The 72,089-nt window shown below is 42.0% G+C and overlaps 2 protein-coding genes and 3 pseudogenes across 3 annotated transcripts; 3 read left to right on the forward strand and 2 right to left on the reverse strand.

Annotated features, from left to right (window-relative positions):
* The first annotated feature begins 10,983 nt into the window (after window positions 1–10,983).
* On the forward strand, window positions 10,984–24,407 carry LOC147418738 (uncharacterized; annotated as a pseudogene).
* A 7,219-nt stretch (window positions 24,408–31,626) lies between these two features.
* Window positions 31,627–34,851, reverse strand: LOC147418739 (uncharacterized). Its single transcript, XM_086505670.1, has 4 exons — window positions 34,406–34,851; window positions 34,089–34,205; window positions 33,554–33,601; window positions 31,627–33,321 (listed from the first exon to the last, which is right to left on the reverse strand). Exons 1-4 carry the CDS (start codon window positions 34,423–34,425, stop codon window positions 32,445–32,447), a joined length of 1,062 nt encoding a protein of 353 aa, XP_086361796.1. The 5' UTR covers window positions 34,426–34,851; the 3' UTR covers window positions 31,627–32,444.
* A 4,103-nt stretch (window positions 34,852–38,954) lies between these two features.
* Window positions 38,955–39,674, forward strand: LOC147418740 (uncharacterized; annotated as a pseudogene).
* Window positions 39,397–40,061, forward strand: LOC147418741 (uncharacterized). Its single transcript, XM_086505912.1, has 2 exons — window positions 39,397–39,799; window positions 39,835–40,061. The coding sequence occupies exons 1-2, from the start codon at window positions 39,683–39,685 to the stop codon at window positions 40,054–40,056; spliced, it is 339 nt and encodes a 112-aa protein (XP_086362038.1). The 5' UTR covers window positions 39,397–39,682; the 3' UTR covers window positions 40,057–40,061.
* A 10-nt stretch (window positions 40,062–40,071) lies between these two features.
* Window positions 40,072–42,576, reverse strand: LOC147418742 (dammaradiene synthase-like; annotated as a pseudogene). Its single transcript, XR_015187152.1, has 2 exons — window positions 42,408–42,576; window positions 40,072–42,119 (listed from the first exon to the last, which is right to left on the reverse strand). The product of XR_015187152.1 is annotated as a dammaradiene synthase-like (transcript).
* Window positions 42,577–72,089: the final 29,513 nt, after the last annotated feature.

Below are 72,089 nucleotides of genomic sequence, written 5' to 3' on the forward strand. Positions count from 1 at the left end.
TACGTTTTATGCTAGTTGGACCTTTTTGGTATGAAATCTTTAAATCCTTCTTTTGTGTCATTTGTCAATGGGTCCCTTCCTTCAAGAGCCTTACACGACTTTACTTCCTTTTCATTTGATTGTTTTAGAATGCCAATTTGAGGCTTTCACCATAGTTTCTCATCATAATGAATTTCATTCGGAGAAGCTGATAAGAACAAGGTTTTGGCAAATCTTGAATAAGTTGGATTGTATTCTGCTACACACACATGGAAAGCCACCAAATTGCCAAGAGAAAGAAACAACACTCAGCAGTACCAAGGGAGGCTTCATTGTGTCGACCAAAGGAAAAGCTACGATTTGGCACCCTCTATATGAAGCCAAGAAGTAGGTCCAACATTTCCTACCACTGTGGAAACAACAAATTCCCCCTCAATATAGATGCAAAGCTGCCAATAACAAAGGTAACACAAAAACTCAAGGCAAATCATTGCCGCAAGGCTAATGGGAGAGATGAGTGATTGCTACATATAGACCGAATCGCCCTCAATGAGGAAAACCCAACATTTCTCCTAACGGCACTACCCCCTTGGATGCAAGAGCCTTCCATCATGTTGTTAAGCAGGAAGCCCATATGTGCAATTTAAGCTCACACCCACTACTTGAGAGACATGAGATCTAAGCCCCCCCCCCCCCTCCCCCCAAAAGGCCTGCTAGAAAGGTTGCTTGTCGAGGGCCCTCGTGAAGTGGAAATGTAGCCCAATAAACCTACTCACCCTTTGGAAACAGTATTGCAGGGAAATCAGAATGGTACCCTACTTTTTTGATGGGGGTGCTTCTAGCTCAAAGAATCGCATTTTGATCGGTTGTTGCACATTCAATGTATACATTAGCCTCTATTTTTTCATGAAATTAGGTGATTCATAACGTGCTCTATGTTAATATTTCTTCCTTATGGAGTATGGATCTCGACTTGGATTTGAGAGGGCTCTCCACATGTTGAAGGGCCCTCCAATATGTAGGGTATACGGGGGTGTCGTCTAAGTGCCTTTGTGAAAGACCCACGGGAATTACCATGAGGATTCTTCGCCCTACCACCCTATTATATAAGCCCTTGGTCGTCTATATTTAGAATCCCCTGTCCACATCTAATAGCCGACCCCTGTTCGTGACCTCCCCCGGGGTTTGCCCCCCTTGCCTTACATTACTCCCCCCTTTTGGAGAAGTGTTTTCGTCCTCGAAAACAAAGTGGGAAACTTCTCCTTAAGAACACTCAGGCTATTCTCTTCACTTGACCAAAACTTATCGCACATGATGACGAGTACATAAATCATGAGAGTCTAAGATACACGTTCATGCTCATGCAGTTGGGTTGGAGGTTCAATGAAATCAACCAGAATCTGTTGGTTGATGACATTGTCGTCTCCATGTAAGCAAATACGTAAACGGCTCACATGAAATATCGGATGAATATGAGAGTGCACATGTAACGAGAGTTTGTAAGCGCTATCACCAATTTGCTTGAGTATCTTGAAAGGCCCACAATATCTCGAAGATAATTTAGGTTTTGGCGTATTCTTCAGACTTTCCAAATGCTTTGGCACACACAAAAATACCTCTTTCCCTTTTGTAAAGGTAACTTGTCGACGTTTCTCATCAACATACTTATATACTGATCCTGTGCTTATCGAACATTTTGACGAACCAGTCTCAACATTTTTGTATAATATTGGAGAAAAGCCTTCACCTGTTGGAGCTTTTCAGTTGCCAACCGTACCGTAACTGGTGACCTAGGTTGAAAACTATACATAAGCATGAAAGGACTAAAACTAGTTGTTACATGCTTAGCACTATTGTAAGAAAATTCATGAATAGGGAGATAATCTTTCCAATTTAATTGCTTCTTGCTAACGTATGCTCGTAGCATATCCTCTAGCACTTGATTGACCCTTTAAGTCTGACCATCCATTTTAGGATGATCTGTTGTACTTAGGTTGCATTGTATATCCAATCATTTTATACAGCTCTCCAAAAGTGACTGTTAAACTTGGGATCACAATCACTCACGATGTTCCTTGGAAATCCACACAAGCAGTATACATTATTTTCCACAAATAACTTAGCTAACTTTGGGAGTCTTAATGGTTGACTTGGTTGGAATAAACTTGTAAAGTTTAGTCAACCGGTTTACGACCACTCATACCAAGTCATGATCTCGTACAGTGGTTGATAAAGTCACAATGAAATCCATAGAGATACTTTCCATTTACCATTAGGCTCCATCTCTGCAGCTCATCACTCGAAAGAGGAGAACCAAGTGCGGAGGTTAAAGATGCACTACCAACATTAAAGTGAGAAGGATCCATCATTTACACATGGCTCTACACTTTGGAGTATGCCTCATCATGCTCACATTTGCCCTTGAGAGATTCTAGAAACTCACTTCATATCTTGTCATATCTTGGTAAACAGAAGAGAGTTGATCTTAGGCATTCAACTAAGACCATCAGCTACCACATTATATCGTCCTTTACAATACCGGAGCTTTGCATCATACTCTTGAAGAATCTCAGCCCATGTGGCCTTTCGACCCTTCAAATCAGATTGTTGTGCAAACCATTTTATGCTTTCATGATCAAACACAATCTCAAACTGTGCCCCATACAAATAATGCCTCCATGTCTTCAAAGTAGACACTATTGTATAAAGTTCTCTTTCATAAGCAGAAATTTTTTTATGGGATGAATCAATCTCCTTGCTTTCAAATGCAATTGGCCTTCCCTTCTGTAGAAGGATTGTTCCAATAGTACGATTAGTAGCATTTGTTTCTAAAACGAATGGCTTCAAAGGATCCACAATAGCTAAATTAGGAGCTGTAGCTAATGCGTCCTTGCAAGCATCAAAAGTTTGTTCTTGAGATGTACCCCACTGAAAGGTTTTTCCCTTGGCCTTTAGTTGGTATGTCATCAAAACGAACCTTCGATAAAAATTTTCAAATTCTGAAAAAAATATGAAGCTCTTCAAAATTTCTAGGAGAGGGCCACCTCCTAACGGCATCCACTTTGGATTGATCCGTGTACAACCCATTAGCTGAAACAACATGCCCTAAATAGTGAAATAACATGTGCAACCCATTTGCTGAAATAATTTTTCTTGTAATAGTTCAAATACCTGCTTGAATTGTTGTAAGTGCTCTTTCTCAGAAGCACTATACACGAGGATGTCATTGGGAAAAATGATAACAAACTTGCCTATATATGGTCGCAGACATTGTCCATACGTGTCATGAAAGTAGCTGGCGCATTGGCCAACTGAAGGACATAGCCAAAATAGTGTCCAAACCGGGTTTGGAATGCAGTTTTGGGTATATTTGTAAGCCTAATGGGTACTTGATGAGACCCTGACCGTAAATCAATCTTTGTGAAGATTCAAGCATGGGTGAGATAATCAAGGAACTCATCCACTCTCGACAATGGTACTTTGTTAGGTTTAATGGCCATGTGACCGATTGTCCATCACTAACTGCTACTAACCCTAAGTGTACAACTATACACTTGTGTGAGCCACTAACACAAAGTAGAGTGTGTATTGTGTCTAAGTGCATAAGATAGAGAAGAAAGAAAGGGGGCACACAATGTTTGTCGGCTCTTCCCCTCCAACCTGTGTGTGTAGCTATGATGGTGTATGTGTGAATATGTGTGCAAATTCATCTTCCTCTTCCGGCGTGCTCTCAACTCCTCTCCTTCAGTGTGCATTTCCTTGCAACCATAATTTCCAACAAGTGGCATCAGAGCTATGCAGTTCTATGATTAGACTGCCCTTGGTGAGTCGGTTTACTTTTCAGTGTTAGAATGCGATACTTCTCATGCTTTATGGTAGAAATTATGCGACACTTATGAAAAGGATACGGCTAGCAATAAGGTTTTCATGATGCGAAAACTTTTCAACCTTTGTATGAAGGAGTCAGCTAGTGTTGCTAGCCATATCAATGATTTTGATTCTCTTTTTGCCCAGATTTGTGCACAACGCATGCCATTGATGATGAGATGAAAGCAATCTTTTTGCTTTGTTCGTTGCCATCCTCTTGGGATATCTTTTTCATAGCTGTTAGTAACTCTGCTCCTAATGGTACGCTAAAATACGATGATGGTACTAGTGCACTTTTGTCAGAGGAGATGCGTCGGAAGACTATGACTAGCTCGGATTATGGTAAAGCTCATTATGTGTAAAGGGATGATACACAACGTAAGGGCCGTTCTACGCAACTTGAGTCCAAGAAAAATAGAGATGCATCAAAGGGTAGATCAAAGCCTCATTGTCACCGTAATGTTCAATGCCATTATTGTGATAAGTTTGGTCACATAAAGAAGGATTGTTATGCTTGGAAGCTTGACAAAGAGAAGGGCAAAGATAAAGGCAAAGATCATGATGATAAAGAGGAGAAACCAAAGATTTCGGTTAAGATTGAAGAACTTAACATAGTTTAGGATGATAGTGATGCGCAATACATTAATATGTTGACTAAAAATAATGATGTCTTTTATGATGACAAGAAATTCTATCTTTGCAAAGTTCTATGCCAGCTGAACTCCTTGTTTAGTGGTGAAGTATCCCATACATGGATTGTTGATTCGGGTGCTTTGTTGCATGTCACACCTCATAGGCATTGGTTTACTACATACGAGGAAACCATAAGCTCTGTTATACTTGGTGACAATTACTCTTGTGACATTGTTGGCGTAGGTGATATTGCCATGGTTATGGAAAATTGGGTGAGGTTTATCATCCATAATGTGCATCATGTTCTAGCCTTGACACGCAATCTGATTTCTGTTGGACGTCTTGATGACTTGGTTTACAAAGTCACTTTTCATCAGCAGTCTTGGCGTGTTGTGAAGGGTCATCTTATTATAGCCCATGGTTCTAAAGTTGGTTCACTTTATCCTCTTTATGTATCTGATGAAAACAATGTTCTTTCTGTAATCGAGCTACCAACCGTTGCTTTGTGGCATAGCCGGTTAGGATATGTCAAAGAAGGGAATGGAGACACTCTCTTGTTTGGGCTACTTATTACCATCTTTGTCATTTTTTGATTTTTTCTTTTGTAAGCACTGTCAATATGGAAAGCAAACACAGACACATCATACACATTCTTTTGACAAAAAAAGAAAATCCTTAGAGCTTGTGCACAATGATTTATGTGGGCCTATGCCTTCTAAATCCCATGGTGGTGCGTCCTATTATGTTACATTCATTGACGATGCAACACGGCATGTTTGGTCTATGCCATGAAGTCCAAACATGAGACCTTTTCTTGCTTCAAGTTCTTATCTAGTGTTGAAACTCAGTCTGAACATATGTTGAAAGCTTTGCGCTCAGACAATGGTGGAGAATATGTCTCCAAAGAGTTTACAGACTTTTGTTCAAGTAGGGGAATTAAGTGTGAGTTAATCGGTCCCTATACCCTTGCACAAAATGGTGTTGCAAAACGAATAATTAGGACCATCCAAGAGTGGATTATGTTTATGCTATCACAATCTAATTTACCCCATAGACAGCTAGTGAAAGAGGTTGAATTCCTACAAGTGACGTTTTTTGATGTATCACCTCTTGTCCAGACAACTCCCCAGCCACTTACTACACAGGCTAGTACGAGTTTTGATCTGCCACCACGGAGATCTCAAAGAGTCTCACATCCGCCAAAACGTTTTGTTCCAGGCGTGCATTTTGTTTTTCTGTTAGATAGTGGTAAGCCTTCTTGTTACAAAGAGGCTATGGTAGCCAATGATAAGGTTCAGTGGGAACATGCTATGAAGAGGGAGCTGTTCTGTATTGCAAAGAACAAAACATGGGAACTTGTTTTGTTTCCAAAAGGTAGGAAAGCATTACCTTGTAAATGGCTTTACAAGAAGAAGATTGACAATTACAAAGCTCATTTAGTGGCCAAAGGTTTCAAGCAAGAATATGGTGTCGATTTCTAGGAAATATTTTCTCCAGCGGTGTGGTCAAGATGACCACACTGAGAATGCTGCTTGCTTTGGTTACCAGTGAAGATATGGAGCTTGATCAAATGGATGTCATTACAACTTTCTTACATGGTGATCTCGAGGAAGAGATTTATATGCAGCAACCTGAAGGGTTTGTGCTAAAGGGCAAGGAACATTTGGTCTATAAGCTTCTAAAAAGTCTCTATGGCTTGCAATCATCCAGACAATGGTATCAAAATTTTGATGCATTTATGCGTTCCCTAGGCTATAAGCGTAGTAATGAGGATCCATGTCTTTATGTGAAAAGACAACACAATGGACAACTTATTATGCTTATCCTTTATGTAGATGACATGCTTATTGTTGGTCATTCCATGAAGGACATTGTTGACTTGAAAATTAACGTGAAAAGTCAAATTGACATGAAAGATTTGGGTGAAGCCAATCACATTTGGGTATGCGCATTACTCATGACTGTAAGACAAGGTTGTTGTACCTTTCTCAAAAAGAGTATGTGCACAAGGTTCTTGATCGATTCAACATGCAGAAGGGGAAGGCTTTGAGTACTCCATTGCTTGCATATTTGAAACACTTAGCAAGAACGACTGTCCCAAATCTATTGAGAAAAAAGTTGCAATGGCTAAGGTTCCTTATGCTTCAGCTTGTGGTAGTCTCATGTATGCCATGGTGGCTACAAGACCTTACATTGCACATGCAGTGGAAGTTGTCAGTAGATTTATGTCTAGCCCTGGTAAATGTCATTGAGATGTTGTCAAAAGTAGAATCTCAGATACTTGAGTGGCACTGCAGATAGACAATTATGCTATGGTCGTGGAGAGTCATCCATCCAAGGATTTGTAGACAGTGATTATGCAGGCTGTGTTGACAGTCGTAAATCAACAATAGGTTGGATTTACACATTTGCTAGTTCGGCTATTTCTTGGAGATCCATTCTTCAAGACTGTACATCCATTTCTACCACAGAGGCAGAGTATGTTGCATTGAGTGAGGCATGCAAAGAAGCTATTTGGCTTGCTCGCCTAGTAAAAGATCTTGGATTGGAGAAGTGTACACCAGTTCTTCATTGTGACATTTAGAGTGCTATTGCCTTGGCTAACAATCCAATGTTTCATTCCAGAACAAAACACATTGATGCACGTTATCACTTCAGTCGTGGATGCTTGGAAAAAAAGAGCCTTGATTTAGTGAAGATTCCTACATCAAAGAACACAGCGGATGCACACTAAAAGTCTCTCCAGCCATCAGTTTCAGCAATGTCGTGAGTTGATGGGCATTGGATGAAGCATGGTTCTCTCTTCCATTCTTATGGTCTCCCACATTGTCCATCAAGTGGGAGAATGTTAGGTTTAATGGCCATGTGGCTGATCGCCCATCACTAACTGCTACTAACCCTAAGTGTACAACTATACACTTGTGTGAGCCACTAACACAAAGTAGAGTGTGTATTGTGTCTAAGTGTATAAGATAGAGAAAAAAAAAGGGGGCACACAGTGTGTGTCGGCTCTCCCCCTCCAACCTGTGTGTGTGGCTATGGTGGTGTGTGTGAGTGTATTCATATTCCTCTTCTGATGTGCTCCCGGCTCCTCTCCTTTAGTGTGCATTTCTCTGCAACCCTATTTTCCAACATACTTGTTCTTAACAATAATTGCATTCAATCCTCGATAGTCTACGTACATGCGCATGCTACCATCTTTTTTCTTCATCAATAAGATGGGAGAAGCCCTCGGTGAAGAGCTGGGTTGTATAAAAACTCTATTGAGATATTCCGCAAGCTGACGTTCCACCTCAACAGCCTCAGAATGGTTCATTCTATAGGGTGGTTTACTTACTGGTATACTGCTTGTAACCGTGTCTATGCCATGTTGCACAACCCATGTCGGTGGTAATCCTGGTGGCAAATCATTTGGGAATGCATCTTTATTTTGTTAATAAAACTTTTAACTTATTAGCAACGTTTCTTTGTTTAGGAAAAAGAGTAGTAGCCATAGATGGAATAGAAGAGAGAGAAGCATGCGACGTTGAGGAATTGTCAAGTAAAACATTATCAACATTTGAAAGAAAATGAAACATGGAGTAATACAGAAAAACTTTTTCTATTTCATTATGAGAAGTGATCTTCATAAGCTCTGCTGTACAAATGAGTGGCAAGGAAGGCACATTCTTCTCTCTCAATAGTAGCACATGCACGCTATTGGATTTGAACATCATCAAACTATTGTACTCATAGCTACACCTAAGTGATGATCCTAGACTATGTAACCACTCCTGACCCAGTGCCACATCCGCTCGCTTCATATTCATAGCTTGGAAATTCAAGGATGTGTGATACCCTCTAATTTCTAGCGGTACATCTTTCACTTGAGTGTCCCAGACTTCGGCATCACGAGTGTTCATTATCACTACCTTGTAACAGTGGGAACTCAGAGTCTGGGGAAACTTGAGCCGTTTCACTAACTTATAGTTAATGAAATTGTCCGAAGCACCATCGTCCATCAAGAATCGCACCATGCGCCCTTGGATGTACCCATGCATATGCACCAACTCATGTGAATAGAAGGTCAACTGCCACATGGAGGCCGTGATACAACATTCATGCACCACCTCGGTGTGTATTACCTCCACATTGGAGAAACAAGAGGAGGACTCAAGAGGAAACAATGGCGCCATGTGCACTGCTCTGGGCTCTCTCTTTTTCTTGGGCAACATATTTTCCCTTGTGACAATCATTTTTGCGGTGTCCACTCCTTAAAAATGTGAAATATAATTTTTTCTCTTTTGGCCTTCTCAAACTCTTTAATGGACAGAGGAACCCTAGGCCCCTTGGGTTTCTTGGATGCCTCCGATACACCTACTATACACTTTCTTTTATTGTGTCCATGCTGTGTGCGGGGATTTGCATGTGTACTGGTAGACACATCATCATTATGCAGTGTTTTCTCACAGGGATCTTCGTGTATATGCGCTTGCACTATAGCCTCCTCAAGAATCTTAGGATCTTGAGTCGTAACATGCTTCTTGAGCTCTGGTGTCAGACCCATGTACTTGGTAAAAGGTATCTAACCGCTCCAGCTTGAGAATGACATTACGATAGTACGAGATATACCCAACAATGTTTTATGTTGTCGCATAGAACACTTGTCCCAAGTAGACCAATTTCTATCCGCTTTATTTGTGGACAAATCGATTTTTGTCCATTTCATTTGTGGGCATAAATTCTTTTCTGAACACAATCTCAAAGGCTATCCAAGTCTATGGTATGATGCCCTTCTCCTTGAGAGACATCCACCATTTATATGCCTTGTCTTCTAATGTCAGACTTGTTTGCAGTGCCTTGATTTCATTTGGAGTGCATTTAAGATCGTGAATCCCATCCCATTTGCTTGGGAATATATTCAACGTATCTTTGTTGCGTTTTCTCTCCTCTCCCCTAAAATTGGTGGTTTTGTATTTTTCAACAAATCATCCACCTCTTTTTGGGAGAGCAAATGCAACCCCTCCAGATTGGAGTCTTGCTCCTGCAGACCAGGTGTGCTCTTACCTGGGCTTGGGAATGCAAAAACCCGAATTTGTTCATTGACTAGGCCCTTGACCGACCGATTCATGAATTGCACAAGGCAGTTTTAAGGGCTTTTCTAGGTGGTTTTTGAAGTAGTTCTCAGGTTTTATTTGTTCCCTTCAAATAATTTATCGAGGACGTGGAAAATTGCTTGAAATGGAAAATACCGCCACTTCAAGAACGGCATCATTTTTTGAACATCGTTTACGGGTAGAGGGTGACTATGACTTCTGCTGTATGCCAGCCTACACAACAGAAAACTACCCACGTGCTACTCCATCTTCATGCACCCTACGTGAGTAGAGGGAGGAAGAACTGCGGATGTCTGCCCTCTTTGTGCGACCTCAATCTTCAGCGGGTACTGTAATCCCCCCCCCCGTCTCTCTCTCTTTTGTTGCAATTGAGCAATGTGTTTGTTTGAGGACATTGTGAATCATGGATTGTGTTTTTTTGTTTGTACAGTGATATGAAGACTCCACCGCAAAAGTGCACCATGGTAGCAGCTGATGGTGGTACAACTAGCATGCTTTCATCCAGTAGCAAGCCTAGGAGTTCCACAACATTGGGCATAAAGTCTGAAACTATCGGCAATAAAAGCATTCGTACATATCAACTCTGTCTCTTCAATTGTAGAAATGTTCTTTTCAATGTTTTTTATGCTTGTTTACTCTATCAAATGTGGTTTGCATCAGGATCTTCCTGGAGGATTCAATACCCCAAGCAAACTTGATTCTGCTACACATGAGAGGAGTTGTATGAGGAGTATGGCTTAAGCTTGGAGGGCAAGCTCTACAGCACCTCGGTGACACTGATGTCACAGATCAGGATTGGTTGTCAGTCTTCATGAAGAAAAGGGAGAAGGGCTCTAAAATCTTTCTACATATGATGCAACCTGAGTTTGTAGACGAATGCAGCTTACTGTCTCACAAAGTCTACCAAAGCATGCCAGCCAACAAAGAGATCGCACACAAGTTTGCAACGTTGTTGGTGTACAAGCGATGCCTAGCTGCTCGGAAAGATCCTGCACGTCAAAAGGTTGCATGGGTTGTATTTGGTGAACAGGTTTTGGACCATTGCAAGAAGCTTCCGGGTGGCATTGACAAGAAAGTAAAGATTTGGCCGGAGAATAATGAGGGGACATCACTTCAGCCCCTTCGTCTTGACAATGTTGGGGCAAGTAAGAAAAGTGGGCAAAATGCTCTCTTTTCTGGGAGCACTTCTCTAGTTAGTGCCTCATTCATAAGACATCAAATAAAAGCACAGGTGGAGAAGATTCTGGATGCAAAAAGGAATGCATTAAAGGGTTTGAACACAACATTGGATAATGTGAGAGTAGAGCTACAAGACAGGTTTCAAAATATGTGGAAGATACAAGGGACATCTTCAGCCGTGGCAGTGCTTTAGGGGCATTTGCAGGAGCTCTAGATATTGCGGTCCAACATGAAGGGAGCTATCGATACTGACCCTGATTTTTTGGTGATTGAAGGCAAGATGGCTGCTCTAACTAGTGCACTCAGAGCTCTTGGGGCCGATGCAAGTAGCTCGAACATAAGAGATGAGGTGGATCATCTCCAGGTATGTGTCGACCAAGTCAAGGCAAGATTTTTGTTTATGTGGTAATGCCCTAGGTACTTGACATGGTACTCTCTTCTATTTAGGTGGTTGTTTTTGTCATGCCAGTTATTTCTGTTATGGTGCTAATGCCCCCAACCTACTTGACAAGGTAGTTTTTTCTATTGTGGGGTTCTTTTGTGACATGGCTATTTTTTTATTAGGTGGTAGAATCCAAGGTACTTTATATGGTTTTTTTTTAATACTTTGGTTTTCCGCTCCTGTTTAGTTCTATCATGGTAATAGTGCCCAAGGTACTTGGCATGGTAGTTTCTTTTAACATGGCTCTCTTTTTGTTATGGTGACATTGACCGAGTACTTTTCCATGGTGGTTTCTTTTGCTATGGGTGTTTGTTTTTTCAATGGAAGTTTTTCTATTATTGTGGTACTTGTAATGGTAGTTCTTTCTACCATGACAAGTGCAGGGGTCATGGCTATTTTTCCAGGTATTGTAATGGCCAAAATGCATGTCATGGTACTTCTTTTGATCATGGTGGTGTTTTTTCCATGGCAGTATTTCTTGCTATGGTACTTTTCTTTTGCTATGGTTGTAGTGCCCAAGGTACTTTTCTACTTTCCATGGTATATGTCATTACCTTAGAGGTTTTTTGGAAAGCATCTCTGTTATGGTGGCAGTATCCAAGGTACTTTTTCATGGTTTTTTCTGCTATGGTTGATTGTTTCTTTAAGGAAGTTTGTTTGCTATGGTGGTTGTGCCCAAGGTACTTGTAAAGGTAGTTTTTTCTACCAAGGTGGTTGTAGGATCATTGCTGATTAGTGTGCAGTGTCCAAGGTACCTGTCATTGTACTTTGTTTTTGCCATGGTTGCTTTTTTATCATGACAGTCTTTCCTGTTATGGTAATAGCTTTTGCCTTGATATTTTTAATGGAATGGTAGTTTTCTATTATGGTGGTAGTGTCCAAGGTACTTTTCTACCTGCCATGGTATTTTTCATTGCCTTGGTGGTTTTTTGGAGTGTCCAAAGTACTTTTTTATGGTAGTTTATTTTTAGAGGTACTTGTCATGGTACTTTGGGCTATAATGGTGCTTCTCAGATAAAATCCCTATGGACGTTTTGTTCTTCATTTGTTATGCAGAAAGAAGTGACTGACTTGGAAGCATCATTGAGTACGTGTGTGCAACAGATCAACTTTTGTGAGAGCATGTTGGAGCAGGTGAAGGCTGGTGACACAATGTTACTACTTCCGACAACTGGCCAGCACTTGAGCCACTTGCAAGCTACAGTCTCTGTTCTAGGACTATGTGCCGCACGTGGTCTTGCATTTATGGCTTCCCACGTGGTTTGTGTATACACGCTAGCATGTGGTCATGCATACCATGCTCTGTGTTTTGCTACCTGGCTTGGATCAGAGACGGTATGTGCGGGACGCCTCTTGCAAGAGTAGTATTTTAGATTCACTTAAATCAATGCTCCTGCATATAGGTTGGTTGCCGTTGCTCCAAATCTCATATAAATCCAAGAATTGTTCAGGTTGTCTTTGAGTATCTGCTGATTGCATAAGCCTGAAATTCACTGATGTGCTTGCAGGTTCTGGCCATATTCCTTGTGTGGCGCCGATACAGGATGACGTGCCAAAGGTTGTGCTACAAGCTACTCCTGAAGCCCATAGTGTGGACTCCAGTGAGGACACTCCAGCTGTGAAGGTAGGACCCCTGTAAGGACAATAGTAGTTGAGCCACAACCTAGCGAAAGAAGTCCAAAGGAAGATGCAACGGTTGATGATGCGAAGGCAATAGTGCAAGAGGGAGTGGATGCAGTACAACACATGGTAGCTGGTGATGAGAATCCAGATTCTCCCATCTTTCTGAGTGACACGGTGAAGGTGTCGAAGAAGCGCAAGAAAAATGGCGATAGTAAGTGGTAATGGTGTTGGACCTGTCAACTTCTAGGTAATGTCTGCATGGGGCTGATGTGTTGTTTTATGACATATGTGGACCTTCCAAAAAGAATAGACCTTCGGAGTCCACATGTTCAAAGCAGCATGCTCAACATGCAAATGGAGATATGGGAGAGAGGGAAGCACCCAGATCACTGCTTGCTGTGAACAAGACTCCCAGAAAGAGTACTCCCCTCCGCAATCCTTCTAATGTTTCCCACCCTCTCCCCCCCCCCCCAGCCTCGAGTTTTGCAAGAAATTGTGACTCTTCAATTGTAATACAAGAATCTGTGATTCTTGATTTTGAATGCAAAAGAAACTTTTTTGTCGGCCTCTATGTTTTTGTCGCATGTATGTTTCATAAGCGCAATGTCTATGTTTTTGTCGGCCTCTACATTTTTGTCGCTTTTATGTCAAATATTGCCTTGTGTTTATTTTTCAATGTTGAATGCTGTCTTTTACAGAGCATCCAAAGGAAAAGGGGACCCTCAAGCTACCCGTAGAGGAAATCATCATCATCAGTGATCCCCCAAAGTACATTCCCCCAGCTATCTCCTCCTTGCTATATGATGATTCAACCCAACCAACCCTCATATTAGATCTTAATGGTGTACTTTGTCTTACATGTACATGTGATAAGTATGACCCTTCTGAAGGAGTACGAGCGGAAGTGCGACGCGAGAGAGAGTGCGAGAAGAAGAGCACGACGATATGGTGAACTCACTCTACTGTAATGTGTAGAGCATAGTGAGTTCTTATTAGGTTTTTACAAAAGAATATGTGTACATACCTGGCGGCCCGCCCACTTACCTGGGCGACCACATTGGGCTTTATACCCCAACAACCTCCCACTTAAAGTCCAATGTGGTACTTTAAGTGTGAGAGAAGCTACTATACAAGCTAATATACAAGAGATGTAGAGAAGTGATGTACTACCCTACACCTAACTGCTTGCGAAAATGCGCAACGCTCTATGAGGGAAGTCCTTTTGTAAGTAGATCAACAGGATTTTCTGTGGTGTGAACTTTGACAAGCTGAAGTTGCTTATCCTCGAGCATTTCCCTGATGAAATGATACTTCACATCCACATGCTTTGTCTTTGAGTGATAAACTGGATTGCGAGCCAATTGTATAGCACTTTGACTATCACAATATAACACAGGCATCTCTTCTTTGATTCCCAAATCTGTTACTAGTCGATTAAGCCAAATTGATTCTTTGCATGCCTCTGATGCTGCAACATATTCAGCCTCTGTAGTAGACTGAGTAACACAATCTTGTAATCTAGAACGCCATGATACTGCTCCACCAGCCAATGTAAAGACATACCCTGACGTAGACCTTCGGTTGTCTAAGTCACTTGCATAATCTGAGTCTGTAAAACCCTTTACACTTAGCTCCTGACTCCCATAGCATATACACATACTCTTTGTAGCTTTCAGGTATCTCAATATTCCTTTCACTGCCTCCCAATGTTTCTTGCCTGGGTTTGACATGTATCGACTTACTACTCCCACTGCAAATGCAATGTCTGGGCGAGTAGCAATCATTGCATACATCAAACTACCCACTGCAGACGCATATGGAATCTTATCCATTTCAGCCTGTTCTTCCTCAGACACAACACAATCTTGTTTGCTAAGTTTCACATATGGTGGCAATGGAACACTCAATGCCTTTCCCTTCTCCATATTGAAACGTTGCAAAACCTTGTCAATATACTCTGTTTGAGATAACCAAATCAACTTCTTTGATCTGTCTCTCTCAATGCGCATACCAAGTATATGACTTGCCTCACCCATGTCTTTCATGTCAAACGATTTTGCCATCTTTGACTTCAAAGCTGAAATTTCTTCCAAGTGCTTGCCAGCAATCAACATGTCATCCACATACAAAATAAGGATCAGCCAACTGCCATCCTTAGCCTTCTTTGTATATAGACAATGATCGAACTCACTACGTTTGTAGCCTTGAGAAAGCATAAACTTGTGGAATTTATGGTACCATGCCCTCGGTGATTGTTTTAAGCCATAAAGACTCTTTAACAACTGGCATACCCAATCTTCCTTGCCTTTCTCAACAAACCCTTTTGGCTGCTGCATGTAAATTTCCACATCTAAATCACCATGCAAGAACGCTGTCTTGACATCCATTTGGTGCAACACCAAATCTAATATGGAAACCAATGCAAGAAAGCATCTCAATGTAGTCATCTTGACCACCGGAGAGAAGACTTCATCAAAGTCAATGCCTTGTTCTTGCTTAAAGCCCTTGGCAACAAGCCTTGCTTTGTACTTTGGCTGACTATCATGAGCGGTGATCTTATACCTGTAAACCCATTTACAAGGTAGAGCCTTTTTGCCCCGTGGTAATTTAACTAGCTTCCATGTCTGGTATTTATGCAGAGCTGTCATCTCTGACTGCATGGCCAATTGCCAATTCCCGGAGTCCTTCATTTGCACTGCTTCCTTGTAACATGAAGGCTCATTGCAATCAGTCAACATGACATAGTTCATAGATGGAACAAACCTATCAGGAGGTCGCGTGACACGTCCAGATCTACGCACAATAGGTGGCTCAGGCTCAGCCACAACCTATGGTTCCACTCTATCCTGTCCTTGCTCCTCTTGAGCCCTGACATTATGTCTTGCACGTGCAGGTCCATCTTCTTGGAAGACAACTCTTCTAATCTCCTCAACCCTCTCTGGTTTAGAATGATATTTGGATTCATTAAAGTGAACATCATTGCTGCGGACAACCTTTCTGGATTCGGGATCCCAAAGTCTATACCCCATCTCACCAGAATTACCATAGCCTAGAAAGATGCACTTTCTACTCTTCGGCTCAAGTTTGTTCCTAAATTCCTTTGGAACGTGAGTATATGCCTCACAGCCAAAGACTCTGAGATGCTTGTATGAGGGCACCTTGCCTGACCATACCATCTCTGGCACTGAATCCTTCTGCAAAACCTTGCTAGGAGATCTATTTACAAGATGAACAGCTGTTGATACAGCTTCAGCCCAAAACCCATTTGGCAGCTGTGCATTAGACAACATACTTCTGACCTTCTCTTGTATGGTCCTATTCATCCTCTCAGCAACACCATTTTGAGGAGGATTGTAAGGAGCAGTAAGTTCACGTTTTATACCTTTTGACTCACAAAAGTCCTGAAAGGCCTTTGAAACATACTCTCCACCATTGTCAGTGCGTAAGCATTTAAGCTTCTTGCCACTCTGATTCTCCACAAGTGTCACAAACGTTTTGAAAACACTAAACGCTTCATCCTTGTGCTTGAGAAAGTAAACCCATACTTTCCTCAAGTAATCATCTATAAATGTCATAAAGTAAGAAGCTCCCTCTAGAGATAGGTTAGGCATAGGTCCACACAAATCACTATGAACAAGTGCCAACTGTGTATCTCTTCTATTGCTTCTATGCTTATGTGGCTGCTGTGTTTGCTTACCATACAGACAATGTTCACAGAATTCAAAATCATTAAATGAAAAGCCAGGCAAATAACAAGAACGAGACAAGATTTCCATTCCCTTCTTGGACATATGTCCTAACCGGCTATGCCACAAAGAAACGTTCGGCTGCTCGGTTACATTGATTACATTTTTAGAGACATTTGATACATAAATCATGTAAAGTCCTCCAGACTTTACTCCATGTGCTACTGTCATAGAACCCTTGGATATCTTCCACATGTTCTGTCCAAAAGTGGTGACGTAGCCAGCATCATCAAGTAAACCTGTGCTGATCAAGCTCTTTGTAATTGCGGGAACATGTCTCACATTCTTCAGCGTGAAAGAAGAGCCATTCTGAAACTTCAATTGAACATCTCCAACACCTAAGATCTCACATGTCTGCCCATTGCCTAGCCGAACATGATCTTTAGTGGTCACATAAGAGGTAAACCACTCCTTGTTTGGAGACACATGAAGTGATGCCCCTGAGTCTATAATCCAGTCACTCAGTGCATTTCCATCAGATGCTATAAGAAGAGCTGAGTCCATTGTATTCTTCAAGAAGTAGATGTCTCCTGACACTAGACTGTCATCCTCTGCAACAATGTTTGTCACATTTATTTCTTGAATCTTCAATGAGGACTTGTTCTTCTCACCATGGTCTTCAGCTTTCTCTTTGCCTTTTTCTGCTTCCCATTCTCTGCAGTCTCTTTTCATGTGACCCTTCTTGCCACAATGGTAGCATTCTATGTCACTCTTGCCTTTAGCACTGCGGGACTTGCTACGAGACTGATTCCTCTTTCCACCTTGGTACTTTTATTTGGTCCTTCCCCTGACAACTAAGGCTGTTCCTTTGCCTTTGTCCATTGTCTTTCTATTGGTTTCTTCAGTAAGCAGACTTCCTTCTACACCTGCTATGTTCAAACCATCTGGAGGTGCAAAATTACTCAAAGCTGTGCGAAAAGTGTCCCAACTTTCCGGCAATGTGATCAACAGGAACATAGCTCTAACAGGTTCATCAAACTGGACACCTTGAGCTGACAACTGACTATAGATTGTGTTGAATTCATTCAGATGATTGGACATAGTTGTCCCTTCTTTCATCTTCAAGTCAACAAGCTTCTTAAGCCAGTATACCTGTGAAGCTGCACTCTGCTTCTCATAAAGATCACTCAGCTTTAACCATGCTTGATAAGCCGACATCTCGTCTGCTACATTGAAGTAAACGCTTTCTGCCAAAGTCAGCATAATGGTAGAAAGTGCCAATTCATCCATTTTGCTCCATTCATCTTCGTCCATATCTTCTGGTTTTATCCCCTTGAGCTTTATAGGTTTGATCTACTTCTTTTGTACCAACACGTGCCAAATCTGCTTCTTCCACAATGGGAAATTGGTTCCATCCAGCTTCTTGATATTGTAAAGAGCAGTGTCCTGTGATCCAGCCATAGCTACGCTTCACAGTAGTTTATTTTTCTGGGAAAAATTTGGCAGAGTTTCCCCTGTAAACTGACCTCTGAACCAATATCAACTTGTCAAATGAACCAAGAAAGCTTCAGATTCTGCATAAATTTCGGCAGAGTCTCCTTTGTAAAATGGCTCTGGTGTACTAAAAAACAGACCAAAAAATAGCTCAAAAAACACTGTCTCTCTGACACTGTAAGCTGCGAGTAAACCTGTACTGCACTTGTACTGTCTCTCACTGTCCTGTCATTGTCCTGTAAGCATAGACTGTGACAATGCGTCAACGGTAGTAAAGCAAAGATGCAATCCCAACTGTCTAACTCACAGTCAATACATCCTAGCTGCCTATCTAAGGGTGCTTGAGGGATCGCTCCAAGACCTGTATCACCGAAAGGATCTCAACATTCGAGAATCCCCCAGCTCAATAAAACCTCACTCGACCCTCAACAAAGGCTGCAGTAAATCTGACAGTACATAGACTTCCCACAAAGTCATACATCCACAAATTTCCCACTATATGCTGTAACCGCTGTGGCGGTTGTTTGCTGCGTGACTCACAGCCAGCAAACCCTCAACAAACATACATCATCTCTGACAATACATCCCATGTGGAAGTACCTGCAATGTCAGGATGAAATCTGGAATATCAAGCAGCAAACACAAGCTACCTGATGAACTAGTGGATGTCGCCTACAGTCTGTGTGTAGATGCGCCCGTGTCGTATGTAACACGCCTCCAAGAACTGTGAGCCGTCCTTCGATGTGTAGACAACCACAAATCAACACTCTGGGAGTGTCGATATCCTCAGCACCTGCAGTCGTAGGCCGAAAACCCCAAATTTGCAGAGTCGGATCTGCACCCGTCGAGACCACGTAGTCGAAAATGGCCTGCGCAGAACTTTGTCGAAGCCGAACGGTGGCCGAGATGACCTCAGAATGAAATTCTGAGAACACTAAGCCCTTTGGACTATCCCACAAGATTTGGGGCCGTGTCTTCGTCTGTCGAATTTCACTCCAATCTGAGTTGGTGACTCTAGCCTCCTGCAGTGCTGCCCCGAGCCTCGATCTGAGCTTTGATACCAGTTGAAGGAGTACGAGCGGAAGTGCGACGCGAGAGAGAGTGCGAGAAGAAGAGCACGACGATATGGTGAACTCGCTCTACTGTAATGTGTAGAGCATAGTGAGTTCTTATTAGGTTTTTACAAAAGAATATGTGTACATACCTGGCGGCCCGCCCACTTACCTGGGCGACCACATTGGGCTTTATACCCCAACACCTTCGTCTGTCCCAATATTGAGGCTACATCATTTGTCAAGCATGAGGAGACGGATGGCAAGTACCTGTTTGTTTCGAAAGATGCACAGGATTCCCATGGGTAAATGTCTACATATGGAGCAGTGCAATGCTCAGCAGAGTGGGTTCAAGAATTTGAAGATGCTTCCCCCAGGTTCACAGCTATATTAGTGGATGGGCTGGACAGCAGTTATGTGATATGGGCAATTATTGTTTTGGTGGTGGAAGACCAACATTTTCAAGGTATTGCATAAATTTTTGGCAAAGTTGCAGCGGTATGATACCTGCAATGTCTTTTAATTGACAAAAGTTCCTATTAATGTCATTATTATCCCTGTGGTACTTACATCATAGCACTTCTCCAACCAATACTTGTCAAAAGATCTAAAGGCCTGGCTGGAAGGGTGGCAGCATGCTACAGATTGTCGTACCTTGGCGGATACATTCAACAAATCAAAACCTGTTGATGACTACAAGTATGTATTCACAGCAATTGCAAAAGGGTTTGAAAAAACATCGTATGATGCATACTTATGTGGGCCGCAGCTCATGCCCAACGATGATGACGTCCCTTGCTTTTTTTAGAATGACAGATCCTTTATGTACCTTTTGTAACTAAACCAAACCCGTGGCAGAACCTTGTATATTTATATGCTACTTTCCATGTGGAAACCAATTTTTTGGCTTCATTTTGATTGCCATTGTAGCTCATGTAATGATTTGATGTCAAATTGATAAAGATGTAATATATTCCTTTTGGTTGGATGTGTTGTCTTTGTGTCCCAGCATTGAAGTGTTAAATTTCTAATTCAAGTAGTTTAAGACTGTTGAAGTGTCCTAGCATTGAAGTGTTATTTTTCTGATTCTGTTATTGTTTCCCAGCTTAAAACAGTTTCCTACAGAAACCATCTGTGGACTACGTGTAAGGTATTTTGGGTTGGCATACAAAAAATTAACAGATTGTTATGTACAGAAACCACCTGAGGACTACGTATAAGGTACTTTGGGCTGGCATACAAAAACTTTTAAAAGTCCTTGTTTCCTACATAGTTTAAGATATTTTCCACCTATGAACTACCTCTAAGGTACTTTTGGCTGGCAGACATGTAAAGTACCTATAAGGTACTTTGGGATGTAAAGTACCTATAAGGTACTTTGGGATGGCATACAAAAAGTTTTACAAGTGCTTGTTACATATTTTAACATACAAAAACCACCTCAGGACCACCTTAAATGTACTTTGGGCCGGCAGACAAACTTTTAGAAGTGCTTGTTTCCTACATATTTTAATAGAAGTGCTTGTGAACTACCTGGAAGGTACTTTAGGCTGGCAGACTGGTACTTTGTGTTCCAGAATTGAAATGCTATTTTTGTTACTCAAGTAGACAAAAACGTTTACAAGTTCTTGTTTGGACTGGCCTGGAAGAGGTTTTGAAACCTATGATAGGCTCCTACAAAAACCACCTGTGGAATAGCTGCATGCTACTTTGAAGCTAGTTATTGGTGCTTCTGCAAGTTACTTGGGAAGCAACCTATATCACTATTGGCATACTGTTGTACACATTTTTGTATACCTCTGCAGCGAGTTTGAACTTATGTGGATCTCCTTCTAAGGGTTCCAAGGCTATCTTAATCGATCTAACCAAGTGTGATGACAGAAGCACTTTTGGTTCACTAGCAGGCACGTAATAGATATGCTCGGCACCTTCCACTAGCTCGTAATAGTACCCCTCAACCAAATAGCTCCCTGCAGAAAGTATATTTCCCTAGGAATCACTCAAGGCTCTTGATGTTTTGTATTTCTCTTGTGAGCACCTCAAAAGGTAGAAGTCAACTCCATCTTCATTGGCATTGGTGGTAAAGGTATCACCGATGCATAGAGCATCACTAATTGTGTCATGGTTCCCACCATACATCGGTAGATCTGATCCTTCGTCATCGCTGAAATCTTCACTTTCTGCATTGTCACCATCCAATGCCTCAAGGGTTAGATACTCCCTGTTCCCAACATGTGTGTTGTTCAAGCATCGCCTCCAACGTTGGGACATACAAAATTCACAAAAACAAGAGAGAAGTGTGCAACCGAGAGCACTCTTGTCACTCTTGGAGTATCCATTGACACATTGTATTGATCGTGAGCCTTTAACTCGCTTGCAATTCCACTTCTTCTCCCTTGGCACCTCAATTGCTTAGACCTCCCAAAAAATCCGATTCACCCTTGTGTGACCACTTTCATCATTAAATTTATGCTTCAAGAAGCCAACAACATCCTTGGCACACTTCATGTGCTAATGCATTAGGCTTTAACAGCTCATGTGTTAAAGCCCTCTTAACAACTGCCCCTGCCCCATCATACTCCCCTTTGCCATGGCCCGAGGCAAAGAAACTCCACAACATTTCAATGCCAGTCAAACCGTAGTACCTAAAACAATGACGTACCTTCAATGCTAGACAGAAACATGAAACTTTTCATCAGAGGTGGAATAAAACCTGGCGTACCTTGACACAAAGAAGAATGGTCTAGATGACTTAAATTGAGCAGCACATCCATCTGACCACACCCAGTGCCGCTTCAAAAGTATCCCTGATTTTGAAGCCAAACACTATGCAGTTGCAAGCAATGTTGCACAAAGAGCGTGTCATGATCTTTGTCATCAGAAATATAAAAATGTGTATATTTTAACACCTGGTCTTTCTTGTCTCGAATGTATGTAATGTGCACCAAGATGCTGACTTGTGAAGAGTACCAATGCAATGACTAGATTTCATTTTGCTTCTTAAATGAGTAATTTTCTGCATAGTCAATAATAGAGACCACTACATCTCTAGGAAACCTATGAATGCAATCTTTGAACGGTTGAGATTGCCACTGGGCAATAAAATTGTGTCGGATGTAAGTGGTCAAATGATTTTGAAGAAAAGATGTGAAATCCTTGCATCCCATTTCCTTCAGCAGAAGATCCTTGCGCTTCTTGCCTTGAGAATGGGTTGAGGCAACGTCTTCAAACACCTTAACAGAAATTTAGATTGCACTTTCAAGTGTTTCGTTTGGAAAAAGCATTAATCTCTTCGACCCACACTGAGGACATTCTCTCTTCAAGCAAGGCAACTTATGAAATGCGGAGTCCATTGGTTTTGCACATAACACACTTTCAGTCAATGTGCTTACGCTAGTGTATGTGTACGTGGTAGCTTCACACTTACTTGGGGCCTCTTTTGGCAAGCATATAACACCCATGCATCCACACCCATTGTCGTGCATGTCTGACTTACCGTTTCTCATGTGGTTGAATGCTTCCTTGAGATGTATCATAGCACGTGTAACGGTCTTCAACTTACAAACAAACCAAGGTTTCAATCCCTCAAAACATCTGAGTGAGATCTTGATGTGTGGATATTGCATTTGGAACCTCCTGTAAAGCTCACCCTGTGCAAGAAAAAATAAAACCCATCAGAGTCTCAGACTTTTTTCAAAGTAAAACCCATCAAAGTAAAAGCTCTGTGAGGTATTCAATGACTTTTTTCTACCTCCAAAGTACCTAGAGAATCTCTTTATTGTCATGGTACTTCCATGACTACCTTTGAAAAGAACTCTATGGTACTTTCAAGACTACCTTTGCGAGGTATTCTAGAATCTTTCAAAGATCCAGAGTACCTAAAGAGCCTCTTTACTGTCATGGTACTTCCATGACTACCTTTGAAAGGAACTCTATTAACTTTTTCTACCTCCTATGACTTTTCTCTACCTCCAAAGTTCCTAGAGAACCTCTTCTTCACATGGTAAATAACTACCTTTGAAAAGAACTCTATGGTACTTACAAGACTCCCTTTGCGAGGTACTCTAGACTCTTTCAAAGATCCAGAGTACCTAAAGAGCCTCTTTACTATCATGGTACTTCCATGACTACCTTTGAAAGGAACTCTAGGCACTTTTTCTACCTCCAAAGTACCTAGAGAACTCATTTAGATTCGCATGGTACTTTCAAGACTACCTTTGTGAGGTATTCTAGACTCTTTCAAAGATCCAGAGTACCTAAAGAGCCTTTCGTACTATAATGGTACTTTCATGACTACCTTTGAAAGGAACTCTATGACTTTTCTCTACATCCAAAGTTCATACCTGTGAAACTTTGAGAGCACACCTGTGAATCATCAAGCAAATATATTGGATGCTTTCTGTAAGATTTTTTGCCCAATCGTTTCCGACACACATCTTTTTTGTTTGGCAACACTCTTGTCTCTGTCTGCCAAAAGGAAAAAACAAGGTCTTTTGTCGCTTGTGTGATGGTGGATCTTTGAGGTAGTTGATGACTACATAATTGCAAAGGAAATGCACCAGCCTCAGCCTGTTTAACCGCGAATTGGATGCTGCAAAGTTTTGCCGATGCAATCCAGTAAATGTGGCCATCTTGGAGTTGCTAATAGACCTTGATGGATCTCTTTCACTATTCACCAACATCATGCAGACAACTCTTTTAATCTTCAGCTCCTCTTCAGACATGGATGCTTTGAATTTAGTATTTGTGCTTCGAATATTGGATAGTATTGATTTCTCAGATGCATGATGCAAACGTCTAAAATATGGCAGTCCTAGAAGACATTGAAAGGCGATTTTCTTAGCATCGCAAGTCATGCCTTTTGTTGCTTCTTGCCAGCATTTTGAAACTTTCATGCAAACCTGATTCACATCTTCTGTTGACCTTGAATCTGATGCATCACTTTCTCGTTGTCTCCTATGGCTCTCTCTTTTCATCATAGACCAATATTCTCGCATCCGATGGTTACCTTCATGGCGAATTGTAACTGAGTCATCCTTGTGGTAATTGTGAGGCATGTCATCATGAAGTGGATTGTATTGCGCATGTTGCTGAAAGTAGTCAGAGCCCTGCAGTGTACTTGAAGGTGGCTGGTCGTGCACAATCCTCTCTTCCAAACATCCGACACCACAAGCAATGGCGGGCCATCCAACATGGCAATTGTGTGGAGGCTGTTGATAGTGCAGAACGTGCTCTCCCAAACTGCTGAAATCGACATTCCACAAAAGGTGACAATCAAGTGGAGGCTGCTGCTCGAACACAACCTGTTCGCCAATCTTCTGCTGCAACATCTCCATCTCGATCTCCTGGACCATAGTCTTCACACCTTATGACAATTCTTTGCAAGGTCCCTTTACAACTTCTTGCTACAATTTTCCCTTTCCACAAGGTCCCTCTACAACTTCCTGCTGCAATTTTCCCTCTTCTTGCAAGGTAGAGAGAGAGAGAGAGAGAGAGAGAGAGAGAGAGAGAGAGCTCGTAGATTGCTGAAGGGGTAGGTAGAGAGTCTTGCCTTCGACTAAATCAAGAACCGTTAAAGTGGTTGGCACAACGTCTTTAGAAATATTAAATGTTTATCTTTCGGCTTTTGAGAATTGCCAACAAAACACCATCCAAGAGTGCCTCACAAGAGGTATCAAGGACACTACTTTTTGCATCACCAATCCATGATTTAACCCACAAGCATATCAGACATTTTAGTGACATTTTCATTCAATTTTGCAAAACTAGACTCTAAGACAATCATGCGTGCTTGAGTGCTCTAAACTCTTGAATGTCAAGCAATTCATAACTATCCTCTGTGCTTGGTGCAACGCAGGTACCCGCCGTGAGAGTATCTGGCCACGGGGCAGCATCAACAATTGGAACTTGTGTAGGATGTTCAAAGCCAAATGTATGTTGTATGTCAATGTCTGAATCCATGGCGGTATGTGATGTGCTAGCAAAAGATAGTACCTTATCAATATGGTGCTTGGCAATGCTAAATCAAAACTACCAATAGATGGTGGCTAGGTCTAAACAATACCGTTGCATTTGCAAAAATCACTTTGATAATTGTCCGCACTTGCGTTGGAATTTGGTCGACTTTGTTTGATTGCCAAAACTACGCAGTTACCGAAACTGTGTCGAAAAACTGTCTAGATGTGATAAATTCGATATCAAGTTAAAAAAAAAACCTCTAATTCAAATATGCTTTGTAAAATCTAGAAGTTTGCAAAATTTTCAGGACTTGCTGAGATAATCTGCAACATTTGCTATTGATGCTTGCCTTGCACAACTTTGGGAGGATATTCGGCCTCAATTGTCGAGTTTGGAGAGACAAGGCTTTGAGGGGTGTGTACCCGGGGAGGGTATGCACCCTTCAAGGCCAATTTCAATGGCTTTTATAACCTTGGGAGCCTTGTGTGTGAAAAACCAAGCAAAGCATGGCGATGGTGTTTGTAGGCAACTGCATCGAAGAGAGAGAGAGAGAGAGAGAGAGAGAGAGAGAGAGAGAGAGAGAGAGAGAGAGAGAGAGAGAGAGAGCTTCCTCTGTGTCGACTTTGGGTACTCCTTGCAAAAAAGTCAAACGCTCCTGAGGTCGACGCGAACCCATAGAGCCCAGCTGTGCTCGATTCGGTGCTAGTAGTCGATGGCGGTCCCTCCCCTTGCTTAGCGGCCCTGCACATGCCGATGCTCCTTGTCTGCTCTAGTTCCTCCTTGACTTTTTCTCCATGGCCATGCACACCTTTCTTAAAAATAGATCACGTCCCTTCTTCTTTCCCAAAATAGCATGCTCTAATACCACTAATAGACCCAGAGGGACTGCCTTGAGGATTCTCTGACCTACCAACCTACTATATAAGCCCTTGGCCATCTATATGTAGAATCCCCTGTTTACATCTAGTAATCAGGGCCCTTTGACTGGTTCATGACCCCCTCTGGGTTTGCCTTGGGCCTTACAACCATGTAAGATTTTTTATTCAAGAGCCCTCCACGTGGGCCTTTAGAGGGCCTATGGGAGCCCTCTATGACCCTTCTCCTTTGATGATTGGGCACCTTTCGAGTAGTCGACAGCAGGACTAACGAGATATCTCCCTCTAGACCTAAAATCCCACAATGGACAATGTTAACAGGGCCTTCCCCACGATGAGTTTCTAAAAGGAACCACACTGATGTTTTGCCCTCTACATGTATTTACATGGGGAGGTTGGCTTAGTTTATAAAAATGTAAGGATTGTAGTTTATTTTCTCAAACTTTTGTGCAGATGCAAAAGTTTGTAAAAGGAACCTCACTTTTCAAACTGTGACTTTCAATAGGTCATATGTCTAACTTTTTGGCTTTCTAAAAGAAGCCTTAGAGGAGAGTTGAGTTAGACATACTTTCAATGTTTTCAATGATAATTAAAGCTAATTTTAAATATTATTTTGGTTTTAAAATATTAAATAGATCTTTTTATTTCACCTTTCATTTCACGTCCTCACATGGCTTGACTTTTCTTGCATTCTATTCTTTTAGAATGCTTAAGTGAAGCTTCATCATATATGTGTGTGTGTGTGTGCGAGAGAGAGAGAGAGAGAGAGAGAGAGAGAGAGAGAGCGCAAATCATAGTAAAGAAAAGAAAAATGGGTGAAATAAGTGATAACTTAGTTCAAAAATCCTGTGTATTTCAAAAAAATTGCTAGTATTTTTGGTTTGCTTCTTTGCAAGGAGGAAACTCGATCGCTTAATAAAAGAGACATTCCGGAACAATGCTTCAGCTTATATAAGTCTAGTAAAACTCAACCCAATGATTTTACTATTTTCTTATTGTTTTAGAAAGCCACCATGACCCTTTCAATTGTTTTTTTCTTGGGGTGGTACTCACAATTGTGAGTAGTATATATTAACCATAGCCAAAAAGTATTACAAAGGTAGCCATGCTCAAAATGAGCCATGACATCACAATAACATACCAAGACCAGCACCAGTTCAAAGCAATTCAGTAAATAAGACTTTAAGGTTGCCACTCACCTTGCAAGGAACAAGGATGATAACTCACAACATAACTACAAAGATCATAGAACCCTAGCTAATATAACAGAAATATTACACCCTCCATCACCTCGCAAGAGCATAACAACCACGTCCCCAATCCCGAAGAGAAGCACAGACGAACCACAACCATCGAGATGCCACATCCAGAAGCAACAGGCTGTTACATGAGAGCCTCGCTCCATCAAAAGAGTCCACGAACCAGCAGAGCACGGTGCCACCATGGAATGGGTGGCTGCCACACACGAGTCCCATGCCGCAGCAGGCCCAGATCAACCGAACCCTTCCTCCACATTCACATCCATTTTACCACCAATGGAAGAGAACCATGACGGCAAGCGTACTGCAACTTGAACCCCAGTTCCCTCGCCTTGCAAGCCACGGCGCAAGCTGATTCGAGCTTGGTCTCCCCTGAGCCGCCGACTCAGAGTCCTTTTCCCATTAAGTGGCGGGGGACTGCCCTGCAGCCTCCCATATGTCTTAACTTAAAAGAATAGGAAAGGATTTTCACTACAAAGTCAAATAGGTAAATGAACACTTTTCGATTTTGCTTAAGGCCCCAACTATTCCTTTTGATTCCTTTGTGAATAGTTTGAGGAGAGTTTCAAAATGCATCGGGTGAAGGCCCTCTAAGAACCCGTAGTGGTCAGATAGATCTTAGAGATCCAACCCTTTGATGTGGTCTTAAGGTCGTCTTTTGGTTATTATTCTTCACCTATTCGCAATCCAAGCTTTTTGTGTATAACATCATAAATAAAATTAGGTGCCAGTCCTCCATCCACCTAGTGTAGCAAAGCTGGTTAAGCATGCTAATCTCAAGAGACTAAAAAGGCCTTAATCAGCTCCCATGGCCCCATTATATATATACACACAATTGTGCTAGCCCAAACTAGAGGGGGTCGTTGTCGATAAGTTGCAGCTACAGGGGAATGTACATGATAGCAATTGGTCGTTGCAGAGTGTCTTTCTTTGATTTCATCGATAACAACCTACTGGTAAGAACATCTCGTGAAGCAAAAAGCTCTATCACCTCTGTCTTTGTAGATATCCTTCCCAGGCATTGGACAGCACTTGCAAAAGAAGCAAGCACTCCAAATGTCTTCCACCCGTGATCCAAGGCTACATGCACTTGAAGCTTCTGTAGTGGGCAGCCCTATTAATGCAATCTCAAAGGAGACTAGCGGGGGCTACCCTCAAAAGGGAGTTTTCAAAAGGTCTTCTACTTTTGATACGATGATCAATCGGGATCAATTTTTTGTGCACTTCTCCTTTCGCCCACTACTGTACAGCCTTCCCCACCACTAGTACGGTTGGTCGATGAAGCGCTCGCTCTCTCTCTCTCTCTCTTTTTTGTTTTTTTGTTTTTTGGAATGTAGCCTTTATCTCGCAGCTTGTGCAACGTGTAAAGGGCACTAGCAACATTAATGCCTATACCCACCCCCTCTATAAGGAGGTCGAGAATCTAGTCCTGATAACAGCCTATCAAGAACAGAGGAGAACTACGAAGATGATGATGATCATTGCTCAATGTATCCAATTCAAACACAGACCTAGGGCTCTCACAAGGGTCGACATGAGGCTTATATTTCTTTTCTTTGCCACTAGCATCAAAGCCAACAACAACATGCTGCAAACCTCCCATGGCATACTTCAAGCCTATTGGAGAGGGAGGAGAAGGAGGAGGAGGGCGCCCTATCATAGCCGTAGCTCTGGAGCAGCTGCAGTCTACTCTCGTTTGCACAAAGGGGCGAGGGGCTTACCCCGGCATATTGGGCTTGGAGCTAGGTGTATCGCAAGGTAGCTGTGGTGATCCCCTTAGAGAGCAAATTCAAGCTCAGCTGGCCTCAAGAGAGCCAGATAACTAGTGACTTACAGTTGCAGCATGCATGGAGAGACGCGCCTGATGAGAACGCAAAGCCTAGATATGGCGAAGGCTACATCTACAGATGGAAGGAAGGAGTTAAAGAATCCCTTAAAGTAAAGCTTAACAAAAAATAGAAGCTGAATTGGAGGAAAAAGCAGTGGACGTACATGCTCAAATGTCTCTGGGCTTTTGTGGTGGAGTTTGCCGAAGATGCAAGAAAGAAGAAGAAACCATTCCTCATCTATTTCTTAAATGTAGATCTACAGCTCAAGTGGCTAACTTTCTTTCTGAGAAATGCAGCCAGGTTAAACATGAACAGGTGCAGGCAATTGATATCTTGCTTGGAAATTCGAAGGGTTTGGATATCCCCTTATGGAATATTTGGAGAGCCCTACTGCTTTGGCATTATTGGATCAATCGGAACTTGGAGATCTTCTCTTAGAGTCCTCAAGTTTACTCTGCCAGACCGACTATGTTCTAAGGCTAAAGAAGCTCCTGACAGATACTTAGATGGGTCTACATTGACGGCTCTTCTTTACAGAGATCTATTAAATGACAGAAATGGAACTCTAACATCCCTCTGTACTATTTTTTGATTTAAGATTTAGAATGTCACTCCTTTTTCTATGACCTTTTGTAAGGGGTGTCCCGTACCCCTACCTGAGGGACCTTTGTAACATTTCATTTTCATCCTTCTTTAATATATCTTTAACTTTTTCATATAAAAAAAACAAAGGTGAAAGGAAAACGAAACCAAGAATTAAAAAAGCAAGGGAGAAATCGTAGGAGGTGAGAATAGAAAATACACAAATAAACCAAAGAACCAAACCAAAGTAAAGGGAACACACATTAGGCTAGGCTATAGAAGGAAAGTAAAATGAAGCAAGAGATTGAGCACTCAAACATAATAGAGTAAAAAGTGTGAGCTCTTAGAGAGAAGAGAGAAAAAGTGAGAGCCTAGAGAGAGGAAAAAGTGAGAGAGAAGAGAGTGGGAGTGTGGCTATGAATTAATGGGTTTTTTTTTTTTTTTGGAGAGAGAGAGAGAGAGAGAGAGAGAGAGAGAGAGAGTGTGTGTGTGTGACAGACTCTCCAGGGACAAAGACAAAACTTCTGGGGAGTGCTCTCTTCCACCCTTGTGTGTGTGTGTGCGCGCGCGCGCAAGGGGTTGTGCACAGTCCCTTAGCAACTTGATTTATGATGCCCCTAATCTGTACTATCGATCCTAGAGACTTTGCACTTGCAAAGATTGCACTACTCACCTACAATATGCACCTATCTTCAAGGATTATACAATTCTTTTCAAGTAACTAATTTTGCAAGGCTCGCATACATGTATCAACAAGCGATATGCTACCAATTGGCACAAAAGACTCCATGCAACACAAGCCATTCTTCCACAAAATTAAGTGGCATTTCAGCACACAAATGAAGTGCACATTGTCATGTAAATGCAATTACAATAACACGTGTACCATTATGTGTCAATTGTTGTCGAAATTTCAGCAACATATCAAAATTTCAGCAACATAAAGGCGCAAATTTGAAAACTAGAAAATTTTACAAGGTCCTTTGCTTCAGAGTCACATGAACTAGTGCATTATTGCACACAAGCACGGAGCTCAATGGCCCAAAGGCTAGCTTGTTGGCGATTATCTAAAACATATGAGTTGTAGTGAGAGCTATGATCAATTGCACTGAATCTCTATCACTAATTAGAGATAATTAACGAGCTGGCAAAGTCAATCTGAACATAAGAGCGATCAAAGTACCTCGGTTTACCATATGGAGTGTTGCAAGAGGCTTTGAGAAAAGCCCCTCCCACTATGAGGTTTTGTAAACTAGGGAAGGAGAACTTTAATGAGCACCTAATTGTCCTGTTATAGAGCTGATCAATGATAAGCATGCCCACAGGATGACATTACCACAAGAAAACTTCCAAGCAAAAACTGGATTTTCCATGGGTAGAATGTAACAAAATATGGCTTCCATGAGGCGTCGGATGCCCACAAGAGGATACAATTCACCAAAAATGGTAGACCGCACACACCATGCACACATCAAGCCAAAAATGCATCAATGTATACAAATTAGTGTGTGTAAAAAGAGGAAAATTAGTGAACGTTATAGAAAAATTAGTGCATGCATTACATGTCAAGGTTAATACACAAAATGCATGAAATTAGTGACTTCTTGTGGTTAATTAGTGAAATGAAAAGAAAAAATAGAAAATTTTGGGTGTGATGCTCAACCATAAAGGGGGAAAAACGTACAATTCCATCAGTTCCCTCTTCGTAGATCATGCATCCTAGGATAGTGGTAGCCATCTCCTACTCCGGTGACAACCCAAATTTTCACCATTATGGCCTAGATGTAACAAATGTGGACAAGTGTTTCCACATTTTGCCATGTATTTTCTAAAGCTTTGACAAGGCATAGGTGACCCTTTAAGGCCCAAACCCAATTCTTTCTCTTGCGTGGCAATAGTATAATCAAACCTTATCACATTTCTGAATGCTACATAAGCCGCTCTTTACTCTGTTTCACGTAGTTTGAACATAGCCCTGACTTTGGTGGGGACCAACAACCTAAACGAACGAGTCAAGGAACTCTTTGAGAGAGAGAGAGGAGATGTTTGGGAGAAAGGAGTAGATTATGCATTACTTTTAAAAAATTAAAATGACGCCCTTTGAACATGGAATTGAACTACGTGTCTAGCACCATTTTCTAGCAGAAAGGGGGGAGGGAAGCATGTCCTAATGAAGTGTCTGGCCCCATTTATCCATTCTTCTAAGAAAGGGAGGGCAGCTTGTAGAAGTGACTTACAAGAAGATGAGCATACCTATAAACCTTTTGCCAACGAAAGGTGGAAAAGAGATGGATTTTACACCAATTGAGACGATAGTTGAGGAGGCTAGCTTGGATGATACCTTGAGTCTCTAGGGGAGAAGTCTTTTACCTCTTCATTGGGGTCGGGGGGATGACGGAATTTCACCACATGAGAAGAGAGTCGTTGTACCCCTTTCTCTGACAAAAGGGTAGAAATTAGAATCAAGAGAGTAGCAAGATGGATAGGTAGTTTCTAATTGGTGAGTATCCTTTTACCCCTTTTCCTGGCAAAAGGGACAGCCTGGGGTGATTAAGGAAACACATGCACTTGTTCTCCTTTTGCTAATGGAGAGGGAGGAGATAATTACCTCATTATTTTGAGGACAGGCATATGATACCATCATCACATCTTGCCTCACAGCACGAGCAGAGGGCTGTATTTCGGGGCATGGAATGTGTTACAACAAAGCTCTCTGATCTCAACAGACTACTAGTTTAATGTTATCAAAGATGAGCAGTTGATGGAGCAGATGCTTCATTAGAGAGAAGTAACTTCTATTCACAATGCCATTACCTACCCCAAAATGGTACAAGACAGACCTCCAAAATTGTGATACAAGACCTTGAACCTTGCTAATGCTTCTTATTGGTCATTGGTGGCGGGCCTTCTTTTTTGACCTGGTCTTCTTCTTATTCCTGCTCTGCCTTTTCTGCTTCAATGCAGACACACCTTTTCTCCAAAAGTTCACTACAATAGTAAGCAATTCAGAAGCCCTACTTACATCCTCTTGCAGCGATCGCAGAGAGCGCTCTTGGTCATTCCAAATATCATCCAAAATATCTTCTCCATCTTCCAAGTTACTTAAGTTGCAGTTGAAGGCCTTTGGACCAAATAAGGGTTGTTCCATTGTGAGAGTCTCTGAAGGTTTCCATGGGAGATATAAGGGAGCTTCACCACTGCCAACTTCATGAACATGTTTTGCATGTGAGCTCTCTGCCAGAAAATCTCTTGACAAAAGAGAGCCAAAGAGGTGACCTGCTTGGTTCCTATCAGACTTTGTCTTTGATTTGAAAAACGATCTTAGCGCCACTCGCAAACTAGAGGTTGAAAGGCAGCTCCAATTTAAAGTTGACTCAAGACTGCTCATAAGAAGACTACATTCAGCTACTTGCAGCAAGTACTCAAGCCATTGATGGTTGATTGTGTCCAAAGTCGTCCCGGCTTGCACATGCTTTTTTGCTTCTTCAATCTGTTGGATTAAATGCTCTAAACTCATGCCTTGATCATCTTCAACATTTTCCGAAGGCTCATCAACACTTTCGCCATCCTGATCATCTTCATAACCTAATTGAGTAGCATCATCTTCGTTCGAAACAATTTGCACGAAACTCACATAACTCAGATGCTGAATGTCTCCTATTGTAGACTTCTTTGTTAGTGATAGACTCGTGATCTTTCTAACCAGGGATTCAAACGTCATAACCTCCATTTTTCCCAAAGGATTGGCAATGTTGCCAGATGAGGACCTGAATCCTGTGTGTCAACCTTTGAAGTAATGTATTCAGAAGATCCACTACGACCAATAAAGGAGCGGTCTGATAGTTGGCATACAATGCCATTTTGGAGCCTTTGCCTCCTTTTGGAACTATCATCAAATGCTTCTTTTTGGGCGTAACTTGATTTTGCAGCTGTTCAACAAAGAGGGGAGTGTCATCTACAAGACAAACATCATGTGTCTCCATCTTAGCCAAATCTTACTCCCTAATTATCTTATGCTGCTTCCTTGTTTGCCCCAATGAGGAGTAGCTGCAAGAGACCTTGACTAAATCAGTGACATGGCAGCTTAATGAAGACGGAACCTAAGACCAGAGATAGATAAGCATCAGGACATACAAAAAAATACTCTGAAAGAAAGCTTTTGGTATAATCCAACATCCAGAAAGCAAAATTTGTAATGATTACAAATTTTGCACCGGAATCTTGCAAAGCAAACGTTGGTGAAGACAAAAACTAGATGCATAGGTGGATGCTTTAGCGCTAGCTTCAGACAACACGATTGTAGGAACAAGTCGCATTGAAAACTAGAGGCTAAACTGTTTTGTGCCTATTTTATTTGCCTATTTTACTTGAAGAATGCATAGGACAAAGTGGATGGGCAAGAAAACATAAAAGAGCTTTCCAAAACACCTCAGCAAAAGCAGTAGAAGCTTATCTATAGTATCTACAAAAGCAGTAAAAATTTATTTATTGTAATAGTCCTCTTTCTTATGAGCCAACTTGACATGGAGCCTACCTACTTGAACTAGAGGAAAAACCAATCTCCGGAGCTGCTGAACCTGCCGGCAAAGCCAGCCAGGTCGTAATCCCTTGTCCCGGAGTCACCTGCCTTCTCTGATCAAACAGATACCTTCTGAGATAAAGAAAGCAGAAAGCAATCAAACATAGGCAAACACCCGCACTATTCATCAAATTCTGAAAAGCAAACTTTTGCTCTACTTAAACATCATGAATGCCAAAATAATTTGTGGTAATCACACGAAAGCTTGCTTCCAGAAATTTTGAGGTGATTACAATTGAAGAGATAGGTGGAGGAAAGGATGGGAAGCTTACGTGACAAGAAAAACCGTCATGTAGTGTCGGAAAAGCCAGCTTGATCTTGCTTAACACCTCTAAGTTGTGTGCTTGCAGGTCTGTTGGATGATGACTTCTGAGGAATCCGATTTTGCAGAGTGATGAAGTTAGCCTTCGTAGCGTCACATCTAGCAACACATGAACTTCTGTGCAGGCCACATTAACTGCGCGACAAGCAGTAATTATAACGACTTCAGACCAAGCTCCTGGCTATGGCGGAAGCCTGGACATCATGTAAAGAATCATTTACGAGTCCATCGCCGCATGCCTTCTGTAAGCTGTCGATGAAAATCAAGCGGATGATGCTGAAGGCGCTTGTGTGTGCGGCGGCGCGCGCGGTGTGCGTGTGCTTTTGAGAACGCTGTTTTTTGTGTCTATGAAGGCAATAACTAGAGTGCTTCGTTAACTGCGTTTGTATTGAATTAAGATTAAGCAAAAATATTGGAAACTCTATATGCCATTTTAGGACTTTTCAAATGATTTTTTTTTTGTTTAATTTCATGTTATTAATTTATGTCTGAGATATTTATTAAATGGGAGGAGAGATTTCAAAATGAAGGGAGGAGAGAGAGAGAGAGAGAGAGAGAGAGAGTTCATCACAGGACGTTTGATTTTTTTAAAAAAAGAAAATGAAGCACGGAGAGAGATTTCATCAAAGCATGTTAACTTTTTTTTACCTGAGAGTGTTTGAGATATCAATCGTTGTGGTTCAGAGGCGTTCTTTGCAGAAATGGGATACCGTTCGTAGTGCTTCAAAGGGGTATCTCACAAAAAACCACAAGGAGGGTTAAAATTTTGTCAAGCTCATTGTTCCTAATCATATAAGATGTCAATGTTATTAATTGTTTGTTGTTCTATTTTCATGTTTCAAAAAAAAAGAAAACATGCAAGTCTCCTTACATGGGGGAGTTTGCACAGTCCTCCCCAATTTTTATAATACGAAGGAACGTGCCATTCCCACGGCAGCGTGCAATTTTCAGTGCATTCATTAACTGCGTTCTCAGTGTCAAAAATAAAAAAACGATAATGCTTACCGCGGAATTGAATGTCTCTCGTTGATGCGCTTCCTTGCATCAATGACGTTGGGAATCTTGCGTAGAGTAACATGCTTTTAAGATGCGTGCATAGGTGATTGCATTTGGAGAGAGTCCCTCGCTTCGTATCTATTGAAAACAAATTAGAGCTTTCTGCCCCTGCCCCTGTGGGACAAATCTTACATCCACACTCCAGATCACAGGAAGCACGATAATTTTTTGCAACAGCCTATGACTAGTAATCTCATCATTAATTCTCTCACCCATGTCAACGTCTTCCATAAGACTACACACCTTCAATGTGCAAGCGTAAGTGATTGCATTGGGACAATTGGAAAGAGGCCTTCGCTATCCCATGAGAACAACAAAGAACAACGTTGAAACAGCCACGTTGGGCTTATTTGTAATAGTGATGACAGTTCGGACATGAGAACTTCTCATCCTTTTGTGAGTCTGCTTGATGTGTTTCATGAGTATTGCTTCTTACCTAGAGTTGTTAGTGGATTTGTTGCCTTTCTGTGGCCATTGTAAGGGCACCACATTTGCCATACATATAAAGAAAAGCCCTGCTAAGAACAACCTGTTTCTGAATATCTTGTGACTGACTAGCACTCTCATCATAAATTCAGATAGACAGGAAGCTTGTCGAGCTCTTGCATAGAGCCACATGCCTTTAAGATGTAAGCGTAACATTCAAGACGAAAGTATAGGTGAGTGAACTTGCTTTTGCATCCACTGAAAACAGCCTAGAGATTTTTGGCGCTGCTCTTGTTGCGCACATCCCGCAGTTAGTGCATTCCAAGAGGTGGCATTCCGGACAGAAAGCTCCTAAAGCACTTTTTGTGCTTTTTGAAGCGCACCACATTAAGCATACATATCGACCAGGACAGTGCCAAGCACGACAACTTTTTTCTTACATAGAGCCACATGCCTTCAAGATGCATGCATAGGTGATTGCATCTAAACAGAGGCCCTCGCTTCGCATCTGCTGAAAACATACTAAAGCTTTCTCCTGTGGGGCAAATCTTGCAATCAATGCATTCCAAGAGTCCACACTCTGGATAGGAAGCTCAAAACAGCCTATACCTCTCTAGCCCTACTCTTGTGGTGCATATCCCGCGACCAATGCATTCCAAGAGATGCCATTCCCATCACATTTCAAGCAAAATGATCATCAAGAACATGCCCAAGTCGTATTGCATCTAGGAAAAACATTTTTGAGCATCCTCGCCTACCCTTGCTTGGCATATCTGCGTATAAAAGCACTCCAAGAGACTTTGTCTGGTGAGAAACCCTCACTTTTCATGTGGTTAAAATAGCCAAGAACTACCTTGCCACAACCATGTCACTCGTATCCACAGCAATCAATGCGCTCCAAAAGGCGACAATTTGTAGTAAAAGCTTATCCAGAACTAGAACCACATTCAACATACATATAGATCAAAACACTGTTAAGCATATCCTGCAACCAACTCACTCTAGGGGACGACATCCTTGCCACAGCCAGGTTAAGCATATCCTACAATCAACATGTCCCAAGAGACAACATTTCACACGGAAAGCCCATCAAGAAAGTCCTTTGCTCTTTCATAAGGGCACCACATTTGGCATACATATCAACCAGCACATTGCCATGGACAATTTGTGTCTCCAACAGCCCTTTTATAGCGTCTGACTGGATAGATAATTGTATTTGAAGAAAGGACTTTCCTTTACATCTGATGAAAACATCTCAGTGCTTCCTTGCCACAACCATGTTGAGCATGGATAGAAAGCTCATCAAGAACTTTATGTACTTTCATAAGGACCCCACATTTGACATACATATCGACCAAAGCATTGCTAAGCATATGTTTTCCCAACAGCCCCTACGTAAGAATCTCATCGTGAATTCTCTTTCCCATGTGAAGATCTTGCAGAAGGTGAGAGGCCTTCAAGGTGCAAGCAAAGGAGATTGCATTTAGAGAGAGGCCTTCGCTATGAAGAACGAGACCTTTCAGAACAGCCCTTGACTAGCACTCTCATAATGAATTCTCTCACCCATGTCAACAGGAAGTGTGATGCTTTCAAAGTACTTGCCTGTATAAAGAGGTCTTTGCTTCGCATCTGGCCGTTGCCACAGCCATGCTGGGAAATCAACGCGCTCGAAAAGACATCACAGAAAGGATTCCCATCAAGTGCGAAGGAAAGGCCTTTCTTCACGGCTTGCTCAACAACCTACTTATTAAACCCTGCAATAATCAGCCATGCTGCATGACAGCTCTCCCAACGACAATGCCAACGCAACCCTCAATGAGAGGGATCGATACCATTATCCACTGCAGGCACCAAAGCTCAAAACAAATGAGAGCGAGGACTCATGCCCTGCTATGTTGGATCTGCTCCCTGAATCCACTTGACAATGCACAGCTCATGGTCCCATTGTTCGGTCAGCTCGTAGCGTAAAACAACCATCGCAAGGCACTGATGGAAGCATCCCAGGAAGGGTCAGCCTGTAACCCAACGCAAAGACGTGCAATGCCGAGACCTGCGTTTCTAGCTCGTTTGTGACCTATTTTCTGCGTTGGAACCTGCAGGTTTCTTCATAACCTTATTTGTATCTCTTAAGATTGGCACTGGCTCGCTGCCTTAACTCCTCGCATTCATCTCTGTGAGATCCACCATTGCTTGTTGCATCATCGCTTTTTCTAATATCACCAATATTGCTAAAGATGTGTGCCCTTCTTCAGCGGATCTGATCGAGGTCATCCTTCTTGAAGGAGTCGGAGTATTGTTGCCAATGGAACCCTCCCTTGTTCTTTGCCTAGTCGCAAGCTTGCTCAACAACCTACTTATTAAACCCTGCAATAATCAGCCATGCTGCCTGACAACTCTCCCAACAACAATGCCAACGTAACCCTCAATGAGAGGGATCGATACCACAACCCACTGCAGGCACCAAAGCTCAAAACAAATGAGAGCGAGGGGCTAATTCCCTGCTATGTTGGATCTGCTCCCTGAATTTTTTTGACAATGCCACAGCTCATTGTCCCGTTGTTCGGTCAGCTCATAGCGTAAAACAACCATCGTAGGGCACTGATGGAAGCAGCCCATGAAGGGTCAGCTTGTAACCTGACGCAGAGACCTGCAATGCCAAGACCTACGTTTCTAGCTCATTTGCGACCTATTTTCTGCGTTGGAACCTGCAGGTTTCTTCATAACCTTATTTGTATCTCTTAAGATTGGCACTGGCTCGCTGCCTTAACTCCTCGTATTCATCTCTGTGAGATCCGCCACTGCTTGTTGCATCACTGCTTTTTCTAATATCACCAATATTGCTAAAGATGTGTGCCCTTCTTCAGCGGATCTGATCGACGTCATCCTTCTTGAAGCAGTTGGAGTATTGCTGCCAATTGAACCCTCCCTTGTTCTTTGCCTAGTTGCAAGCTTCCGAGAAGATCAAGTCTTCAGAAGAAGATGTAACTGACTAAGAAGAGAACGTAGTAAATGTGATGATGGGGAGGCTGATGATGACAAAGAAGACACAGAGAACACTTGTGGTGATGGTTCCAGATGCTGCAGAGTGCAGCTTCACCACCATTGTTGTAGATTTTGAAAGCTTATATCATATCAAACCCAGAAAGGAGAGAGCTGTTGGAAAGCCTTGCAGAAGAAGAAGCAAACGGATTTACAGAACGGCATTAATAAAAGCATAGGAGCTATATTGGAGCTCATTCATGGGAGGTGGTATACAAGTGGTGGTGAGGTTAGGGGGGGAATCTAAGCAAGATATGTCATTGCAACATCCAGGAGCTGCATCGACAAGCAGTGCGATAGCTGAATTAGCTATTGGAGCATATAATTACCCTGAATGGATCGACATACTGTTGTGCTATTCCAAAGATTTGACACCTGTAAGAGATCTAGATCGTACAACGAACTAAATCATGCATGATACGAAGACCTCCATCTTTGATATATGTCAATCAGCATACCAAAGCATCCCTACAGTAGAGCTAGAGGAATGGGTCCTCAAAGACAAAGACGGTGCGCGGAATGCTTTGATATCATTGGCAGACAACAAGAATGTCATATCTAAACACGGCCTGGATGGTAGGGAGGCAATGGTCATCTAGTGCATTGGACCGTGGTGGAGCTTCTAATTCCACAAGAGCTCAAAGGTTCTGCAGAGAGCTAGATGCAAGCCATGCGCAAAATATAGGATGAGTTCTTAGAGCCAAAAATGGCAAGAGGCATTCACTTGCTCACGCAATCAGCCACGATAAGTGGTTCAACAAGTGATCATGAAAGCAAAGCAGAATTTCTTTATGAACAACTTCCAGATGGCCCATTTAAACTCGTTTGTGACATCATATGTTCGAAAATGGATTGCAGGATTTGGACACTTTGACACTGCTTGTGAATGAAATTGGGAAGAATGTGCATGAGATGAAACAATGTTTGCACCAAATGGAGTTGAACATAGTCACAAATTTCTCCTCTTGGCTTCTCTCCGAAGTGCTTATAATTGGCATGGTCCCCATGTTCCCTTACTTGATTGCAGCTGCATATGGGAAGCTAAAGAGGCTCAAGGAACTTAATGAAGAAAACAACTAGATTGCATTTTCTATGCGAGTCGGCTAAGCACAACCCGCACAAAGTGGAAGGGCAAATAGGAAAGGTGGTGGTCTTAAAGGAGAGAATTCTCACCAAGGCAGCACCAATACTTTGTGCCCGCTTGGAGAATTATATGTTGTGCTGCCAAGTTTGTTGCTGATGTGTCCTTTCCGGACATTGCACCTGAGATTTTCAAACCATTTGAAGCTCTGTTAAAATCACTCTGGTGGCATATCCTCTGAAGACATTTAGTCAGAGATTTTGACAAAAGCATTAGATGAGGTCATTGTTGTTCAAGATGTAGACTCATGGATGGCATCAATGGCAGGATATGCCCAAGCTCGAAAGCATGAGTCTGTGTTTTGTTTAATTGATAAAATGATTGGCCCATGGCACATCGTCCAATTTGACCCTTACAAGCTTCCGCCCTTACCATACTACTCGACTTTACTTCCTTCCCCTTCTTGTTCTGCATCTTCACCAGTCACTTTGCCCCCCTCCTTATCTCCTCCCCGTGCGTCGTCGGCACTGTCAATGCCATCGCCATCAGCCATATCCCGTATATGTAGTTCACACCCCACCTCCCCCACCAACACCCATCCTGCTCCTGCTCGTTCCGTATATATGCCAATCCTCTCGCCAGCACCTCAAGCGGCATCCGCTGTGCCAGCGCCTCAACCTGGTCGCTTTCCATTAGCCTCCCCACCAATTCCATCACCCTTGCAGTCACATCTGCAGTGGGTGGATCATTCATGGCTTTCAAATCCGCAAAGGGCACAGAGTTGAGCCAGCTCTTATCATTGTCTATGTCATAGGCTGCCTACCAATGTTGCTTTGCATGGTGTTAATCCAGTCCACAACACATGCAATAGCCCCGTTTTTAACCTCTTCCTTATTTAGCTTGAAGAATTGGAATGCCCACCTGCCCGGCGGCAAATAGCCTGCTTTGCTTTTGTAGGACCAGTCTATGTGCTTGGTGATTTGCTTTTCTAGGAGCCACTCTCCAGGGGCCTTGCAAAAGGCTGGATGGTCTGGCAGAAGCCCGGACTCGACGAGAGCTCTTACCAAAAGAGCTGTATCCCAGACAGGTGATACGATAGATTGAACCACACAATGTTCTTTCCTTTCTATTGAGAACATCACCAAACCAGAGAGAGCTCTGTGGAGTACGGGGTGTGTCACATCATAGCCCCATATCTTCATGCAAACCATCGCATAAAACATGGGAGGATAGTAACCAAGAAACTCTTCAGAATCCTCTTGCCTCTTTGGCACCCACCTCTCTGCTTCCTTCAAACCCCATCGCCGGAATGGTACGAGCCCCATCTTCTCCATCACCTTGAAAGTATATTCTATCCCTACAAAGAGCTTGTCAGTCCAACTCCCCCCAAAAGTAAAGCCAAAGCGCACATTCTTCCTCCCCTCAGCATAAAGCTCATCAAAGGACATCTCTGGCTTCAGCTTAAACACAGGCTTTTTGTCGCAAATGATCATCAAAGACACTACGCACTCGTGCACCCAACACGCCATGTTGTATAAGCTGAAGGGAAACTAGCCAGGGAAGAGCACAACCCATGGAGGCGGAGAAGGAATGCCTTTCCAATCATAGATACCTATTAGAGCTAGCAAAATCTTGGTGACGATCCGGGCTTTAAAGATACCTCCTCGACTGATGATGTATGTATAAGCTTTCAGAAGAACAAGATCTGTTTCTGGGACATGGGGAAGAGACAATGTTATGTAGGCTTCTATAGTGGCACTGAGATGGCCTTCATCTCCATAGTACAGCTCCCACCCACCATGATCACACCATCACAGCTCAAGGTAGTTGACCCATTTTCTGCACGGGCTTTCAGTGGCCGATGCCAAACATCTTGTAGAGGATGATGGTCTGTGAGGTGATGGTTGTATTGGCTTCAAGCTCTCCCCACCAGTATCCTTGGGGGAACTGCAAGGAAAGCAAGAACTCCTGGCTTTGCTGGATGCCATCATAGAGCGAGATGGGTTCGGTGTTCCACATATCATACTCCTCCTTGAAGTACTCTTGACAGTAGGGCTCCATCCTGGACACAGCTAATCAAGATTCAGTAAGGCACTCCACTCTGATCAATTAGCTAGCCTGCAAAGCATATATATTATCAAGATCTTGCTTTCATTGATGCCACAAGAAAATTACACATATAGATTATCAAGATCTTGCTTTCCTTGAAGTACTCTTGACAGTAGGGCTCCATCTTGGCCACAACTAATCAAGATTCAGTAAGGCACTCACTCCACTCTTATCAATTAGCTAGCCTGCAAAGCATATAGATTATCAAGATCTTGCTTTCACTGATGCCACAAGATCTTACCAGAGTTTTGTTGCGCTGAATGAGAACATATGCCTGCATTATAAATCGAAGCAAGGTGCAGGCCCGCTTGTAGCTTGTTGCTGCGAAGCTCTCTTCCGGTGTTCCTCATGTTCAGCATCTGCGCCTGCTCTTGGCTTATGCCCTTTTGCTGAGATTGCACGGGCTTGAGAAAATGTACAAGTAGGCCGTTGTGAGGCTGTGCGCAGAAGGAATCGGCACCGCAATTAGCAATAGCTTGGATAGGAAAGCGCATCCGCTGCTCAGGGCGTAACTTTCGCTGGTTTTTGGCCACGTCATTTGCAGAAAAAAGAGACTGTAGAAAGGCCCCCCGGTGGCAGGCGAAAAAACGTTGCCACGTGGATTACTGAGAGGCCAGAGTTTTGTATTTGCCTTCTACGCTTACGAAGTAAAAAGTACCAATAGGAATAGATTTTAAGTTTTGCGAAATGTGTGTGGGTTCATTATGTTACTTACTGGTACATAATAAAGTACCAATAGGAATAGATTTTAAGTTTTGCGAAATGTGTGTGGGTTCATTATGTCACTTACTGATACATACTGGTAGGTTTCATATCATACTAGTATGTGACCCGCGCGTTGCTGCGGCTAAAAAAAAGTAAGGTTGGGGTCACAATGGAGTGACAGAAGCAGAGCTAAAAAGGAGCCTTTTTTGGGTGGAACACTTCAGATGTACACTCTTTTGTCGCCTCTCAGTTCACACTAAAGGGTGGAAAAGTACTTAGATCACACTTCTGCCACTGCCTCAAGGTTCAGACTAAGGCGGCTGAAGAGTGTAACCATACCATTGCAAAACCTTAGTAGAGCACTATAGAATTCAACAAATTGCAATTGAAGGGTGGTTTTTGTTAGCCCAAAAATTGAATGGGTTCTTTTTCAATGTGAAATTTTAGTTTACGTGGAGGGTGGAACACTCCTTGGATCGGAGAGAGAGAGAGAGAGAGAGAGAGAACCCTTTTTGTGCCTTGCATCAACATTGGTTGAATCACCTATCGTCACGCAATCTGAATACCTTTGTCTGGCTATTGCGCTCTCATTAGATGTGCATGGTGACTTACGATTGTCGTCGTGCAATTTGAACCAAATCTAAGGCCCAATTTTGGTAACTCCACTTAGAAAAGGTGACAACATGTGCAAATATATATCCTCTATGCATCCAATTCAAGGTAGTGAAAACTATATCTTATATGTGTCATTACCTTGACAACTCCTAAGTGGTAAATTTAAGGTTTTCCATTAACTATGAATAGTGACATCTATTTCTCACTTGAGTACTTCCTTTTTCAATAGTGCTTGAAAATGTAATCCCATCTACAAATTTTGTCACTTATTGCTAAATTTCAAATTTGAAGGGGAGAAAACCCAAAAAGTTTAGAGAAATCTAGTGTTAAAACATTTCAATATAGTTTGACTATTTCCTCGATGCTTGTGCTAATAGACCCAATGCAATACATTTTAAATTTGAACTTGAGAAAACCTACAAAATTTAGAGAAATTTAGTGTAAAAACCTTTCAATATAGTCAATTTGACTATTGCCTTGATGCTTGTACTAATCGTCACGATGTTGCCAAATTCTAAATTTGAGGTGATAACACCTACAAAATTCAAAGAAATTTAGTGAAAAACCGTTCAATATAGACAATTTATCTATTGCCATGATGCTTGTGCTAATTGTCTCAATGCCCCATGCGAGTCATTCCTTCCCAATTGATCGTCATGAACCATCGGCTATCATCGTCGAACCTTTCTCTTTATCGTCTATGTGAGCAAGTTCTTGGAAGGAGATTTCTGCCTTCCTCTCTCTCTCTCTCTCTCTCTCTCTCTCTCTCTTTAATTGGCGAGAGCATTACATCTTAGCCTTTCTTTGCCTCTCTCACTCTCTCTATCTCCAAGCACCGGCAACATAAGTGCTCTTGCTCTCTCTTTCTCTCTTGAGTACTTCCAACAATGCTTGAAAAGATGTAGGTTTGGTGTAATCTCCCCTACAAAATTTGAGATTTATCATTAAATTTTACACTTGAAGGTGACTTGCTGACACGACTCATTCCGCAAGCTATAACATTTTGTGTGTGTATGGGTGTGCACTATGTGTTGAAAACCTTGCGTGATCGCTTTACAGACTGTTTTTTCAATGTAAGCATCTACATTGGAGAGAGAGAGAGAGAGAGAGAGAGAGAGAGAGAGAGAGAGAGAGAGGAAGAACCCTTTTTGTGTCTTACATCAACATTGGTTAAATCACCTACGTCACGCAGTGTGAATACCTTTGTCTAGCTATTGCGCTCTCATTGGATGTGCAGGGTGACTCACCGTTGCCATCGTGCAATCTGAATCCAATCTAAGGCTCAGTTTCGGTACCTCCGCCTAGAAAAGGTGACAACATGTGCAAGTATATATTCTCTATGCAATTAATTCAAGGTAGTGACAACTATACCTTATATGTGTCATTATCTTAACAACTCCTAAGTGGTAAATTTAAGGTTTTACATTAGCTATGAATAATAGTATCTCTTTCTCACTTGAGTACTTCCGATAGTGCTTGAAAAGAACCTGTGTTTAGTGTAATCCCACCTACAAATTTTGGCATTTAATGCTAAATCTTAAATATGAAGGTGAGAAAACCCAAAAAGTTAGAGAAATCTTGTGTTAAAACTTTTCAATGTAGTCAATTTGACTATTGCCTCAATGCTTGTGCTAATCGTCCCAATGCCACTAAATTTTAAATTTGAGCATGAGAAAACCTACAAAACTTAGAGAAATTTAGTGTAAAAACCTTTCAATATAGTCAGTTTAACTATTGCCCGATGCTTGTACTAATCATCTTGATGTTTCCAAATTCTAAATTTGAAGGTGAGAACACCTACAAAATTTAAACAAATCTAGTGTAAAAATGTTCAATATAGAAAATTTAACTATTGTCTTGATACTTGTGCTAATTGCCCCAATCCCCATGCGAGTCATTCCTTCCTAATCAGTCATCGTGAACCATCTGCTATCATCGTCAAACCTTTCTCTCTATTGTCTATGCGAGCAAGATCTTGGGAGGATACTTCTTCTGTCCTCTCTTTCTCTTTCTCTCTCTCTACAGGAGATTTTTTCCTCCCTCCTTGTCTCCCCCCCCCCCCCCCCCCCCCCCCCCCCCCCCCCCTCTCTCTCTCTCTCTCTCTCTCTCTCTCTCTCTCTCTATTAGAGAGAGCACTACATCTTTCTTTGCCTCTCTCACTCTCTCTATCTCCATGCACCCACAACATAGGTGCTCTCTCTCTCTCTTTCTCTCTTGAGTGCTTCCAACAATGCTTGAAAAGATGTAGGTTTGGTGTAATCTCCTCTACAAAGTTTGAGATTTATCATTAAATTTTACACTTGAAGGTGAGAAAACCTACAAAATTTAGAGAAATTTTGTGTAAAAACCTTTCAATATAGTCAAATGACCTATTAAAATTCTCATTTTTGGGAAAAACAATTTTGAGCACTTATTTCGAGTCACTCTCTCTCTCCCTCCCTCCCTCTCTCTGTCTATCTACCTATCTATTTGTCTGACTCCCAAGCGTTCTCTCTCTCTCTCTCTCTCTCTCTCTCTCTCTCTCTCTCTCTCTCCCCCCAATGTGAGTGCTTACATTGAAAAAGCAGTCTCTAAAGTGATCACGCAAGGTTTTCAACACACAGTGCACACCCATACACACACAAAATGTCACAACTTGCGAAATTAGTCGTGTCAGCAGGAAGTAAGTGAAGTGAGTGGTGACCTCTCATCATCCTTGTTCAAATGACCAAGCTATCTAGCAAACTAGGAATACATAAACGTTTGCATTTGACTAATAGAAAGTAAAAGTCATCAATCGACCAAAATTGCCTGTTAATTCTCCCTCCTGCTGCCAGAGTCTTGACCCCCGCCACTGCCATACCTGCTTCCTCCACCATCGAGCTTTTTCTATATATGCTAGCTTGCGCTCATGGCAAAGCAGCTGAGTCGGTTCACAGTCAACTGCAATCGATTGGAAATAGTTGACTGAAAAGTCATCACGTTTTCCACTCACGTGCTTCGAGCTCCTCACCTCCACATTTAGGTGCACTTGCTTTACCACCACACTACTTGCGTGTGCTTGCGAGTAAACTGGATCCTGTTGTTGATAACGCTACACTACCTGCTATGCCCCCCGAAAGTGAAGTGACGTGGTGCAGCAATCACGTCCATGCACACGTTGGCAACCAAGTCGATATTTAACCACAGCTCCATCATAGCCATTTCTTCCCCCTTTGTAGTATCCACCACCTCCTCTGTCATAACTGTTGCGCTCTAGCCCACCATCATAGCCTCTTCCATTTGACCTGCCTCCATACCCACCTTCCAGGCTATCACAATAGTGTGAACGTCCATTGCTATAGCCTCCACCCCCACCTCCGGATCCTCGATAGCCACCTCCACCTCCCTCCACTAAGGCTTTGGGCTTGGTTCTCACTGATGCTTTGGCCATCCTAAATCTTTTCCATTCATGACCTCAATTGCTTCCATCATGTCTCGTCAAAACGACCAAAAGGACATGACCGTCTGGCTTAATTAAATGTGTCCATATAACAATAATACCTGCAATATCTAGATAGTCACTCTGTTTCGCGCATCTTTGAGAGTGCTTTGCGCATCTCTATAATGAGATCTCGGACCCAATCTCTTCTTCCTCTTGTACATGATGTGGCTATGGGAAAAGTGGCAAGGGAAAAGCTACAACGGATGAACGGTGGAGCTCCAGTTTTTGTCCGATTTTTTTTTGAGTACATGACCTGACCGCTTTTCAGCATGCGCTCATTTCCCGTCTCTCAGCGAAAGCATAGCACGGGCATGGCTAGACATTTTACGACAAGATTTTGGGATGCCATATTAACCCTCTTAGGTAGCTTTTGTAGCACCCCGCCAGCTCCGAATCCCATGGCTTCGTCGCCACCTTTGTCAACACATAGCACAACCATCTTCGCATCCTGAGCAGAAACAAAGCCATGGTGGCAAAACCAAACCCATGAGACCTTGGACTCGATCAGTTGGCTGTAGGGACTGAAAGCATCTTTGAGGCCTACTTGCTGGTAGACCAGGCTAGGCCTCCCACGAGGAAATGGTATTCTGAGGTAGCGGTAGCCATGGTTGAGATTTTGATAGAGGCAAAAAACCCTATAGGAGAAGATCTCACCTAGGAGGGTTCATCAAACCCTACACAAACGCATCTCTCTCTCTCTCTCTCACTCACTCTCTCTCTCTCTCTCTCTCTCTCTCTCTCTCTCTCACACACACACACACACACACACACACACACACACACGTTGTGCACACATGAGTGCTTGCTACCTATCGTTCTTCTCTCACTGTCTCACACGCACACACAAACACAGGCTCTGTAATGCTACAGCCTACCAATCGTTCGTCTCTCTCTCACACACAATTTACAAACACAGAGTGTGTAGTATGTACAGTCGTTCGTCTCTCTCTCTCTCTCTCTATCTCTCTCTCTCTCTCTCTCTCTCTCTCTCTCTCTCTCTCTCTCTCTCTCTCTGGCTTCGCGCACACTCTCAAATGACTGGAAAGAGTCAACATGACCTTCAACCCCAGGCAAAAAGGCTTCTCTCTCTCTCTCTCTCTCTCTCTCTCTCACACACACACACACACACACACACACACACACACACACATGCACAGTGAGCACATTGCCTCCAGTTAAAACGTCACACACACACACACACACACACACACACACACACACATGCACAGTGAGCACATTGCCTCCAGTTAAAACGTCACAGTCAAATTGTCAATACAAAGGCTTGGAGGAGTTGACCCATGGATGCCCTCTCCTTCCTAAAAAAAATTAAGCTCAATTATATATAGTATAGAAATTCACATTAAGTAACAAAACCTCCACTAAAGTTATCCCCCTTCTTTTTTACCATCAGCGTGGGGAAGGAAGTAGAGAGAAACTATACACATATTATGTATTTACAACTGTACATTGCTGCACATTATACCCTCGAGGGGAAACCGTGGGAACCACCCCCCCAATAGGGGAGGAGAATACACCCAAGAGAACTCAACTTGTGAGCCTCGAACCCTCAACCTTGAGGTTGCATCTCAAAGGTCTCACCAACTGAGCTACACTTCTTGGCTATTATCCCCTTTTTGTTATGTGCAATCAAACTTCAACATTTATTTTATGTAGAGTAGAAAGTCTTTTGGCTTTACCTTTGAAAAGGCTTGTTAGTGTAAAGGCTGTCATTTCTTACAATCTTACCCTTTACTTTACTTTTATATTTTAGATTAGATGTTTTGCAAGGTGTTTTTTGAAATGAACTAGAGAGTGACACGTGGATGCCCTCTCCTTGCTTGAAAATTTTAAGCTGCATTATAAAAGAGTATAGATTGCTTGGGAATCTCTGCAGATTCTTTACCTTACTTGTCTTGCCCAAGTAAAACTGCAATCGCAAACGGGTTTTGAACTCTCGCAGCTGGCGTGAAAGACTTGTAGTGATGGCTCTAGCCACCAAGCACCCTAGCAGATAGTGCTCATAGGTGCACGCCTTAATAATATAAAAAAAATGCTGCTCGTGCACACTGCCCACCTCAACGTTCCTCCGCTCGTCGCCAAAGAGAGAGAGAGCCACAGAGCGCTCTGCAGAGAACCATCATCGACAGTCACAGAGAGAGAGAGAGAGAGAGAGAGAGAGAGAGAGAGAGAGAGAGAGAGAGAGAGAGAGAGAGAGAGAGCTGCAGGGCGGGACCCTGTCTGCTTGTTGTTGCAGACCTCCTCCATCTCCCCCTCACCCGCTTTCCCTTCATTAGTGCTTTTTTTCCTGGACTGGGGCAGAATCAATACTGATTCTAATGTTCATTTCTTTTTTTTAAGTCGTAGGGACATACTCCTACGAGTGCGCATGTTAACAAGGTGGTACTAGGTAGTAGCTGTACATAGACATTTCATTGTCAAAGGCAGTGCTTTTATTATCTAGCTTCGCAAGCTCAAAGCTCGCAAGCTGTGTTAGAGATCAGATCCCCCGTGGACAATGGACATTGTATTGTACCTGTGATGCAAGCACGCCAACACGTTGGCCGCCCAAATGTGAATGGGCAAGCCTATATAAAAGTCAATCTAAACCTAAAATACCTCATTCTCTCATTTTTGCAATGCAAGAAGAGTGCTCTTACTCCATCTCCTTCTCCGTCTCCTTTGTGTACTAGTGTGTGTGTGTGTGTGTGTGCGCGTGTGTTTGAGAGAGAGAGAGAGAGAGAGAGAGAGAGAGAGAGAGAGAGAGAGAGAGAGAGAGAGTGCTCGAGCATTGCGGCATCACGACGGCGACAAGGCGGTTGAGCGTGATGCAACGGCGGCTCCCTCTTCTTCGTGGCGAGGAATCCTCCACGACAGCAAGCGTAGAGCGGTGAGTGATACACCATTGTTATCTTTGAGCTTTCTAGTTTAGGCTAGTTTCTTTTGGAGCCACAGTGGCTCGCACGCAGTGTTAGGCAAGTCCCTTGCTTCGATAGTGTGGTAGAAGCCCACAAACATGAAACAAAAACAAACAAAACAAGAAAAAATAAAGTCAAAACAAAAAACGGTATAGTACTCTAAAAGTAACGAGAAATTCAAAGAATGAAATGCTTTTGGCTATCTCAATCACAACCCTCTTTACCTTTTGAGAATAGATCTAGCAAGTCCTTGACTTTTAGACTCTATCAAGTACTAAACCCCATGTCTAGCTGTCTAAATGCTAAAGTGTAAATGAAGTGGAAATCAAAATCAAAGTCTCTAAGTAAAAAGCTACAACTCGATCACTCATCAGTGAAGGATCGCTATCCCTGGCAACGCCGCCAACGTTAGCGGGTCGCCATGGTGGACGTCTATAGAATATCTTTTTGGCACTAACATAATTTCATTACTCAAGGAAGCGACTCAGATGGGACACGAAGACTCTTTGAGGGTGTCAACCTCAAAGAAGTGCTAATGCACGATGCACATAAGATTTTATCACCTAGACTATGCACACCATCCCACTACTATGTTCTCACTGGGGGGGTTGGGGGGGGACGCTTTTCCAAAATGTACTATGTCATGTGAGTTAAACAAAGAGGATTTTACTCAAAAAATATATATATTGTATGGATCCTTTAGATGGAGTAGGGATTTCAGAGGATGCTCATGTAATGACAATTGATAGATTTACCTCCACTCTTCTTAAATTAAACAATAAGTATCAACAAATTCTTCAATAAACAAGAGACAATTGCATGAATTTACACAAGCTACTAGTGAGAGTAAGAGTGAGACAAACAACACAATATTGATGACTGGTATAGCGATATGCCTCCCATAGGACTTTTGTAATATTCTTCATCAAAGTTAAATACAATCATCATATATCATCTTGCAAACAGTGTGACCTTATCATGCCAACACAATTTCCTTCTTTGATGAAGTCAGTAGTCTAGCTATCTGTTAGGTTTGTACCCTCAAGTGCAAAATGGACAAGGCATGAGAGAAGAAGCCCCTTGTTTGCAGTCAAGCAAACACTTTATGCTCTTCAAGTCCCCACCTAAGTGCCACTCCACATAAAAGCTACCAAAACCCTCAACCTCCAACTTCTCACATGCAATTCGAGAGTGTATTACTTATGTGATCCATGGAGTTCTCTCAAAAATCCATGAAAGTACTCCATTGGTCTCTCTTTGGGCACCTCAACAGCATCCAACATCCAAATGTCTTTCTTTGATTGCACACTAAAAGACGGGGTGGGAGATGGCTTGACTGAATCCCTTCGCTTGGTTTGCAAAAGGGCCTCATTCAATAAAGTGACACTTAGCCTCTCTAACCTTCGGCCTTTCACTATTTGACACTCATCAAGTTTCAACACAAAAGCGACCTTTGTGCCAAGCACAACAAAATAAATAGTGGCAAGACCTTATGCTTCAAAGTCTATGATAAGAACACAACCAAAAGAAAGATGTATAGCGTGTCACCTTCTTAAGGTAACTCATAAAATCTAAGCATGGCTTGTTGAATCCTTCTAAGGTCCACAAAAATATTGTCCCACATAGTGTAAGAGAAGCCCTTCTTTGAAGGTCTTATGGAGTGTTTCTTACCTTTTCCCCTTGCCTTTGTTGTGCACAAAGCATAAAGCGAAGTTGGCATTGTGTCCTCAATGTGTAGGTATGCCCCAATGCGGGAGAACACACCTTTGTTTGTGGCCTTCTTTGCAAGGTTGACCTTGTGCGGAACAGGAAATAGGTTTTCCACAATGCCACACTCTTTGAGGGCATCCTTTGGGAGTTAAAATATAGCCTGATGGATTTGGTGTTGATGCTAGCCTCATCACAAGCTTGTTGCACATCATCTTCACTAACCACATTTCTCGATTTGCGCATGAGGTCCTTGGTGACTACATCCTTAATGTGCTTCCCCTAGGTGATCGTAAGGTAGAAATCACATCATGGGTATTGAGACAACTAGTGAGAAGGTTGACTCGATCATCTTGGCTTGTTCCACCGCATGCCTCGTAGATGAAGTTTCTAGCACCAGTAAGATAAATGTTAGAAAATAGTGTGAAGTAAGAATGTATCTTGCAAATAAAGGCGACCGTCCACCCAAATGTCAACATTCGTCTCACCGGCGGTACGACATTCCTGTGATGATCTTTGATCACCCTCACATGCGGCCTTCGATGCAAACGTTGTGGGAAAGCAAATATGTACGTTTTTGGTGTGTGAAGTATGTGGTGGTGGAAGAAAACGAGTTGTGATGTCTGTAAGCACCATGGCAGCCGTCGTTGCGTGAGGAAGCAAAGGATGAAAAGAGAGAGGGGGAGGGAGAGGGAGGAAGATGGGAGGAGAGAAGGGGTGAGGGGCGGAGGGAGAGAGAGGGGAGGAGGAGGAAGGTAGAAGCAGGGAGGGAGAGGAGAGGGAGAGAGGAGGGAGGAGGGAGGAGGAGAGGGAGAGAGGAGGGAGGAGGGAGGAGGAGGAGATAACAAATTTTATTTTTTTTGGGAAAAGATTTTGAAAAAATGGACTTTCAAAGATTGTAGGTAAAAAAAAGGTCAAAAAATGATTTTTGGATATGTATATATGTTGGGAGGGAGTTTGAAGTAAAAAATAAGTAAAAATGAATTTTCTGAGAAGAAGTCAAGTTTTGGCTCTTAGTGACCCACGTTTTTGCTAATGTGGCCACACCCCTTTACTCCCTTGATTTTCAAAAAACTAGAGAGAGAAAGTAACCTCTTAGGTCCACATCCTACATTTGTCTTTAAAAAAAGCTAGAAAAGCCTACTCAAAACTACCTTCTTGAATGCCCTTGTCCCCTTAACCCTACACAACATTAGCCTTAATCCCTAAAAATTAGGATTTTTTACATGGCCCATGCAAAGTCCATATTTCTCCTAAAAATGGACTTCGGCAACTCATTACATATGCAAAAAGAATTTATGGATCGACATTGGATCACATCTAAATTTGAAGAAGATGTCCATCATAGCAAAGTAGGAACGAATTACTGTTATTGGTCAGATCACTCAATCGTGTACGCCATTATATCCACAGGTTGAATGTCCATCAGAATCTTCAAAACAAATGCTAACAAATGTCATCCTAGTCTTAGGAGAAAGAGCCATGGGACTGTCCAGTGTTATACTGTTACAACCATCCGCTAACATGAATGATAGACACCATCCCTGACAACTCCCTCTCTAATCATGAACATCACGAGATCTTTCTTGACAAACATTGCATGTTAGGCATCCTTGGAGGCACTTTGACAAGGAGTCCTCCGTCTTCAATTGCACAAACCCATACCATTATTTTCATATTGTAACCCATCTGCAGTATGACAGTGATGGTGGCAAGGAAAAATCTTGTGCTTTTGTTGAAATTGGTTGAAGAATGGGCTTCTTCAAGGTGTTCCATGTTTTTTATCCCATGTACAACAGCTTCTCCATAATTTTGCCCTCTGCTTTTGGCATTGTTTGTTGGTACTAAATACACATGCCATGCGAGAGTTGGGCCAAAAACTTGCCATTGTGTTGCTTCAAGTTCTAATACAAAGAAGAAAAAGGTAAATAACAAATTTTGAGTAAATTATTTAAATTGATTACTTGAAATCGCTAACAATAAACACAATTTAAAATTCTTGCTTTTTTTACTTTGGAAGAGAAGTGTTTGAAGCCATAAAGAGAATGGATTGTGTCTTTGAAGCTCCTTCGAAAGCAACTACTTCTAACTCTAAAAAGTCCTTCAAAAAGAAAATTGCATCTGCTGAGAAAATGCTAACAAAAAAACAAATTTCTTGCATGTTTCATTGGTTTCAATTATGTGCAAGATATCCTTCCTGATTTATGTGTTGACATCAAGTCAGCCCTCTCCAAAGACTATGTAGTATTTCCTTCAACATCAGCTTCCCAACTCGACATTGAAATCGGGTTTGAACTCAGTCATCTACTGCCAAATTCCTTTGTAAGCTCATAATCATTTGTTACTCAATTTGATATGTTTCTCATGTTTTCTTAATATCAAGTCTTTCAATCCACAAATTTTGATTACGTCTTCAATATACATGTAGCCATGATAGAAGGTCACTATGAAAAATTTTGTGATCTCTATGGTTTCCTTGATAGCTTTGTTCAGTACTGGAAGAGAGACATCTTTTCAAGTGCAGACACACCTTCCATCATTGCAACAATAAAAGATAAAAAGTTGGTGATTAAATCTAGACTTGCAATATTGTGACAACGACATCAACAATGCTCGATTTTGTGTTGATATCATTGAACAAGGCATTTTCTCGGGTGGCCTTCTATGAATATGAAGGTATACACTTTGGTTATGCTTACACATTCACATCAAGATTATGGAAAATGTATTGAAATCATTTTTCTCTCTATCTCATTCATAGAAAGAGCAAGCATTCAAGCAACGCCTGAAATCCAACACTGCAGAGTCCTTCGTTCATTTTCTCTTCCTCCAAAAAATGACAAAAAAGGTAAAGTGCTATTGAATTTTTTTGATTCGTGAGCATGCACACAGACATATCTTCTTTACAGTCACCACTTTAGGATGTGCTTTGTTGAGCACACTAAAGGTGAGTTAAGTTTAGATTAGATAAGTTGGACTAGTGATAGTGTAACGGGTTCCAGCTTATGAAATTCCAACAGTCATGAAGGAAATTAACGCTGCATTTTTGGAAGTCGGATTGGACAGAGTCAAGGTTAAAGTTTCACGATAGAACTTATTTTAGAAAACATGAAGACCTTATGTGTCCTTTAGAATTTACGTGTAATTTTGATGACATGCAGCAGATTTCGAAAGCTGACCGTCGAAAAGAACAATGGCACATAAGAAGATCAATAACATGCTAACTCACCTCCAACAGAAGATCTTATCTATACGCCACATTTCTCTGCATGCTGGCATCGGCACATTGAGCTTATGGTTATACAAACTGCATGCTAGCATTGACATAAACTTTTATGCATATAACTAAATTTGCAAGGTTGTGCATTTTCAATGTTTTTGAGCTTTCTAAGTAAGCATTCTTGAATTTTGATTGTGTGAAAATTTATGTGTATACACACATCTTTGTGGATTGCATGTGTGAACATTCATCGACCGAAGAGTGTTTCCTATATTTTGTGTAGCTCTTGCTAAAACAACCCCCACATAAACTTCCTTTCAAGCAAGTGTTATCCATGGATTGTGCCCAATGTTGTGGGAGATTGGAGGAGGGTGAATTCAATTAGAGTTTTTGCTTGTAGAAATGACATCTTATTCAGAGCCACTATCATGTTATGTTGTTGGTTTCAAGCCCTTCTTTGATTGATGATGTCAGCCAATGGGATACTCCCTTAGAACATGCAGATGAACTATGGTATCAAACTACACGTCTTTTAGAAGTTTGCATGGCTAGAAGCTATCTATATATGTAAGAGGCTTTAACGTAAGCATTGTTTTTTGTCTTGCGTGTTGAATCTCTCTCTCGCTCTTTCTCTCGTTTCTCTGCACGCCCAGCTCCTCGCCATGCCTGCAAGGGACCATCCACCATAGGCCTGCAACCCATCACCTGGTATCAGAGCTTGGCATCAGCCTTGGCTCTCGGGAGCAGCCCCTTACAGAGGGAGGAAGTAGTGCGCTGACCTGCACAGATCCGAGCATAATCACCCTCAATAGGGTCGCCCTGGTTTGCTGGTGAGATCTCGACTCTTGAGCGCCTCCAAATTCGGCATCTATAGCTTGCTGCGAGCCAGAAGATCCTCCTCGTTGTCGTTTGTGCACCATTTTTGCAATACAGAGCTCGATTTTATTTTGTTTATTTCACTTTTTTATCCCAGTGGCCACCCAATTTGGTCTTGAGGCCTTATACAAGCGGGTATTCACACCCTCGGTCCTTCCAGCAGCTTATTCACATCCTCTACTCGGTGATCGGATATCATATTGGTCCTTAATCTTGAATGTTTAAACAGTAAGTTTCAAACTAGCAGTAACATCAAGGTAGTATTTTTTTGAGTTTGAATTATTTCAAGGAAAGAAAACATTTGATTTGTTGATTTATGCAACACTCGATATCTTCGAAGGATAAATCGAGTGCGAAACTTATCAACGATAATAGTTGTAGCAAGCAGCAAGAATTTATTTTTCAACTTCAACAACAGTGACCATAGCAGCAATTTTATCCAACATGGCATCGAAAGTGGATAAGTTTAATGGATCCAGCTTCCACACTAGGAAAATTAAAGTGAAGGGAGAAGAATTTGTGGAGCATCGTCAAGCTGCTATCAGCCGACGAATCAGGCACATCCACTGCAGTTACCACAGTGTTATCTGCCAAGAAACAACGCAAGGACGAGCTTTGCATTAGGTATTATTTTGGCATCTCTCGAAGATGATTTTATTCATTATCTGGATGACATGCAATCTGCCAGTGCTGCTTGGATACAAGTAGAGAAGGTTTTTGGTGCTAAAGCTAAATATTCAATGATGAGTCTAAAGATGGAGTTGTATTCTCTTGCTATGCGTGCTGATGAAAATATTACATCTTTAGCTAACTGGCTGAAGAGTATTAAAACTCAACTTGTTTATGTCGAAGCCCCGTGACTAGAAGAAGATCTCATAGCCGTTTGTTGCTAAATTTGCCTGATAAATTCCATCAGATTGTTACTATTTTAAAGGAGAAAGATCCGCTGCCCTCCTTGGATGGTATTATCAAATCATTGCAAGAAGAAGAATGAAGGGTACCCCGTACCAATTCTCCTATTATTCCTGGTGCATATATAGTCTCCAATGCAGTATCCCCCATCAGTTCTTATGATACTTCCAGTGCCTATGCAGTCACTAATTGTGCTGCTACCTCAGCTTCATCTCGACCATTCAGTGCTACCAGATCTTGTGCCATTTGTGGGCGCAACAATCATCAGACAAAAGACTGTTTCAAGAAGAATCCTTGTGTTCACTGTGGTAAAACAAATCATCCGTCAAATAGATGCTTTCAAAAGGGTAAAAATCAAATTCATATGATTGAGGGAGACACCAAACCTCCAATGTATTTTGTTGACAATGAAGCTTTTTAGTTCAACTCTTTTCATGTTTTTTTTAATTCAAAATAAGTTGTATGGGCTATAGACACTGCCACACATGAGTCGTAAGACCTCTCAAATTATCAATTTTTGCTCAAGTCCTATTTTGACCTACTTTTCATGAGGTTACTGGGTACACCTTAATCCCAAGGTTTGGCAGTGAGCCAAAAACTCCACTCATTAGTAGATGATTTTTGACCTACACCCTATCTGTTCCAGGGGGGGTTTTCTATCATAGCACCAGGTTAGGGATACACAATAATCCTTGGTTGTGAGAGAACCTAAAACTCACGGTTATCGAGTATACCAAAAACTCGATGTATGATGAAAATGGTCTGTTTAGTTCGGGATTGAGGGGGGGATTGTTGGGTTCAAGCACTCGTTCGACGCAAAAACGGCTGAGAATCGCGGGAATGGACCTGAAATGTGATGTTTTTACAGGTCAAAACAAATCTGTCAAAATCTGTAGCTGTATACCCTAGACGTGTAGGCAGTCTGAGTGACGTATCTCAAAATTGATAAAGATTTTGAGAAGACTTAATCGGCTTGAATGAAGACGTTTTGATAGGCAAAAATAGATCTTCAAAAACGTGCAATTTTTGCAAGCCCTTATTTGATTGATGATGTCAGCCCGTGGGATACTCCCTTAGAACATGCAGATGAACTATGGTATCAAACTACACGTCTTTTAGAAGTTTGCATGGCTAGAAGCTATCTATATATGTAAGAGGCTTTCACAAAATTAATGTAAGCATTGTTTTTTGTCTTGCGTGTCGAATCTCTCTCTCTCTCTCTCTCTCTCTCTCTCTCTCTCGTTCTCTGCACGCCTAGCTCCTCGCCATGGCTACAAGGCACCATCCACCATAGGCCTGCAACCCATCATATGTACATATTAGCATCAGAAGAACTCTTTTTTCCTTCTCATCTCTTTTTATCATTCATCTCCTAGTCAGTACTCCAACAATTTCCAATGAAGTATCATCACTTATGAAGCTATCAAATTTACATGAATACTTCTCCAGGCACTATATCAGATCTCATTGAAGATCTAACCCTCTTATCCTTCACATGCGAGCTATTGCTCCACTTGGCTTTACAACTTCTCCCCTCTTACAATGACAGTGAAAGCGAGATGCATTTTTTGCCAACAATCAAATTGTCATACCAAAAAATAGTAAAAATGATGTCTTTTTTTGTGGTGGAGCACGCTTGGAGAGTGTTTGAGAAAGCACTGCTATCAACATCCTTTGATCTAAACATGGCTCCTATCATTAGCATAGGTTTTCCTTCTTATTGGATCTCCATCCACTCCAAAGAGTATACTCACATTCGCCTTCTGCAGAGCCAACTTGAAGAAGCACATTGTCAGCAGCAAGTTCATCCAACATCAAGGTACAATGTTAATGAACAATGAGGGGACAATGTTATTAGATTTCCGTCATAATGAATTGGCCTCTTACCCTCATGGGGTGGGTTCAACCCTCCTTCATGCAAGGGTTAAGCGGGTCGCCCGTTGTGGAGGGCATAGATGGGGTGGCTGCGGTCGCTGTCTGTCCACACGCTGCGCACAGGAAAACGTGCCTGTCTTCTTTTGTTGCACAGCAGAGACGTCGCTGTTTGCGGAACGTGGGAGAGAAGAAGAATGTCGGACGCACATGCAACCCGCTTTTTGTCTCCTCCCAAAAATAGCTCGGATACTAGTGAAAGGGTGGTGGTAATGCGTGTGCTAGTCTCCACCCAACCGTTCTATCTTATAGCCTCTCCCTAACTAGCATACGCACTATCCGGCCGTGCCGGTGGCCTTGCCCATAGGACCCATGTCCTTACACTACCTGACCAACAAGCCCGACCAATAACATAATACGCTACTAGTGGGTTTAACAAGCCCGGCCCATGGCTACATAAAAGGTGGTCGCTTGGTGGTAACATGCCTCCCTTTCTGATGTAGATTCCGCCCTCAAAAGCTAGTGAGAGAAAGCCCGTTTTGTCCATGTTGTAGAGCATGTGGATTTGAATCTGCAAGGCAAAGTCATTGTTTTATGCAAGCGGAATTATATGGCCATAAATCATGAGAGGAATGTAAAGTACATGTGGAAATGAATAAATGCAAGATTTATGAAATGCTAGACTGCTATTAAGGACAAATAAGTTGCACTTTGATGAAATTAATTAATCAAGAGTTTTGGGCTTATGGGTGAGTTTATCAATTAATTAGCTATGACTAAGATTATTTAAATGCAAGATCTCCTAATTGTGCTTTTCAGCTTTGATTAGCCAACTAGCTCTCACAACTCCAAACAAAAGCTTGAAATTTTAACTGTAAGCTTGATGGAAGTCTTTTAAATATCACTTATTTCTTTTTTCTTTTACTTTGGTTCACAATCATTTGACGTGTGTGCTTATTTTGTATGTCCGGGGCTTTTTTCTTCTCAAGGAAAAGCACCCACACTAGGAACCTCTAGGGCCCTAGTACCATAGACAATACATGTGAGTGAAGTACCAAATCAAGCCAAGATTTCTCTTCCAACATAAGATTTTTCATTTGTGGCACTTATGTTTTTTGCTTCCATTTCCTTGGTATTCTCACTAGGGTCTTTTGTTGTTTAGATGAGCAGGCTTATTCATGCCTAAAACATTTCTAAGGTCTCAAACACTCAGATAATTTTATCAACTAGGACTAGTGGTGGTCAAGTGAATGAGTTAACCTAAAGTCATGGTCTCCTAATCTCAAGGCTCATCTATAAGATTAAACTCTATTTCAATCAACTTAAACAAAGACAAATTTATACATCTATAATGCCAGATAACAAACATAACTATTGCACTCAAACAAACCATGAAAAACCACAATTAGCAATTATACATATCCACCTGCATGAATCATGGAAAGTAGTACACCTGGAGGTATGGAGTTTCTCATTTCGTCAAAGAAGATGTCCTCAGCCATGTGGATGGAAATCCATATAAGTTCTAAATAACAATATCAAACAACAAGGCACTATACCTATGGGAGGCATGTCAGTGTGAAGAAATTAAAACTCCTAGAAAACAAACTCAAAACACAATCCAGACCCCTAACCTACCTATCTGTCATCCCTTTTAGAATCAAGGAAAGAGGATATTATATAAACCGGGTGACATCCCTAAGGCTAGGCATCTATCCTCATCATGTAGATAAACGGAATCATTTTCTGTGAGGCCATAGTCTTCCTCGGTCTCTATTATTTCTTCTTCATCATCCTCTTGTGCAAGCGTGTTAATCAAGAACCTCGCTATGCGTGGATACTCATCTTGTGCAAAAGAAGAAGCATATGCCACTAGAGAAACATTCACTACTGGGTAGGGATCACTAGTTAACCATAGACAGATCAACCATTCTAACTCCTCAAATTTCTCTCACGCGCAAGTCTCTCTACCAAATCCCATTCACAAGAAAGTACATGGTAGCAGATGTGAAACACTTGAGAAAAATAAAAAGGGTACCTTTCATAAAAATAGAAGCGCATGCCTCTGGTGAACTAGCCATCTCTGAGAATACAGATAGATTTGGTTAGGTCTTAAAACATAAGAGTTCTTTTCGTGTGGTGCTTGATGTGACATGGTGAATTTGGACTTATGTGTAGGACTTGATAGGGTGCTTTCTCGTTGCTAGTCGCTCTTGCTCTTTTACTATTTGTTATATACATATATATATATATATATATATATATATATATTTGCTAGAACTAGTATAAGGCTATGTATATACATTCCCTAAGATTGGTGATTGAGAGGTCAGGGAGGAAGGTTGAGAGGGAAGCAAGTGAATGATGGATGTCAGCAAACACTCCCCTCTTTCTTGGGTAGATCATTCCTTTTGGAATGATGTCGTCACCTTTTGAAACCAGTTGCTCCATTTTGTTATGGGTGAAGGCTTTAACCAATAGTTTTCGACCTCCCTATGTGTTTCATCTAGTTGCAAGTGGTAAGGTACTCTCTCATGATTTTATTTGCAACATTGTTGTAGGTGGTGAACTTACAATGGGAGGTGCAAACTCTTTCTTGTTTGTATGGATATGTACAATGGTAGGTGGAGTGTTGGGTATGCAAGCCCGGTAATGGTGTCTAGCCTGCTATGGGAAACTCCCTTATAGCATGCAGGTGTAAGAGTCAGTTGCAAGTCAAGTTTGCATGGCCTTTTTGGCTTTATATACATTGTAAGGTTTTAGAATCAATTATCAATAAAGTATAGCGTGTGTTATTTTTTTGGTTTTGGTTCTTACTGTGTTGACTCTCTCTCTCTCTCTCTCGTGTTTTGCTGCATATCATCTCCTCCACGCCATGGCTATTCTCAGACGGCATCCCCCATAGCCTCGACCCCAACACATGGTATCAAAGCCAAGGTGGGCCGCCAAAGCAAGAATAAGTCTAGGGCATTGAACAGGCAGGGAACACAAGACACTGCAGTTAGACAAGATAAGGGCATCACTCTCAAAACGTAGACCTTTATGGGCGCATAGTTGCAATAGCAATCAACACTTGTAGCGGCTGCAGGCGGGTGAAGCTTCAAGGTGCAGACAGAGCGTTTCAGAACGATGTTGCTACCAAGTCTTAATGTCAATAGGGAACAACAGTTCTCACAAGCTAATCAAAACGCTCCCAACACTCTCAAGTGATTCCTAAGCAGTGCAACAGGTGGTGAATTGCCTCAAACGGTGCCATCCGCGTTGCACGTGATGCTTCAGAAGAGCCGATCGACTACTGCAGAACGTTATTTCACAAACCAAAGTTTTGATTAAAACTTTTCTATGGACGCTAGAGTTCACACATAGTGTGATGGTATACCATGATTATCCACCGCTATAAATCCTCAAAGTTTTTGTTCAGCGCCCTGGCCTTGGATGGTGATGCTAAAGAAAGCATTAGAACGACTCCAAAAATCGAAGCTTCTCGAGAAACAAAGATAGAGGTGACTATTCAATGGTTTTGCTTCAAGCTAGGTCTATGATATGCTCAAATACATCAACAAATGATACACATCTCACAAGAAGATCTCCTTCAGGAAGTCAAAGACCGATACATGAGTATTTGCTTCGCGAGTACAATACAAGTTTTTCAAAACCAGTTAAGTGTCATAGGTTTATTTCAAATTTGGTATGTTGTCAATATCAATTTGAAAGCCTTGTTTTAGCCTCTCAGTAGTCGGTTACTGTCATGCTAAAAACTTTGTACGAGTTATAGACACTTTCATAAAAATATAATGGTAAGACCACCTTTTGTTGTTTTGGTCGGGTTATGGTATGTCTCATGCTGATAGTTGTTTGAGGGAAGTACACACACATACCTATGTTATTGTCAGGGGGGGGAGTTCTACTCATGGTTTCAGGTGATTGGACTCTGCCACGGTCTGTCTCAAGTCCATTGTCAGAGGTTTGGGCTTGAGGGGGGGTTGTTGGGTATGCAAGCCCGGTAATGGTGTCTAGCCTGTTGTGGGAAACTCCCTTATAGCATGCAGGTGTAAGAGTCAATTGCAAGTCAAGTTTGCATGGCCTTTTTGGCTTTATATACATTGTAAGGTTTTAGAATCAATTATCAATAAAGTATAGAGTGTGTTATTTTTTTGGTTTTGCTTCTTACTGTGTCGACTCTCTCTCTCTCTCTCTCTCTCTCTCTCTCTCTCTCTCTCTCTCTCTCTCTCTCTCTCTCTCGCTCTCTCGTTCTACTGCATATCATCTCCTCCACGCCATGGCTATTCTCAGGTGGCATGCCCCATAGCCTCGACCCCAACATGGAGGTTGTGTTGAAGCTTCTTTTTCCGTATAGGAACTACATGAACAGCAAGAAGCTTCATTTAAATTCCCTGTTCTCGAGCTAGGCGGAACAAATTGTTCTTTCTTCGGTACCCAAACTAGCTCTGGAGCGAGTATGTAGCATTTCGTGATTTTTTCTTTTCCACGATCTTCAATCTGTTTTGGAGCTACGATATTGGGCTCACATGGGCCAGGTGACAAGTAAGAGCATAATTTACATTTTGGCACCAAGATTTGATCATTTCCTTCATAGTAGCTTTGGGCTTCCAATAGTTTTTTAGGAATCCAATGCAGCGTTTCTTTACATTTCTTGGGGCGAGTGGGACGTCTCTTACCAGGCTCCTATCTTTGAGCACTAGCTATGGTCGCTAAAGAAGCTTTAGGGACCCACTTGTATGTTTTATTTGTTATATTAGGATGGGTCTTGTGTGTTTCAAGCTTTATTTCAACTACAGCAGTTGAAGCTCTAGAGAGTTGGGCTATTGGAACATATGGTTCAACCTCTTGGACATGCAATGTTTTGGGTTTTATTTCCGTAAGAGGCAATATCTCAGGGACTATGGCTTGAGTGGCAGGGCTAAAGTTGGTTTCTGCGTTGTGACACCCCCGATCCCCCAATCAATAGTGCATTTGGTGGCTATCATCCATGTGCATCCTAGGTTTATATTGCCCTCCATAGTTTGAGCAGGCATGACCAAAAAGTCTTGAGCTATAACCCCATTGTCATAACTGACCGAAGTGTGCCAGATTCCAAAAACCGCAATTTTTTTCTTGTTGACACCCTTCACTTGGATAATACTCTCAGATAGAGGTGGATTTCCCAACTGACACCATACTCCATATGACAACATACTATACTTAGCACCCGTGTCCAATAAGGCGTTATATAGCACTTTTTCATAGGCACTATTTAGCTCAATTGTGTATCATAGAGGTGTGTCAGAGTCCAACCGATCATCCTCTGTTTCAACGTGGAATGCATGTGTAACTCCAAGGTTGGCCTCTCGTTGGCGTCTTATGCGTTGGTGTTGCTCTTTAGCCTCAACTTGAGCTTGTATCTTCTTCAATTCTGTTTGTGCCTTAGTTGCCTTTTTTTAATGGATGGCACATAGTTCCTCTTGGCTTAAAGGATCATAGTATCTTTTAAATTAGCTCCCATTGAGGAATCCAATGGTTTCAACTCCATCAAGAGTCTCCACACGAATGGTCCCTTGTGGGGTGATTTCACATACTTTATATAGTCCTTTTCCACATATTTCAACTTTTTCTTTTTGTAATGCACTCCATACATAAGGACTTTATCACCAACATTGATATCCTTGTTCTTTAGATGACGATCAAACCATTTCTTCCTCCTATATTTCTCCACAAGTGCGTTTTGTGCAGCCAATTGCCTTTATTCATCTAACCTTTCAAGGATATATAAGCGCTCAACTAAAGGGTTACCATCCTAACAATTGATTAAGAAGTACGATAAGCCCATAGGGCTGAAGTCAGCTTCAAGTCCCAATTTGTGCGATGAGCTTCCACCGTTTTGGTCAAGATAGAGATTAAGGCCTTCTTGGTGCTCTCAGCTTGGCCATTTGCTTGTGGATAATAAGGTGTGGACTTATGGTGAGCTATCATGAAGTTGGTAGTGAGTTCTTTTATCACTCCATTGATAAAATGAGTGCCATTGTCACTCACAATCTCAAAGGGACAACCAAATCTTGTAATAATGTTCTCAAAGAGAAACTTGGTAGTTGATCTTGCATCAGTCTTACGTGTCGCCTTGACTTCCGCCCACTTTGTCACATAGTCAGTGGCAACGATAATATATCGAGATTGAGTGCTACGAGCTGCCGAACTAATTGGGCCTACAAAGTCCAAGCCCCATCTTTCAAATGGTTGAGTCACTTTAAGAGGATGTAAGGGCATCTTATCCTTTCATTGTGTGATCTTGTAACGTTGGAATTCATCACATCCTTTTGCAAAAAGTGATGCATCTTTGGATAAGGTAGGCCACTAATAGCCTGATTGCAATACCTTTCTAGCTGTTAGTTCCCCTGAGGAATGTCCTCCGGCTATACCCATGTGGGATTTTTGCAGTATGTACAAATACTCATCCTCACGGGCACAAAGTCTAAGAATATCGTCCTTCCCTAGCCTGTAGAGAGTTCCTACAACTTGAGAATAAGGTTCACATTCTCGTAACAATTTTCAAGCTATGTCCTTATGAAGCTCTTCGGGTGGAAAACCATTAACTAGAAAGTTCACAATCTTCTCACTCCATTTAGGTATGGTTTTGACTAGAAATAGAGAAGTATTGAGCAATTCATCATCGACTCTAGTAGGGGCTTCACCATTGGGTATGCGAGACAATTGATCTGGCATGACATGTCTTTTACTAGGTCTCACCACAATGGTATAATCAAACTCAAGGAGAATTAACAACCATCGTGTAATTCTTCCCATGGAACAAGGTTTATTTACTAAATACTACAAGGCCTTATTATCAACATAGAAAACAAACTTGTTGGCCAGAAGGTAGTAGCAAATTTCTTCACTGCATAAATCATACCTAAACCTTCTCGCTCTGTAGTGATGTAGTTTCTCTTGGCATCATTCAATTGATGACTTGCAAGCTAATTGGGTAGCCCAATTTGTGTTCTCCTAGTTGAGCTAGAACACACCCAATAGCAAATTTTGATGCATCAATATGCACATGGAAAATTACTTTCCAATCAGGCACTCATAGAATACGAGTGCTAGTCAAGGTCTTTTTCAACGACTCATAAGCATGGTCACACTCCACGGTCCAGTGGAACTCAATAAGAAGCTTGTACAAAGGACGAGCTATCTTGGAAAAGTTTAAAATAAACCGTCGGTAATAACCAACATGGACTTTATAGTTTGTAGGTGGTGGGAATTCAACAATGGCTTTAATTTTGCTTTCATGTGTGGAAATCCCATTTTTGGACACTATATGCCTTAAAATGACTCCATGTTTAACCCAAAATTGGCATTTGAAAGGGTTTAAGGAGATGCGATACAATCTGCACTTCTCAAAAACTTTTCGTAAGCATGATAAATGTTCTTTCCAAGAGGAATAAACACTAAGGTCATCTAAGAAAGCTTCGCAAAACTCCCTCAAATATTCTCTAAAACCAGTGTTTATTAATCTTTGAAAGGTACCAAGGGCATTGGTTAAGCCAAAAGCCATAACACAAAATGCAAACACTCCAAATTTGGTTATAAAGGCTGTTTTTGCTTGGTCCTCTAGCACAATTTTGATTTGATTGTAGCCAGAGTACCCATTTAAAAAGCTATAAGCTTCCTTTCCTGCAACTCTTTCAAGCACATGTTCTCAATATGGCAAGGGGTAATGGTCCCTCCTAGTGGCGGCATTGACCTTATTGAGATCCACGCACACTCTGAGTTTCCCATTCTTTTTTGGCACAATCACTATTGTAGACACCCATTCTGAGTTCTCAATAGGGTATATGAATCCACATTTCACAAGCTTTTCAATCTCTTCTTGAACAATATTTGCATCTTTAGGATTCATTGGGTAGGGTTGTTGCTGAACTGGTTTAGCCATGCTATTCATGGGGATTGTGTGTTGCACCACGAAAGGTGGAACACCTTTCATATCATGATATGTCCAAGCAAATATATCCGTGGATTCCTTGACAAGTTCTTTAAGTACACACTCTTCAGTCTCTGTCAGATCTTGGGCAATGAAAACAGGTTTGGACTCTTCTCCTGGGTATGCTAGCTCTATTTCCTTAACTATCGCTAGAGCGTCATAGACTCCATTGCTTCCATCGATAGGTTTTCTTTGAACCTTTGTATACACAACCTTACGTTCCTCTGTGGTATAGGATTTGAAATGTTCAGGTGCACGGTGTAAGTCTGTGGGGTCCTATTGTTTTGTGGACTATGATTTCACTTCCGATTCCTATTGTTGTTGAGCTAACTCTTGATTTTGTCGTCTCCTTACGGTATGGCTCAACTTTGGCTTCTCTATAGCCTCTAGTTGTGCGATGTCAATGGGTTGTGGACTACACCACATAACCTTTGAAGGTATTCACCCCAATTATCAACCAACTTCCGATGAGCATCAGATGCCCCTTTATAATTAAGCCATTCTGTGGTAGATTTCTTTTCATTTATTCTAGCACGCACATTTGCTCGATATCATCGCCTCTTATATCTCTCCTCTTGTCTAATTTTTTATTACAGTCGATCTGTAGTGAAGAGTCACTAATTAAATTGCTACTTGTGTCTTCTTCTCCCTTGGATAGATTGTCATGTAGGGTACCACTGGGCCCTGAATGGTTTGTCCCCACATTTGCACTAAGATTTAACTCAAATTCTTCGTCCTCAAAGTCAATTTCAATTGATGATTTTGACCTCAAATCGTGGGGGCTATAGTCTTGTGAGACGCTATTGGTTCCAATGCCAGTCAGACCTTCATCTTGTAGGTCATCAGAAGCTATATGCATTGATTCTAGCATATTTGAGGGAACGAGTGGTGGCATTTTATCCCCCTCAAGTGTTACCCAGGTCGTCCCCATGTTTCCCCAAGTGTCTATGGTTGCTGCTAGGTGGACCCAATCCACATTGTCCGGCTCAGTCATCCCAGGTAGTACATCCATATAAGGAGAATCTTCACCAACATCAGTGTCTGCTTTACACGTGTAACAATACTGCAATAGGGCCGAGTGAACTGTGGTGTTAGATCTATGATCAATTATGAACTTTTTTCCTAAAGGATGTGCTCGACTAGTTACAAGATCCACTCGAATGAGAGAATCTTGGAACTGCAAGTAGACATGGTTTTTAGACCAGTCATGCACCATTTTTGCTTCCTCATGAAAGGACATCCTAAGATCATCTCAGATGCCATAGTGTGCTTGGACAAATCCATAACAATGAAGGTAATTCTTATTCTATGTCCAAAGACCTGATCTGGAGATCTTCTAGCATCCCAATAGGTTTAACAATAGACCCATTGGCCATCTTTACTACTATGGTTGTCGTTCCAAGGTGAGGTCTTCCCATAGTTTCCCAGTAATTTTTAGTCACAATGCTAACCTCAGCGCCACCATCAAGGATTCCCTTCACAGTTAATCCCTTGGTAGTGATTGGTATGGTTGCATTGGATTCATCTCCCTCAAAGTATTTTCCCAACCTGTTAACATGTATTTCTACAATAGGGTTCTCTTCTAGGTTGGGTTGTGGATCTAAGTGTTCCTCCTCTATTGGCATCTCCCTAACTCCATTCACCTGTGCGAATTGTGGTATTTCCCGACCTTCAGTTCTCCATTGAGGAAAGATCGAAGAGCTAAGAATAGCTCAGGGTCTCCATATAGTTTGGACATGATGGTAGTTCTAACCTCTCAAGCCTTGAAATCCATCAATTTGGTAGTATTTAATGGCACCTTTTGGGCTTCAATCCCTTGACGTAGGGAAGATGGGATCTCCATTTCTTTGATAGGGTCAGGTAGTCCCTCTGTAAACATTCTTTCCAACAAGAAGTGAGTACGCCTACTTTCCCATGACTTTAAGTCACTTTCTTCTTGGATGACACTAGGTATGGCTAGAGGTCTATGGACTTTCTGAGGTTTTTGTTGCGTAGGGAACACGGTGTCTGTAATTTGGATCTGCCTAGGTGCTGGTGTTGGGGTATAAAGCCCAATGTGGTCGCCCAGGTAAGTGGGCGGGACGCCAGGTATGTACACATATTCTTTTGTAAAAACCTAATAAGAACTCACTATGCTCTACACATTACAGTAGAGCGAGTTCACCATATTGTCGTGCTCTTCTTCTCGCACTCTCTCTCGCGTCGCACTTCCGCTCGTACTCCTTCAACTGGTATTAGAGCTCAGATCGAGGCTCGGGGCAGCACTGCAGGAGGCTAGAGTCACTAGCTCAGATTGGAGTGAAATTCGACAGGCAAAGACACAGCCCCAAATCTTGTGGGAAGCCCCGTAGGATTTGGTGTGCTCAGAATTTCATTCTGAGGTCATCTCGGCAACGGTTCGGCTTCGACAAAGTTCTGCACATGCCATTTTCGACTACGTGGTCTCAGCGGGTGCAGATCCGACTCTGCAAATTTGGGGTTCTCGGCCTACGACTGCAGGTGCTGAGGATATCCACACTCCCAGAGTGTTGATTTGTGGCTGTCTGCACATCGAAGGACAGCTCACAGTTCTTGGAGGCGTGTCACATACGACACGGGCGCATCTACACACAGACTGTAGGCGACATCCACTAGTTCATTAGGTAGCTTGTGTTTGCTGCTTGATATTCCAGATTTCATCCTGACATTGCAGGTACTTCCACATGGGATGTATTGTCAGAGATGATGTATGTCTGTTGAGGGTTTGCTGGCTGAGAGTCACGCAGCAAACAACCGCCGCAGCGGTTACAACATATAGTGGGAAATTTGTGGATGTATGACTTTGTGGGAAGTCTATGTACTGTCAGATTTACTGCAGCCTTTGTTGAGGGTCGAGTGAGGTTTTATTGAGCTGGGGGATTCTCGAATGTTGAGATCCTTTCGGTGATATAGGTCTTGGAGCGATCCCTCGAGCACCCTTAGATAGGCAGCTAGGATGTATTGACTATGAGTTAGACAGTTGGGATTGCATCTATGCTTTGATGCCGTTGAGGCATTGTCACAGTCTATGCTTACAGGACAGTGACAGGACAGTGAGAGACAGTACAGGTGCAGGACAGGTTTACCTGCAGCTTACAGTGTCAGAGAGACAATGTTTTTTGAGCTGTTTTTTGGTCTGTTTTTGAGTACACTAGAGCCATTTTACAAAGGAGACTCTTCCAAAATTTATGCAGAATCTGAAGCTTTCTTGGTTCATTTGACAGGTTGATATTGGTTCAGAGGTCAGTTTACAGGGGAAACTCTGCCAAATTTTTCCCAGGAAAGTAAACTACTGTGAAGCGTAGCTATGGCTGGATCACAGGACACTACTCTTTACAATATCAAGAAGCTCAATGGAAGCAATTTCCCATTGTGGAAGAAGCACATTTGGCACGTGTTGGTACAAAAGAAGCAGATAAAACCTGTAAAGCTCAAGGGGATAAAACCAGAAGATATGGACGAAGATGAATGGAGCAAAATGGATGAATTGGCACTTTCTACCATCATGTTGACTTTGGCAGAAAGCGTTTACTTCAATGTAGCAGACGAGATGTCGGCTTATCGAGCATGGTTAAAGCTGAGTGATCTTTATGAGAAGCAGAGTGCAGCTTCAGAGGTATACTGGCTTAAGAAGCTTGTTGACTTGAAGATGAAAGAAGGGACACCTATGTCCAATCATCTGAATGAATTCAACACAATCTATAGTCAGTTGTCAGCTCAAGGTGTCAAGTTTGATGAACCTGTTAGAGCTATGTTCCTGTTGATCACATTGCCGGAAAGTTGGGACACTTTTCGCACAGCTTTGAGTAATTTTGCACCTCCAGATGGTTTGAACATAGCAGGTGTAGAAGGAAGTCTGCTTACTGAAGAAACCAATAGAAAGACAATGGACAAAGGCAAAGGAACAGCCTTAGTTTTCAGGGGAAGGACCAAAGAAAAGTACAAAGGTGGAAAGAGGAATCAGTCTCGTAGCAAGTCCCGCAGTGCTAAAGGCAAGAGTGACATAGAATGCTACCATTGTGGCAAGAAGGGTCACATGAAAAGAGACTGCAGAGAATGGAAAGCAGAAAAAGACAAAGAGAAAGCTGAAGACCATGGTGAGAAGAACAAGTCCTCAGTGAAGATTCAAGAAATAAATGTGACAAACACTGTTGCAGAGGATGACAGTCTAGTGTCAGGAGACATCTACTTCTTGAAGAATACAATGGACTCAGCTCTTCTTACAGCATCTGATGGAAATGCACTGAGTGACTGGATTATAGACTCAGGGGCATCACTTCATGTGTCTCCAAACAAGGAGTGGTTTACCTCTTATGTGCCCACTAAAGATCATGTTCGGCTAGGCAATGGGCAGACATGTGAGATCTTAGGTGTTGGAGATGTTCAATTGAAGTTTCAGAATGGCTCTTCTTTCACGCTGAAGAATGTGAGACATGTTCCCGCAATTACAAAGAGCTTGATCAACACAGGTTTACTTGATGATGCTGGCTACGTCACCACTTTTGGACAGAACATGTGGAAGATATCCAAGGGTTCTATGACAGTAGCACATGGAGTAAAGTCTGGAGGACTTTACATGATTTATGTATCAAATGTCTCTAAAAATGTAATCAATGTAACCGAGCAGCCGAACGTTTCTTTGTGGCATAGCCGGTTAGGACATATGTCCAAGAAGGGAATGGAAATCTTGTCTCGTTCTGGTTATTTGCCTGGATTTTCATTTAATGATTTTGAATTCTGTGAACATTGTCTGTATGGTAAGCAAACACAGCAGCCATATAAGCATAGAAGCAATAGAAGAGATACACAGTTGGCACTTGTTCATAGTGATTTGTGTGGACCTATGCCTAACCTATCTCTAGGGGGAGCTTCTTACTTTATGACATTTATAGATGATTACTCGAGGAAAGTATGGGTTTACTTTCTCAAGCACAAGGATGAAGCGTTGAGTGTTTCCAAAACGTTTGTGACACTTGTGGAGAATCAGAGTGGCAAGAAGCTTAAATGCTTACGCACTGACAATGGTGGAGAGTATGTTTCAAAGGCCTTTCAGGACTTTTGTGAGTCAAAAGGTATAAAACGTGAACTTACTGCTCCTTACAATCCTCCTCAAAATGGTGTTACTGAGAGGATGAATAGGACCATACAAGAGAAGGTCAGAAGTATGTTGTCTAATGCACAACTGCCAAATGGGTTTTGGGCTGAAGCTGTATCAACAGCTATTCAACTTGTAAATAGATCTCCTAGCAAGGTTTTGCAGAAGGATTCAATGCCAGAGATGGTATGGTCAGGCAAAATGCCCTCATACAAGCATCTCAGAGTCTTTGGCTGTGAGGCATATACTCACGTTCCAAAGGAATTTAGGAACAAACTTGAGCCAAAGAGTAGAAAGTGCATCTTTCTAGGCTATGGTAATTCTGGTGAGATGGGGTATAGACTTTGGGATCCCGAATCCAGAAAGGTTGTCCGCCGCAATGATGTTCACTTTAATGAATCCAAACATCATTCTAAACCAGTGAGGGTTGAGAAGATTAGAAGAGTTGTCTTCCAAGAAGATGGACCTGCACGTGCAAGACAAAATGTCAGGGCTCAAGAGGAGCAAGGACAGGATAGAGTGGAACCACAGGTTGTGGCTGAGCCTGAGCCTG

The sequence above is a fragment of the Adiantum capillus-veneris genome, chromosome 29 (genome assembly GCF_014529385.1).
Source record: "Adiantum capillus-veneris isolate H3 chromosome 29, ASM1452938v2, whole genome shotgun sequence".
Classification (NCBI taxonomy): domain Eukaryota; kingdom Viridiplantae; phylum Streptophyta; class Polypodiopsida; order Polypodiales; family Pteridaceae; genus Adiantum; species Adiantum capillus-veneris.

What these genes read in the sequence shown, in the direction of transcription:
- LOC147418739 (XM_086505670.1), bottom strand. Translation starts at nt 34,425, where the DNA reads ATGACGGTTTTTCTTGTCAC. An exon ending in TTTTCCTCTAGTTCAAGTAG is followed by an intron (nt 33,602 to 34,088) that starts GTAGGCTCCATG and finishes GGTCTCTTGCAG; the next exon opens with CTACTCCTCATTGGGGCAAA. An exon ending in CAGCATAAGATAATTAGGGA is followed by an intron (nt 33,322 to 33,553) that starts GTAAGATTTGGC and finishes CACAGGATTCAG; the next exon opens with GTCCTCATCTGGCAACATTG.
- LOC147418741 (XM_086505912.1), top strand. Translation starts at nt 39,683, where the DNA reads ATGGCAAGAGGCATTCACTTGCTCACGCAATCAGCCACGATAAGTGGT. An exon ending in CAGATGGCCCATTTAAACTC is followed by an intron (nt 39,800 to 39,834) that starts GTTTGTGACATC and finishes AATGGATTGCAG; the next exon opens with GATTTGGACACTTTGACACT.